The 72,089-nt window shown below is 34.3% G+C and overlaps 2 protein-coding genes across 24 annotated transcripts in view; both read left to right on the top strand.

The window, feature by feature from the left end:
- The window catches only part of LOC125679136 (high affinity copper uptake protein 1-like), a 34,166-nt gene extending 13,395 nt beyond the window's left edge, over positions 1-20,771 (top strand). For 6 of the 18 annotated variants that reach the window (XM_048918098.2, XM_048918096.2, XM_056155308.1 and 3 more), the window contains 6 exons: positions 8,249-8,431; positions 9,310-9,376; positions 11,050-11,221; positions 12,193-12,216; positions 12,582-12,620; positions 18,361-20,771. In XM_048918098.2, the coding sequence (XP_048774055.2) occupies positions 8,249-8,431; positions 9,310-9,376; positions 11,050-11,221; positions 12,193-12,216; positions 12,582-12,620; positions 18,361-18,562 (687 nt within the window). In that variant the 3' untranslated portion in view covers positions 18,563-20,771. Of the gene's footprint in view, positions 1-1,375; positions 1,495-8,248; positions 8,432-9,309; positions 9,377-11,049; positions 11,222-11,820; positions 11,872-12,192; positions 12,217-12,581; positions 12,621-18,360 lie in introns of those variants that run through there. The other 12 variants (XM_056155309.1, XM_048918101.2, XM_056155311.1 and 9 more) reach the window with 5 other exon arrangements.
- Positions 20,772-37,368: 16,597 nt separating this feature from the next.
- Positions 37,369-68,320, top strand: LOC125680335 (ral guanine nucleotide dissociation stimulator-like). 6 transcript variants are annotated; one of them, XM_056155294.1, is made up of 18 exons: positions 37,606-37,741; positions 46,811-46,824; positions 48,525-48,617; positions 56,865-57,058; positions 58,226-58,294; positions 58,436-58,620; positions 59,562-59,695; positions 60,177-60,398; positions 60,495-60,598; positions 60,973-61,057; positions 61,159-61,248; positions 61,643-61,884; positions 62,212-62,280; positions 62,377-62,415; positions 63,226-63,343; positions 63,703-63,852; positions 63,997-64,105; positions 64,409-68,320. In XM_056155294.1, the coding sequence occupies exons 4-18, from the start codon at positions 56,889-56,891 to the stop codon at positions 64,561-64,563; spliced, it is 1,941 nt and encodes a 646-aa protein (XP_056011269.1). In that variant the 5' UTR covers positions 37,606-37,741; positions 46,811-46,824; positions 48,525-48,617; positions 56,865-56,888; the 3' UTR covers positions 64,564-68,320. The 6 variants fall into 6 exon arrangements, with proteins under 6 accessions (XP_048775774.1, XP_048775777.1, XP_056011269.1 ...); XM_048919817.2 differs by lacking the exon at positions 46,811-46,824 and having other exon boundaries at positions 37,369-37,741; XM_048919818.2 differs by lacking the exons at positions 37,606-37,741; positions 46,811-46,824 and adding an exon at positions 46,963-47,870.
- The last annotated feature ends 3,769 nt before the right edge of the window (positions 68,321-72,089 follow it).

The following is a 72,089-nucleotide window of genomic DNA, read 5'->3' as shown; positions in this document are numbered from 1 at the left end:
TCCAGACACAACTACGCTGGACTGACCACTTGATCCACATGGATGGGTCCAGGATTCCTAGACAGCTGTTCTGTGATGAGCTGACGATGGGCAGCCCCAAACAGGGTCAACCAAAGAAATGATACAAGAACAATGTCAAAAGCTAAATGCAAGTTGGCCGACCTTCCACTCAGACAGCTTGAGGATGTTGCCTCAGACAGAACCGGCTGGCATACACTTAACCAAAGGAACACTTGCCAGTTTCAAAGAGGACTGCTACCAACGTCTCACTGCTGCCCGCAAGCGCCGCCACCAATTCTGCCCCAAGGACCGATGTTCCTTGCCCCTCCTGCAACCGCATCTGTGCTTCTGCCATCAGACTTCGACGCCACATGTGCTCCCACAAATAAAAACACAAGGAGTCGTCAGCCTCGGCTTTCAAGAGACTACCAAGAAGAACACATGCAAAAGAAATACAACTTCTGGGCCCTTAACAAATCAGAGAAAGGAATTTTATAAAGTTTAGAAATTTTTATTTTTATCAAAGATGTAGCTGCAGGGCATTTCTTTATGGAGGAAGTTTTATTTTTCAAAGTAGTGAAAGTTTTTTTTTTATTATTATTACTTTTTTGAGAAACAATTAATGTTCTAAAAACTGTCATGTTCAAAAATGTCTGCATATAAAATGAAGATCCTTAATCATTGATTGAATGAAGTTTTCATTGTTAATAAATATGAATCACCATTGGCTGGGTGGTGTTTGATCTAAAGTCCTGGGCTGCTTTAATTGCTGTTTGCTGTTTCATCTAAATGATTGTGACATAAACTTTGATGCAATTTGTGTAAAGTTTTATTTAAGCAGGAAATGTTTTCGTTGTTATTTCCCTTGTCTGAGACTAACCCCTTTAACTGCCGTGCCAAAGTAACATTGTTTTCATGCTTTGCTAACACCAGCGGACATTTCTCTGTTGTCTTAGTTGTTGGGCTGTTCAAGATAAAAAACCAGTGAAGTGTATGCATACTTATCTGATCCATCAATTCAGCGTTAATTAAACTTACCAAATAGTTTTAAATTTAGAGAAAGTTGACCCTTTTCCCTCCCGACTTTAAAAAAGCATTCAAAGCTGAATTTTTATCACCAGATTGAAGTGAATTTAGTTTATTTGTTCTGCATGATAGTTCACCTCTGACACATAACGTGCATAAAGTCCATAACTGTTATCCTTAATATTAACATGTTCATGATTTAATATACCTGCTGTTCAAGCACAAATACAAAGTTTATAAGTGTGCCAATAAAGTGAACATCTAGAGCAAGGAAGACATAATAACTGAATGATAATGATTTGCTTGTGTGTGAACTTTCAGGTCAAACTTATAGGGATATACACAATTAAACACTGGCATTGTTAAAAAGATGTTGCATGCACACATTGTGAATTAAGGAAGAGGAACCTGGGATTAGTGGGAGTCTTAAATGTTTAATTGCTTAGAAATTATTAATTGGCTGAATATGTAAGTACTAGTAGTATAGTTATATGAAAACTTCTAAATAAGTAGAATCCTAATGTTCATAGATACCGTACAAAGTACAGATTGGTAATATATTGAACATGTTGAATATTTATAACTTTTTTTTAATGATTGATTGATTTGTTCACCAGAAAGTAGGACTTTCTTTATTAATTGATCAGTCACGGATAAAAATTATGGTGCTTTATGTGAAATGAGAAGAGGATGTTCACAATTGCCAGTGGTCTAGACAAATAAGATAATAAATTATCATCAGGTGTGACTCTGCAGGTGTGTTAAAGAATGAATTAAGTGTTTTGTTTTCTGATGGGAATACCAATCTAAAATTGTGACTTTCTTGTGATCACAAATTCATTTTTAGTCAGAAGCCAGTTCCTTTATCGGTGTCATCTATTTGAGTAGAGGGTTTTCCCTTCATAAAATATACCTGTGGTGATTGTCTGATGACAGCTGTTATTGGGTAGGGTACTAAATTGGTGTAACCATACAGCCCAGTGAGTCCTCAAGGATATTTGGATACTGGGATTTTAATCTTCTTTCCTTGTAAGTCTGCTAAAACTTTTTGAAATTAAAGTATATGTTTCATATTTGCTGCATTCAATTACTTGAGGGTGAAAATTTTATTGGTGCAGTATGTGTCAATATACTAAATTTTTCAGTACAACTACAGCAGAAGGGCATGCTTGATATAAAATACATTTTCTTTTATCTATTGAATAATAGTGTTAATTAAATACATTTTCTTTTATCTATTGATGTTAGCTAAATATATTTTCTTTTATCTATTGATGTTAACAATATAAACCAAAAAAAAAACCCCAACTTTTTTTTTAAGATTATGTGCAGAGAATCTAAATGTTAATGAATTCAAGCAGTTTGGTTAACTGATCAGAATGAGGGCTATGTCAGGCTCAGTGTGTGGGTGATTGTGGGGGGGGGGGGGGGGGGGGGGGGGTGTCCTAGATATAAAATTGATAAGGTCACTTAATTGAGTCACTTAGGTGCCCTGACACTACTGATCTTCATGTGACATCCATAAATTAAAACATTATTTATTTTATAATTACCAATACAAATTGAGATGAAAAATCAACACCATACAAAAATAGTCATTTTTATTTTGATTCAGGTATTTTCATAATGCATATTAGGTCATCTCCGAGGATCCGTGACATTCACCCCTGACCCCTGATGCTGAGCGGTTGGCAATGGAACTGTTGCTACCTGTTTTAATGACTTAGGTCTGTTGCGGCTGGGATTCGAACCCTTGCCTTCTGCATGCGGGGTGAATGCTTTAACCTCTACACCATCGTGGTGGTTAGAAAAATATAGCTCATACGTACACTGCAATTCAAGTGTACAATCTACACCAAAACATCGTGGCTCATTAGATGAATTCGTAAAATCAGAGGCTAAAATGAGTTTATTAAAAGGTCATTTTGCAACATTTTGCTTCTAGATTTTGAAAATTTTCCTTGGTAAGCTTCCGGAACCCTACCACCATAAGGAGGAAAGCCCCCCCCCCCCCCCCATCCCACACTGCCCCACCCCCTCTTGTCGCTTTGTGACTCAGTTGATTGCCTCCAGCAGCCGGATTACCATGGAAGCAGGACTAGTAAATTACAGAATCTACTAGTCTGGCGGACTAACTATATTGAAAAAGTTGGTGTCGAACACTGCATGTAGTATTTATGTGCAATATCTCCTTTAATGCTACTTTTACCGCCGCTGTGACCGAGAGGTTAGAGCGTTCGCCCCGCTTGTGGACCGCCGGGGTTCAAATCCCGGCCGCGACAGACTTAAGTCGTTAAAATAGGTAGTGACAGTTCCATCGCCAAATGCTCGGCATCTGGTGTGAATGTCACGGGTCCTCGGAGATGACCTTAAAAACGGATGTCCCGTGTCACAGTAGGTGTGGCACGCTAAAGAACCCTCACTGCTCAATGGCCGTAAGGGCTGAGCATAGGCCTAAATTTGAAGCCCTTCACCGGTCTTGGTGGCGTATCCATATGAGTGAAAAATTCTCGAGCGAGACGTTAAGCAAGATACAATCAATCTAATGCTACTTTCTCTAAATTGAAAGTAAATGAATATTTAGCAGGAGCAGGTAGCCCTTTACTAAATACTAAAATTATACATTTCATGATCCCCAGGGGTAGGGATTTTGGTACTATATTGGTGAGGCCGAAATGGTCATAGTGATTATCATTTGAAAGATTTCTTTAATTTTATTGATACTACATGTATATAACAGCTAAATGCACTTTGTACACTGTAGAATTTAGCTTAGATATATGCAGAACAGGAAATTTATTATTTCTTTTCATGGCCCATGGGGCTAGTGATACTTTTACTGATACCCAGTTGACTGATAAGTCCTGAAGGTCTCTTGTTAGTTGTACATACTGCATACCCCGAAATCTCCAGAGGGTATAATGAAAAACAGCCAAAAATTCGGTGATCACAGATTTCGTAGAAAACCAAGTGTGACAGAGGGGAATTTTTATTCAAAACTTTCGATACATCGGACGTGACTGAACCCTTGCCCCTAATCTTTTGTAACATGTTTACAGTTTGTACCACATTTCTTTTCTGTACGTTAGTGCACCAGTGCATGTGGGACAGACACAAAGGTATATACAAACTGCACAGGAAAAAGACTACTTCACATACTAAGTCTCTCCTACTTACAGGGATGGCCAGGCTGATCTTGTTTAACCACAAATTTCATAATAATTATTTTTGGGAGCTGTTTTATAAACAGATGGCTATCTAAGTGTGTTTTGATATGTGTAGCTTATTAAGTTGTAAATCTTCATCTCATATTCTGACCATTTCAATTTCTATTCCATCACACTATTTTGAAAATGTTTGTAGTATAATGAAAAATGTGTCCGGGTGGTGCAGAGGTAGCGCTCTCGCTTCTCATTACTGCTACCTGAGTTTGATCCCCATGATCGGCAGTGGATGTATGTGAGAGGGTATTGCGGCCGCCCACTCGGACACATGGGTTTCCTCCGGATACTCCGGTTTCCTCCCACATAAATGACCCCCTAGCGTGAACATCCGTGCATCAAAAGGACCCCATTGAAAATATAAGATTTCGAGCTTTCATGGGTTATCCTTGGTGTTTATGTAATATTTGTATGTATTTTTATACCAAATAAATATTTATTTTTTTATCCGTAGAAATGTTTCACAGGTTGGTTGGGAATTTCCTGCAGATTGACAAAAGTTCTTCATATTCGATCCTCTTTTAAATGAAGGAGAAGAAAAATTTTGTGATACTGTGGAGTCATCATTGTTTTTGGGGGATTGATGTTCGTGGATTTCGTGTTACCAATGAATTTACGTGTCCTCGAACATTTTTGTAAACCAAATAATCTCTCCTAATGACATTATATCGATGCTTACCCACGAAATTACCTCCCGTCGAACCAGCAAAAATTCGCTTACCCACAAACATTGGCCCCCACAAATTAAAATGATTCTACAGTATCAAGACTTTGTTGTATGTTTGATAATTTAAAAGATATGTTAAATAGTCGTATATCCAGAAAACTATTCACATTGAAGTATCTATGATACATTTGATACGTAACTACAGTAAAGTCTTGGAGCTTCACATGTACTGGGTGTATAATGATCTTGCCCCCGCTTTCATATTGGGATGTCACACATCTCACGATATAAAAACGGGGTAAGAGTCGGAGGAATCTCGGATTAGAGATAATTATATGAATAACAGAAATGCTAACCTCTCCATTTCATGACATGCAACTCGCTCACTGCTGATTTTTTAAAATTCTAAGTATTTGCATTTGCTTATTCAATGAGATGCATTCGTGGATGCACATGATTATTAGTGATTCAGAACTTGAATGCTGAATCAGACATATATATTTTCTAGATGACAATCAAAATTATAATTTTTAATTGTGTTCAGGTTCAAATTTTTAAAATAGTCCATTTCATTGACTAGGACCGGTTATGGAAGCCTTGGATGCTTGTTTGACAACCGTATAAGGTCCCAGGTTTAATTATCAATCCTGCATGGTGGCTGTGTCAAACCTTAAGACAATTGATGTAGGTAGAGACTGTTCCTTTGCAGAGCACCCAATATTAGAAGTGAAAGTCGCAGGTCTGCTGGGTATGACCTTAAAAGCATAAAGGTGTTGTGTCATGGCAGGCATTGGCACAATATAGAACCATTTTTGCTTTGACCTTGAGCACTTTGCATAGGTCAAAATTTGTGGTGTATTTCACCTTCATCTAATGACATCTTTATGTCTGGAATATGACGTGTAAAACAAAACGTGAAGCAATTTCCAAAAAAATATCAATCCTACATGGTGTTTGATTGCATGGATGATGCATGTGTGACAATCTGATCAAATTAAATTTTAAATTTGCTCGCAAGTATACGATCGGATCTATCATCTAATGTATGTATCGATGCACACAACCATTCATGATTCGCATGCTGCATTTGACCTATATTTCTGGAATTTTTTTATTATAGTTATAAGTACAGTTTGACCTACTTTGAAGAAAACATAACCTATTAAGTATATCCATAATTGTTTTAGACAGGACTTTCATATTTTATGTATAATTTCTTTATGGCAAGACCTTGTGACACAGTGGTGTTTGATGTTTTGACCTTGGAGTTTGACTTACTTTTTAATAAAATCCCTGACCTATTCAAATTACCTCCGAAACTATTTAAGGTAGAGCTTTCAAATTTTGTAGGTAGATTATTTATAGCAAGACCTTGCTATGCTTTGGTGTTTGATCTTTACCTGGAAGTTCGACCTACTTTTGATAAAAATCTTACCTGTTCAATATACACTACCCACCATAAATAAATATACACATAAGCTTTTTACACATTTTGGCATGAAATATATTCAATATAATGAAAAAGAGCTGAATTCACTGTGTTAAACTTCCAATTTATCTCAGTAAAATAATCAGTTAAGGGGACAACTTCAATATATGTGAAACAATTAATGAACATTTAATATTTTTGGCAAAGTCTGTTAAATTGTGATACATATGTATTGATCTTTTTAAGGTGAAAAATCAAAGCAGTTTAGAATGCACTATTTAAGATATGTTTAAGCTTTCATGTTTTGTATATAGATTTCTTATGTCAAGTTCTTTCATATCATACCATGATCTATGACCTTGATTGGGCTTGTGACCTTGGTCTTATCCAGATCTGGATTTCTTGAAAAGAACTTAAGGTAGCTCACTACACCCAGAAATAGTTTCTCAAATCAGTACGAATTGATTTAATTATAAAAGATATGATGATATACAATAAGTATATATGCCAAAAAGGCAAAAAATATACAAATTTGGATAAAAACATGATTTTCAAAAAAATTATTTCAACATGTATGAAGAAAAGACTCTGGGCGATTTAAACTCGGGATCTACGGTTCACCAACCCAATGCTTTAACCACTGCGCTACGATGATAGACAAACAAAGCGATCGATACAAATAATTTCACAAAACATTTAAATCACCATCTTTTGACATGGTGTCATACAGAGTATAAGCGTAGTGAGCTACCCTAAGTCAAAGCATGGACTTATGTCTGAGATTTTGCCCAAATTTTGACTGCTCAAATAGGAGAAAACTCAAACTAAGTATGAGATTTTTTTCGAAAAATCCAAGCCAGAACATCGAGATTATGTTAGTCCTATTGGTGTCGAGGCATCTCTGTGTTATGTGAATCAAGATTATGTTAGTCCTATTGGTGTTGAGGCATCTCTGTGTTATGTGAATCCATTTTCTGTTATCTTGGGATCTATTGGGGCCACAATATGGGGTTAAATTTTTTTATGGGAATTAAGATTTATCAATCTAATTAAAATTAGAGGTTAGATCCGCTCACATACTCGCTACACAAACATCTAACAACATCCCATAGAGGGTCACGTCAGAGGTCAAATTTGCATGAAAAATTAACCAATCGCTACAAAGGTGGAATGTCATTGGCATCCAATGAAAATCCTCATTATATACTGTATTTGGTTACTTATCAAAGATGGCGACCGATGAAGAAATGGAAGCGATTAAAACCGCTTTGAATACATTTCATCTCGAGGCTTTGAAAATGAACAAGAACAGTTACTTAAATGTCATCTTTGCTGAAGTATACATGGAAAGGTCCCCCGATGTCCCATAGTTTAAAATTTAAACAAAACACGCGGTAAATAAGTCACGATCGTGGGTGCCGCCATTTTTTCTCTTCCTTGCGTAAACAATACATGGAATTGTGAAATAATACCCTATCAATATGAAGGGGGAAATTTGATTGGCTGTTGCAAATTTGACCTCTGACATGACCCTCTATGGGATGTTAGATGTTTGTGTAGTGAATATATGAGCGGATCTAACTTCTAATTTTAATTAGATTGAAGATTTATAAAAAATCTATTAAAAATCACAACATCTGAACAACAGTTTGGTCAAGGTGACTCAGAAGAGCAATGGGCCTCTTGTTTTTTTTTGTATTGGAGTTGAAATTGTGGGCAAGCCCGTACCTCAAAAACAAGGAAATAACCCCCACCCCTGAAAATAAATAACTTTACAGTACACTCCGTTTGATCTTGGAGACTGCCAGTTTTGAAACTGTTTTATTTAAAGACTGAATTTTCTAGCAAGTTGTGAATTAGAATTTGCTGACAGCGTAATGTAGTATTTTACTATTTCTTTTGTAGTCCTCAATAATGGACATGAATTCCACTGGAATGAACCACCACCACCATCACATGCACTCTACTACTGGAATGCCTATGGACCACCACAACCATGGTAACATGGATGGTAACATGGATGGGAGCATGCAAGACCACAGCATGCACATGGGGAATGATACCGATAGTTGTGGGAATGGAATGGCAGTAAGTGCATCAACCAAGATTATTGGCCCTGAAATATTCTATTTCTTCTATTTACATTTCTGCAGTTAATTATACCCCCTGCAACAAGTTGGGGGGGGGGGGGGGGGGGGGGGTATACTGGAATCGGGTTGTCTGTCTGTCCGTCCGTCCGTCTGTAGACGCAATGGTATCTGGGCTCTAAAGCATTACCCTTTCCACCTACCGTCACCATATCATATATATGGACTACCCATGGGATGAAGATGTTCTCTATCGATTTTGGGGTCAAAATGTCAAAGGTCAAGCGAACTGGACATCGAAGTAGCAATATGGTTTCTGGGCTCTAAAGCGTTATCCTTTCCACCCACAGTCACCTTATCATACGTATGGAGTACCCATGGGATGAAGATGTTCCCTATTGATTTTGGGGTCAAAAGGTCAAAGGTCAAGCACACTGGACATCGAAGTAGCAATATGGTTTCCGGGCTCTAAAGCGTTATCCTTTCCACCCACAGTCACCATATCATACATATGGAGTACCCATAGGATGAAGATGTTCCCAATTGATTTTGGGGTCAAAAGGTCAAAGGTCACGCACACTGGACATCGAAGTAGCAATATGGTTCGGTTTGTCATGCCATTTGTTTTTTACACTCAGAAAAGAGGTAGTTTATACCTATTACCAACACCCTTTGGGAGATTGGAGTAAGCGGGGGGTATTCTTAGTGAGTATTGCTCACAGTACCTCTTGTTGATTTTGAGGTCACATGGTCAAAGGTCAAGGGTCAAACTGGACATAGGAATATACTGACCACTCAATGTCTCCTTCTTTTTTTTACTTTGATAACTGAATACAAAACTGTGATGTGTTTATCAGTGAACAAGCATTATTATTTCAGATGTTCTTCCACACTGGGAAATGTGAATACTTACTGTTTGAAGGTGTTCAGACAAAGACTGTAGCAGGTGAGGAAGAGATGCAGTTAATTATCTAGTATACTAATCACACCTATTGTGAAAGAGACCCACTCAATTTTTTATTCATGCAAAGAAATCTCAGTTGAAAAGGATTGAACAGCAGGCACAGTGCCTATGATTGTTATCTCCTTAAAGGGGCATGGACACGATTTGAGCTGAACATTTTCAAATTATACTTTTCCATTCTTAATGTTTAAAATGCTTAACAAAGATATATCTAATGGTCAGCAAAAATTTGAATGCTATTTGTCGAGGTATATTGGAGATACAGAGCTCACAATTCTTTGTTATGTAAACAAGGCTTGTGCCTTGTTTTTGTTTACATAGGTTAAATATACTTGTAAAGGTTTCATTTAAAGTACATATCTTCAATTCACAAGTTAATTCTGAACACAATTAAATAGTTTCAAGGGTTTGGCACATCTCATTTTGTTTTAAACATGCTATTTTCTGTCAAGCAATCTATATATATAAACAAAAACATGGCATGAGCCTTGTTAATTGTGAGTACTATGTCTCAAATGTAACTCAACAACTGATATTCAAATTTTGGTTGACTATTAGAAAATACTTTAGTTAAGCAATGTAAACAATAAAAATGGAAAAATCAAAGTTGAAAATTTTCAGCTCAAATCTGTCCATGCCCTTTTTAGTCAAGGTATGAGTTTGAATTTACACATGAAGAAATATACATTTTATGGGTCATAGTGGTAAAGAAGTTAATAACATTACTCCAGCCTTGACCTTTTAAAAGTTAGTATTCGTACTATTCTCAGGTGACCTATTGTGAAAGAGAGTCACTCAATTTTGTAGGGAGGACCCAGGTTTTTTTTTTAATTTCTAGTTTACTACAGTAACAAGTGACGTATTGTAAACCATTTTCTGTCACGTGTTAACAATTAGACATTTTCAGCTTCTTCTCAAAAACTACATGGCATTTTACCAAATTCAACATATAGCGTACTGTAAATTCCTACTTATACGTGAGGAATTTATTATCGCATAATTTCGCGAGAGTTGACACTCGAAAAATATAATTATGTTCTAGCTTTTAATTTTCTGTTGATAAAATACATGTAAGAACTCTTGATTAACAGACGACACGCGAAGTTATGTTCACGCGATTTGACGTTTATGGGTCATTTCGCCATATTAAATACTCACGTAAAGTAAGGAATCTACAGTAATATTAGGGTAAGGGGAACAAAAAATGTGAATTTCAATCCACCCCATTCCCCTATGGGAGCTGAAGGGTCAGGCAAAAACCTTAAAAAAAAAAACCTACAGTATAAGTGGAATTTTTAGCAAGACACAAATTTAGCAATTTTTCCATAAAAAAAGGTATAAATATTTAGCGAGAGCTAATCTTAGTGGTTTTAAAATACCAGAAAAGATAACTATTACCTCCAACATGGAATAAATTGTTAGCAATGTTTAATTTTAGTGATCTCACCACTCTTGCTAATCGTGCTAAAATTGAATCTTCACTGAAAATTCTACTTACATGGTAATGCAAACTTTAAAAAAATCTAAGCAAATTATGATTTCAAATTTTCAACTGGTAACGTATGATATCGCATTGTGTTGTATATAAATTGTTTACATAGATGTTATGGTGTTAAGACTGAGCAGTAGAGCTAACAACTTGACTATTTTTCTAGGAATGGTAGGAGCTTGCATTATCATATTCCTCCTGGCTGTCCTGTACGAAGGCTTGAAGGTTTTCCGGGAGTACCTCCTGAAAAAAGCATTGGTGACTGGCTCCAAGTACCAAGAGGTCACTATCGGCGCTAATGGGAAATCTGTTGTACCAGACGCACAGGTCAAAAGCAGGTAAACAATAGCAGCAGACAGTATTCTAGTGGTTCTTGTTTTCTATCTTAAAACCTAAAAAATACACAAGTATTGCTACAGGATAAATGTTAATTTAAGTAGCAGTGTGGTGTGTAACTTAAATGTCTCCAAATTGAGAATTTTTATAAATGATTTTGATAAACAAAATAAATGCTTTTTAATGAGGTAGAAATAGCATTAAATGCATTGCACTTCAAAGCATAAAACTTGCTTGATGTCACAGACAATTATTGTAGATCCACAAGCAAAACACAAGAACAATGCTATTTCACATTAGGAATTATCTAACGTAAAGAAGAGTATCTCAAGAGGAATAAAGAGAAAGACGTCAGTATAAATATCCCATTAGACCTGAGTATTTGTGTAATATTGGAAGACTTTATTTAAGCCTGATTTAGTGTTCTACATAAGGGAGATAAATCTGATATGATTACCTAGCAAACATTCATCTCCAAACTGTAGCAGTCGACAGTCATGCACATTTACCGTTAGTTAAAATCAAAGTTAGGAATTAAACCGGAAGTTTGTTTTTTTTAATATAATTTTGGTTGTGTTGTTAAACTTTAAAACATTTTCAGCAACGGACTTTCCTCCATAGACTACAAACCGGAGAAGAAGCAATCAATTGGGTGAATTTTTCTCACCTTCATCAGATATATCAGCTTTCATATCATGCTAGATATGGTGTATTTATCCTGGCATATTGCAATACAGCCTCAGACTATGTGGGGATTTATAGATATTCAGTCCTACGCTGTATAGATTCCCGCAGTCCTACGATATAAGACGATCGTATGGACATTGTGGTCAAGCGTTACACTGTATGTTAATCATTAAGAGGTCCTTTTTTCATTAGAATGTTAAGTTATAGCCACATAGCAATTAGAAAAGCTTCAAGGATTTGCTTCCCTAGTTGCATGTTACTTGATTTGCATGTTGATTTACTTTAGGGTTATGATACCCGGACAACCCAGGTAAAACAAACGTAACCTATTCAGGTGAACTTACCTGAGCTAAACAAAGTCCTTACTAATATCCTAAATGTGGATATTTGTTTTCTTGTTGATAAAGTTTTAACAATTTTGTGGATCTATAAACTTTGCAAAAATATTTTTCCTAAAAATGAAATCTTTATGTTGGCCAACTAATTCGCAAATTGAAGTGTACAAAAATTAATCTATAGCAACTTGACCCAATTTAACAAAAATAAATGTTCACAAAAATATCCAGATTTATTGTAGTTAATCAATAGTCACTTACTTTGGATTGGATTGAATTATAATGAGGGCAGAAGGTGTGCATTTGATAGAAGTGGATGTGATTTGTTTTATTTTAACAGTAATGGGATGATCGTCAATAATCCCTTTATGAATAGAAGGTATGCTGTAATATTAATCAGTGTTTTCCATCCAACATAAAGCTGTCAGCTCTTTTCCAATCCACTTTTTTTTTTCAACCAGGTGGTCAGAAAATCTTCTGAAATCCTGATACAATTTCAGTGTTGTAAATTAATGTAACTGACATTAGGAGAATTGTCAAAGCACTTTCAATTGTGATAAATGGAAAACACTGTTGGTGTAGTTCTGATTTTTTATTTCAATAGCATTCAGTACTAATCGTTATGAAGTGTATCCTGGTGTTTAAGCCTCTCTTTGGAGTTTGTCTTAAAGTCTGTGTGTGTTTTATGTCATCTGTAAACTTCACATTTTCAACTTCTTCTTGGGAACCACAGCTCCAATCTCAACCAAAATAACCACAGAGCAGCCTTAAGTAAAAGGTGTTCAAGTTTGTTCAAGTAAAGGCTCATGCCATCTTCTAAGGGGAGGTAATTCAGAAAACGTGAAACTAGTGTGGTGTGCATAGAAAAAATTACTCTGCAGCCAAGGTGAGGATACATCATGACTCAGAGACTTAGAAAGTGGTACATTGGGGTTCCAAGTTTTACATAGGGAAATTCTTTTAATTCAGAATTCACTTGTACCATATATTTTTATGCAAGCAGCATAATGTGGTGTTAAGTTAAATCATGACTAGGGTAGGACATTAAGATGGGTTTCAATTTTTTCATAGAATGTAATAAATTATTTGAAAATTTTTTCCAAACCACAAGGGTACAATATGTCAAATTGATTTGTAAACCTCCCTATGTACCGTAAGGTAGATGTCAAACATTGACTCTCAGAAGAACAGGGGAATATTGATTGATTGATTTTATCTTGTTTAACGTTCCTCTTGAGAATTTTTCTCTCATATGGAGAAATCACCAATACCGGTGAAGGGCTTCAAATTTAAAATGAGGGTTCTTTATCGTGCCACACCTACTGTGACACAGGACATCCATTTTTAAGGTCATCTCCGAGGGCCCGTGATATTCACACCCGATGCTGTGTTTGGTAATGGAACTCTCACTACCTATTTTAATGCCTTAGGTTTGTCGCGGCCAGGATTCGAACCCCAACCTTCTGCATGCCAGGTAAATGCTCGCTCTACCTCTAGACCACCGCGGCAGTGAAAGGGGGAATAATGAAAGATTTAATAGAAAGTTTCTTCTTTATTGTCTGAAAGGATGAATTAAAAAAATTAATGAAACCTCCTTATGTAGGGTAGATGCATAATTACACCATAACTCCAGGGGTCCAAGGAGGCACACAAATAGGAGACCTGGCAGGGATACAAATAGGGAACCCGGCAGGGGTACACATGGGGGACCTGGCAGGGATACAAATAGGGGACCCGGCAGGGATACAAATAGGAGACCCGGCAAGGATACACATAGGGGATCTGGCAGGGATACACATAGGGGACCCGTCAGGGATACAGATTGGGGATCTGACAGGGATACAAATAGGGGAGCCAGCAGGGATACACATAGGGGATCTGGCAGGGATACAAATAGGGGACCTGGCAGGGGTACACATAGGGGACCCGGCAGGGATATATATAGTGGACCTGGCAGGGACACAAATAGGGGACCCAGCAGGGATATATATAGTGGACCTGGCAGGGATACAAATAGGGGACCCGGCAGGGATACAAATAGGGGTCCAGACAGGGACATAATAAGGGTTCAGGTAGGGACACAAACAGGGACATAAATTGAGATATATCTTGAGAGTTGAAGCTGGAATTTGAGAAGATGGATTGTAGAGTTTTAGAGGAAGTGGGTGTAGCCAATTTGATACCATTCAGTAAGTAACAGATGAATTTGTAGAAATTTTCTGGATCTGATAGTGAAGTAGTGGGGGGGGGGGGGGGGTTATTGAATTTCAACTGTTTAGTATTTATTGAGTAGCATGTCACACAGTATATGATGAGATGTTATCAATGCTAGGTGGGCTGGACACATCTGTCCATGGATGACTAGATATCGCAGATAACTGAGGGAAGTCTAGTCGATGGACTGGATCATGTTGTCATCGTTTCGTAGATCATACAATCAAATTTCCTTTGCATGTGCCATTCCCAAGTAATAGCCAGCATCATACACAGAAATTCAATGATTACCTCACTAACTTACTTATGATCAGTTGTTAGTGAAGATGAGCTGTTATAGTTATGATTGGTTGTTATTTATGGATTATCATTGGTTATTATTTATGCATTATGATTGGTTGCCTGAAGACTGTGCATGTGTTTAATGTGATCTCTGGTGCTGGGGTGTATTATATTGCCTGGCTTTGGTTTTCTTTCATTGTCATGCTTTAATGTATGTTATCTATTTATAGTACAGAATAATATTACTTGTAATCATGTTTGTTAACTATATATAGAACAAAATAACATAATAATTAGTAATTATGTTTATATTATCAACAGAACAAAATAACATTTTAATAACTTGTAATCATGTTTGTGTGTTTTATATTTCCAATGTTTTTGCCTCTGGTATCTTTATCCAATTGTAATTTCCTGATGAATGCGATGTAGATGTGAACAATGCACATAGGAATCTTGATAAATATAGAAGTTTACGCCTATAATACGTCAATATTAACAGCTGTGATAAATATAGAAGTTTACGCCTATACATCAATATTAACAGCTGTGATTCTGACAGAAATGAAAGTAGAATGTAAATGTAAAAAGTAAATTTCCTTTTTGAAAATATTTGATGTATCAACTGAGATGCTTCATTTCGATCGACATAGTTTTCATGAAGTGGTAACATAGATTTTGTAGGCTTTATGAAGTAATGCTAAATGTCAAGTTTCTCAGTTCATGTATTTTTAAAATGAAATTCCTTTCTTAAATATTTACATTTCCAATTTTTGCTTTTATTATCTTTACAAATTGTAATGATTGCCATTTCTTCATGAATGTGAAGTAGTTGTAAAAGAATGTGTGTATGAATTCCGAATTTCTTGATTAATATATGGTATGTCTATTTTAATGGCTAGGAATTCCTATAGATATGAAAATCAGATGTAAGAAATGAAGTTCATTTTTTAGAATAACGTGCTTCGTGATAAGTATGCTGACCTGAAGAATCACAGTTCATACCCTCATATGTTTTCAAAACTGAAACTTATTTCTTACTGATATAGAATATACCTGTAATAACATTATAAAACTAGTAAGCATGCATGCATGTTTATCATTCTACTAATATAAATCTGCCATTACAACTCTTGATTTTTTTAAACAAGTTTAAATCCAGATTTATATAAAATCCTGCATAGATTCTTGTATTTCAGTGTATACTTCATAGTAGATCTAAACGAGTCACCCAATGATATGTATTAACTATAGGGAATAATTAACGAGTCACCCAATGATATGTATTAACTAGGGAATATTTAACGAGTCACTCAATGATATGTATTAACTAGGGAATATTTAACGAGTCACTCAATGATATGGATTAACTAGGGAATAATTAACGAGTCACTCAATGATATGTATTAACTATAGGGAATAATTAACGAGTCACCCAATGATATGGATTAACGAGGGAATAATTAACGAGTCATCCAATGATATGGATTAACTATAGGGAATAATTAACGAGTCATCCGATGATATGGATTATCCAGGGAATAATTAACGAGTCATCCAATGATATAGATTAACCAGGGAATAATTAACGAGTCACCCAATGATATGGATTAACCAGAGAATAATTAGCGAGTTGCCCAATGATATGGATTAACTAGATTATAATTAATGAGTCACCCAATGATGTGGAATTAACTAAGGAATAATTAACAAGTCACCCAATGATATGGATTAACTAATGAATAATTTAAAACAAGTCACCCAATGATATGGATTAACTAGGGAATCATTTAAAACAAGTCACCCAATGATATGGATTAACTATAGGGAATAATTAACGAGTCATGGATTAACTAGGGAATAATTAACGAGTCACCCAATGATATGGATTAACCAGGGAATAATTAACGAGTTACCCAATGATATGGATTAACCAGGTAATAATTAATGAGTCACCCAATGATATGGATTAACCACGGAATAATTAACGAGTCACTCAATGATATGGATTAACTATGGAATAATTAGATTCTATGAACACGGACAAGAGGTCATTAAGTTATATATATTTTTTGAAACAGAGACTGGGGAATGTTAAGATTGTATGCACATTAATCAGTCATTTGGACAAGCTTGGATTTTTTCTCTTCAAGATTCGCAACAATGATGATAATTTACTGTAATCACAAACTCTCAAGAGTTGTTAATCTCGGTTAAAATCAGGGCTGGGTATTCCTACTAATTTCCATTGCACAATATATTGTGAGACTGTCAAATATATTAAAATATTTTCTATATGACAGATATGCTTAAGAATAAGAAAATCTATTCATTTTTTGACATATGAATTTAAATTTTCAGTAAACAGAACAAACATTGTAGAAGACAAAGATAAAATTGATTATAAATGGTAAAATTTTATATGAAAACTTGTTTGACTGGGAGAAGAACACTAAGTTTTTATACTAGCTATCTTATACTTTTATTGTCTGAAAATGCAGAAAAGTTTTGAAAGGCAGTATACCAATATTGAAAAAAATGTATTGAATAAAGTATTATAAGACATCTTTTGCAATACACTAGAATGAAAGGCGAAGACAACAAACAGTGATCAATATCATAACTCCTATAAGCAATACAAAATAGATATTTGGGCAAACACTGACCCCTGGACACACCAGAGGTGGGATCAGGTACCTAGGAGGGGTAAACATCCCCTGTCGACCGATCACACCCGCCATGAGCCCTATATCTTGATCAGGTTAACGGAATTATCCGTAGTTAAAATCAGTGTGCCAAGAATGGCCTAATAATCGGTATGAAACACGTCAGACAGCATTTGACCCAATGATAGGTTGTATTGGCAAACTAAATCATTATAACGACCATAGAATTTGCGAAATGTTGACTTTAAACGAGACTGTTGAAACCCCTGTACCTTGTGTATCAAATCAGTTGAGAGATATAAACTCCATATGCAGGTAATAATGGAATATTGCTACATAAATGTGGGAAGTTGACAAGGGAGAAGCTGAAATCATCCTGTTTATCGTAAAGTTGAGTTCTTAGTTTGCCGTTAATATCTACTTTCAATAAAATATCTAAGTATGAAGCAGAGGTGGACGACTCTGTGATGTCTTTTATTTCGAACTCGCATTTAATTTCCCATCCCTATTACTCTCATAGGTATATCACCAGCATCGATAAAATATACCCGTAATGGTGAGGGGATTACATCGTGCTAAATGATTTATGAAAAGACGTTAACATGTACATAAAAGAAAAGTCTTTAGATTGTTATTATTCTTAAAACACTATCTGCAACCCAAATTTTAAACTGACTCAGTTCTTAGAACACAAGGAGATTTAGGATATAATTTTTATTAAAATGATTTTCTGTAGGTGTCGGGTGATAATATAGTGTCTGATGTTTTGTTCAGATGTCTGAAAATTGGTCACATTTCTTAAAAAATTTAAGACCACCGGTAAACAGTACGAAGGTTTATTGTGAGTTTGTGCAAAGTTAAATTCCAAGTGGAAATACATGTACGTAGTGTGATATGATTGAAAAATTCAATGAGATGATATATTTTGTTAATTTTTGATTTTCTTGGAATTTTCAGGATATCGATGATCAGCAGTTCTCACTTGTTACAGACCCTGCTTCATGTCTTACAAGTATTCATCAGTTATTGCCTCATGCTCGTCTTCATGACGTACAATGTCTGGTTATGCATCGCAGTCATTCTAGGAGCAGGAACGGGCTATTTCTTCTTCGGATGGAAACGAGCGGTCGTGGTGGACGTTAATGAACACTGTCATTGAGGAGAAAACGACACTGAATACTGTATTCATCCAAATCACCATCCCTGTTCAAACAGATATTTGCTGTTCAATAATAAAGGTGCTACATGTATCAATATCTATAGGTGCTACATGTATCGATATCTTATTTGTAAATTCTCAAGTAAAGGGAAATCTCACCATCTCTGCCTGCTCCCTTGTGTGCTGTAAAACATCAGATCTTTGTTTATACTTCTGTCTCCTTTCAACAAATTTATTTTAGGCATCTGGGATGCTTATTTGGAGAATACAGTGTGTCAAGATTGTTTTCATTTCATCTGAATGTTGATTGAAATATTCCAGGGACAGAATATTCCATATATTTTAGATATCTGTATATTTTTATAGGCTACTAATGCACAGCATTTTACTGTGATGTGATTTTACTCCAGACGATCACATTGATTAGCTAGGAGTTAAGGAGCCTGTGATCTCCCATGCAGGAAATAATTGTGTCCAACACATGACCAGAAAGGTGTGAAGGTCTCCCTAATGATCTAAGCAGGCTTTCATGTGATTGGGGTGTAGTTTGTTCAGAACTTTTGAAACAGAAAGCAAATGTGTAGATAATGTCTTTAATTTCACTTTGGTTTTTAAGGAAGTATGGTACCCAAGACTTTATGCAGAACTAGGATGTTGTCAAAATTGTAATGCATAGAAATTTTGTAATCATAACTCTCAATACCAAACTTTAAAAGGTATAAAATTAATGCATTTCATGACATGAATTGTTTTACTGCATCTGACAAGGTTCTTTATCAGGCAGGCTCTCATTCCAGTCAGTGCACTTTTAGATTTGAACTTTCTTTACATGCATATATTTATATTTTTGATTTTAGGATATGACAATGTAAGTAACATCAATTTAAAAAAATTCTGAATTAAAATACTCTGTTCTGCACAACACATAAACAAGTTGCAGTAACTCAATCACAGTTGAAGTAAACTACAGCCAAGGTCAAATACAAATACCAGTGAACCAATTCTATTAATCATTGATTGCATGGTTGTACATCTAATGATGGATTATGAAAGTTTTCTGATTGTTAATTACCAGGAAAAAGTTGGTATCATACCTTCTTAATTTAGATTGTCCCCATTAATAAAACTTATGGCATTAGTATATGTAAACATTATATGCACATTGATTTTTTTCACTTTACAGGTTGTCAGGTTGAAATCAAATTAATAAGTAAAGATTTATTGTCAGAGTGTAGCAGTAGTACAAAAATAAATATTTGTAAACAGAGTTAGATTTGTATTATGACGGTTTATGTTTTAGATTTTTTATGTACATTGTATATGAATAGTGAGAAGCAATACCAGTATTGTGGAGATTTTTGTGGGTTTTTTTAAATGTGTGTATTTTGTTTGCGTATTTCATTGTAAATGAATTTTCCAAAAGTATATGTTTAATTTGTCTAATATCCAGTAAACGTTGTTCACCGCTGATCTTCCTTGTTACCATGGTGACGGTTATCTGTAACTAAGACAGCATTACTTACATTACATTCATCAGCTGTTTTATATATCCTCATTTTTCATCAATTTTACAATGGAGCCAACTAGTACTTAACATTGCCAATGTTAAACTTGCCGATGTATGTTGTACAAGTGTTTAGGCATTATGTGTACTTATAAATACTTATAAAATTATGTATTGTCTACTGGGAAATTTTTAGCAGTTTTGTTTTTATTCACCCTATGCCATGTTGTCTCTATAGATTGACACACCCATGTGATGTATGCACAAAAATGGCAATGAGAAGGCAGAAAATGATTGAGAGCAAAAGTAGCTGATGTTTCAGCATTAGGACAATTGTAGGCATATTCTAGAGCTCAAGAACTTCGACTGTGGCTCAAGATTTGAAAAAGAGAGGGTCATTTATGTCATTGAATGCTTAGTGTAATCTCATGAGTTGATCATTAATAATATTTGATGCATACAAACAAAAACATTACAATATCAGTTTCTTTATAGTGTCAGAGACGGATCAGTGACCAAAACAAAGTCATTTCATATTATGCAGTAAGAACAAAATTTCATATCTGTCACCCATGATTATCAAATAATAGTGTTCACTTCATCTTGTGTACGGTTTTTATTAATCATTGTTGCTTACATCATAAATTCTATGAAATCCAAGCTTGGAATTGTTACGGTTATATAATAAACTATATTTATCTCCTATTGTATAGTTGTTTCAATGGCTTTCATGGTTTGACCTCCGTTTCCTCAATATCTTGGGGAGGCAAAAACAAAACTGCTTTTATTCCAGCCATTCATGAGATACCTGAAATCGGATGACCAGACAAAAAACAGTAGGCTGGTGTACTTTTAGAATTTAGTCATGGCAAATATGCCTATGGAAATATAGCCATTGAGGCAAGCATTGTTTGAAATATGAAACAATTTAGAGTTATCTCTCCTGATTACAGAAAACTTCTTTAAAGCTGACATGAATTAATAAATATAATATAATTCTATATGTCCGCCATATTTCTTTGCCAATCCGCCATATTAGGTGGATATTCTATTGTTATATGTATCAGGATTCGCATGGTATATAAGGGGATGAGTTTTGCTACGCTTCACTTCACATCAGTGTCTTCGATTTACCTGTGCGGGTAGCTTCGACAGGTAACGCGTTCATCTCCGATACTAATTTATAGGACATCAAGAAATGAAATCACGTTTTGAAACACCACGCAGTGCTCAAAATTACAATAAACATATCGTACAGTAGTAAATCATTCTAAAAGCTTTGGATAAATAAATATAGAATGCCTTTTCTTTACGTGAATGTGCGTACATTTGCAATAAATATGTCAAAACTATACAAAAACGCGGAGAAATATTTCATCTATTATCTAGATCTTTTGATGAAATAGGAATAAGCAAAGGGTATAAAATCTATACCATTCACACTTACTTCAAGCAAAATGCAAATACATAAATGCTACTGTACGTATAAAGAAGACATGGCCATGTATGCTCGTCATGAAAAAGCATCGAATGCGGATGACTATTTACCTGGGTCTACTCGTAATATCTGTAAAGGACCGAAGCTGTACGTGTACACTTGTCGAAAATACTCATAGTACTAGTAAAACTCCCTTTATTAGCATAATCCATGAAACAAAACGATACACTCCATTTGTATTCCAACAGTAAACAACATTGTCCATTGTACAGACTGCGACACACTTAGCCCGTGCCGATCAGCTATCTTCAATCAGGGGAAGTATCAGAGTAGAATATTTACCCTGTATTGTGCATGATTCCTTATACCGTATGATTTACTTGTCAGAGTATTGCAGATTTATAAATCAGGAAATCATTTAGGTATATAAATTGTTTGTGCATAGATAATTTGCATATACAACACTGCACGAGTGTATGTGAGAGAGAGAGGGGGGGGGGATTCAAACGATGATCTTGTAATAATCGCGCTCTTATTAAGACAAATGATATCGTTAATTCAATATAAGAGAACAGTAACTCAATATTGCTCTCATTAATTGATAATACAGATTTATTTGATTCATTTAAAGCACGCAATAATTAAAAATTAAACATATATTTAAATCATGTTATTATACCCGCACTTTCTAAAGAAAGTTCGGGTATATTGTTTTTATCCCGGTCCGTCCGTCTGTCCCGGTTGTTGTCACTAAAACTGTGCCCACATTTACAGCGCAATCCAAATGATATTCTAGGAGCTGAATAGCAAAGTCCTGTAGATGTGCAATAAGGTTTCAGAATGTTCATATTGGCCCTAGGGGGCAAATAGGGCCTGAAAAATGACATTTTCTAACATAAAGCTTGTCACTTAAACTCCATCTACATCTGTAGGAGCAGTCACATGATATTCTAGGAGCTGAAAAGTAATGTCCTTTAGATGTGCAATAAGGTTTCGGAATTTTCATATTGGCCCCAGGGGGCAAATAAGGGCCGAAAAATGACGTTTTCTATCACAAAGCTTGTCACTTAAACTCCATCTACATCTTTAGGAATAGTCACATGATATTTAGGGAGCTGAATAGTAATGTCCTGTAGATGTGCAATAGGGTTTTGGAATTTTCATATTGTCCCTAGGGGGCAAATAGGGGCTGAAAAATGACGTTTTCTTTCACAAAGCTTGTCACTTTAACTCCATCTACATCTTTAGGAATAGTCACATGATATTCAAGGAGCTGAATAGTAATGTCCTGTAGATGTGCAATAAGGTTTCGGAATTTTCATATTGGCCCCAGGGGGCAAATAGGGGCCGAAAAATGACGTTTTCTATCATAAAGCTCCATCTACATCTTTAGGAGTAGTCACATGATATTCTAGGATTGTTGACCTTGAAAGTGGGTCAAGGTCAAAGGTCAAGATCACTTTCTCCTCCACAAAGTCTTAAGTGGTTGACCTTTAAAAATGGGGGTCAAGGTCAAAAGTCAAGGTCACTCTTCAAGATGTGGGTCTCCACAAGCGACGCAACATTGAGTATGTACGTCATTCCAAAGGAAGTCTATTTCCCCTTCCTTCACGGGATTCAGCATGATAGCTGTCTGCACCAAGTACTTACGAGACACAGATAGATGACTGACACTCTACGCATAACTTGGAAAACAGTCTCCATGGGAAAGCCCTGTCAATGTCAGGGAGGACTGCATAAACCAACCAAGTGCCAATTTACATATCTGCCCAATATTCAACAGTAGGACACTGGTACTGATCTTTAAGTAATACACAAAACTGACACTCTACACAAACTGATAACAGCCCCCCCCCCCCCCCCCCCCTGGACCCCCCCCTCTGGATCCGCCCATGTCTTATGTGTTGTTTCTGCTAGGAACTTTCATTTGCGATTACAGTCACTTGCCCTTTAAAACCATCCCAATGCGAAGTAATATGAGCCCCGTCGGTTTTATTGACAACGCAATTTCTTTCTTTTGAAATGGGAAAGAAGTTCAAGTTATTGACCCCCCCCCTCTCTCTCTCTCTCTCTCTCTCTCTCTCTCTCTGGTTGGCAGTCGAAACGGTATGTAGTGAAAATGTAAGTTTAAACGATGAATTCAGTCATGTTTTGAAGATTTGGTATATCGAGGTTCGTACTTTGTTTTAATAGCGTTAGGCCTAGTTGTCAAATTACTGAGTCAACTTCTTCATCCCCTTTTGGAACTGAGAATGCAATGACGTAGCCAAATCACACTGTGGCTTCTTTACTAGTTAAACATTATACGATTCAGCGATATAAAAAAAAGGGGGGGGGGGTCCAGGAATCCAAAAAAGAAGGAAAAAAATTAATCGATAAAAATAAATATACGTGTATCACCCAGTGCTAGTTAATATTTTATTCAACTTGTACATTAAAAATAATTGCCTACAAATATTAGCAGTATCATATTTATAAAAAAACAAAAAAAAAAACAAAAAAAGAACACTACAAAAATGTCCCACAGAAAGGGGGGGGGGGGTGCCAATCCCCGGATTCCCCTCTGGATCCTCCATTTGGACAGAGAGTACATCTAAAGGCAAACACTTACGTGCGGGTATTACTGTCTCATGACAGCATCTAGTTGTCAATTACTTCATTTTATGCTAATTCGGAGCTCAATAGATCTTATATACCTATGCCATTTTGCTTTATTACATTCTGCGTTGAACTCGACGCAAATTGTGGTAGTGCAAAATGTAATAATTTAGTTTATCATATGCGAAGTTATCAAGCATATAGATTTTTTTTTATTTAAACATATATTATTGAGAAACTCAACAGGATTGGGCAACAGGCATGGCCTATGTAGGCCCTCTCCCAAATACAAAGGTCAAGTACAAAGGTACATAGAATAAAGGGGAGGGGACAAGAGTGTCTGTCCCCTACCTTTGATAACAATATCCATTTTTTTTTAATGTTTTCCGCCACACTCAACAATTTTTATACGCCCGTCGAAGACGGGACGTATTATGGTATGGCGTCGTCCGTCTGTCCGGACCTTGTGGGCAGCATACAGACTGAACCATAAGCCCTAGGACTTTACAACTTGGTACATTTGATCACCACGATGAGAGGAAGACGCCTATTGTTTTTCAAGGTCAAAGGTCAAGGTCGTAGTATCACTTATTAAGAAAACCTTGTGGGCAGGATACAAACCGAACCGTAAGCTCCAGGATATTATAACTTGGTATATTTAATCACCATGGTGAGAGGAAGATGCCTATTGTTTTTCAAGGTCAGAGGTCAAAGGTCAAGGTCGTAGTATAACTTTTTAGGAAAACCTTGTGGGCAGGATACAAACCGAACCGTAAACTCCAGGTTATTATAACTTGGTATATTTGTTCATCATGATGAGAGGAAGGTGCCTATTGTGTTTCAAGGTCAGAGGTCAAAGGTCAATGTCGTAGTATCACTTATTAGGAAAACCTTGTGGGCAGGATACAAACCGAACCGTAAGCTCCAGGATATTATAACTTGGTATATTTGATCATCATGATGAGAGGAAGACGCCTATTGTTTTTCAAGGTCAAAGGTCAAGGTCGTAGTATCACTTATTAGGAAAACCTTGTGGGCAGGATACAAACCGAACCGTAAGCTCCAGGATATTATAACTTGGTATATTTGATCATCATGATGAGAGGAAGATGCCTATTGTTTTTCAAGGTCAGAGGTCAAAGGTCAAGGTCGCAATATCACTTATTAGGAAAACCTTGTGGGCAGGATACAAACCGAACCGTTAGCATATTTATGAAGTAGCGCATTCTAAGGCTATCCCTCTTTATATCTTGATATCCATTTCTGCAAGCATAATAATGAATTAGCTCACAGAGGACAGTGCTAACTTCACTAAAATATGAATCCCACTGAAATATGTTTTCCTTGAGCAAAATCTACGGGCGTATTATGCCACGTTGGCGTTGCTCTTGTTCAGTTATCTGGTGGCGCCCAGTTTTTGTTGGTGGAAGAGAGAAACCAGATACAATGTACCTGGGAAGAGACCACCGACCTTCCGAAAGTAAACTAGGAAACTTTCTCACTTACCGGCGCGAGTGGGTTTCGAACCCGCGCCGACAGAAGTGAGAGGCCGTTATTTTGTAATGCAAGTAAAAAATATATCGGGTGACAACCCCCCCCCCCCTCCCACAAACTTGACCCCAGCTTGAAAGTTCTGATATAATAGTAGAAGACACACCACCACCAATTAAGAAAATGAAGATATGAGGCACTCATAGTAGAGGACTCTAACCACCCCGACAATGGAAGAAGATGAAGTGTAGGGGGAAATTATTGAGGCAGTCAAAGTAAAAGACTCTTTTAACCCTTCACCCCCACATTAGGACTTTGAACATCGGATAAAACATCTTGGTTTGTTTGGGTTTTTTGTTTTATTTTATTGCTGTTTTCGTTCATCTTTTTAAATTATTATTTTGAATGGCAAGAAATTTTGAAGAATCCAATTTTCCATTTTTTTTCTTCCTGTTGTAACCCCCCCCTCCCCCCCCCCCCCCCCCCCCCCCCCCAATGACAAATGACGATACATGTCTGGTTATTACATGTACCTTTTTACTTTTCAACACATGCATGCATACTAATTGTATGGTGTAGAATTGCACCCTTTACCAAGTTTTCCTTCATTTACACAGTGTAAGGAATGGAAAACCAAAATCACAAAACAAAATGCATAAAGGCCAAGATAGTTTTAAGCGTAGGAACTTCATTCACAAATACATAAATACATGTATTAAGAAAAATCGCATGAATGCATTGCAGGACTATAGCATATGTGTGTTTTAATGTATTTCTGTAACATGCCATAATGATTATTTTCATTTCGTAGATCTGGCGCAATGGATATATTCTGAAAATAGACATACCGCTGTACGTCGAAATTTCATATCCAAATGTATTCGATAAGATGTTAGTATTCATAAATCAGTAAAATTCGTGTTGAGGTTTTATTTGATATGATACAGTGTCAATCTACTGTAATGTATGGCGTGTAAAACGTTGCACTATTATATTAATCTTGTTATTCATATTCGAAAACTTGTAATTTATATTCTAAAGCATATCATTCATATTCGAAAAGTTGTTATTCATATTCGATAATTTTATCATTCATATTCAAAAACATGTTATTCTTAATCTAAAACGTGTTATTCATATTCAAAAACATGTCATTCTTATTCAATAAATTGTTATTCATATTCTAAACTTTTCATTCATATTCAAAAACATGTGATTCATATTCGATAATCTTATCATTCATATTCAAAAACATGTGATTTATATTCGATAAGCTTATCATTCATATTCGATAATCATATCATTCATATTCGATAATTATGTTGTTTATATTCGACAATCACGTCATTCATATTTGATAATCTTGCTATCCATATTCAAAAGCATGTAATTCATATTCGATAATTATGTATATGTCATTCTTATTCGATAATCTTTTTATTCTTATTCAATATTATTTCCCTTCTGGGTAATATGACGCAATTTGAGACGGTTGTAAACTGAATTTTCATTGGTTTGAAAAGTGAAAGTAAGTAATGGCGGGAGTTGCTGCATATCAGGCATCATTACATGCACTGATGTAGTTTATCTTGTAAGCATTGTTAGAAGTTTGCAGTTCTGTAATCAATCAATAGACATTCATTACCTATGAGTGTGTTGGTCCAGATATGGTAAAACCATAATCTACTTTCGTTTTCACATACATGTACCCAATGAGCAGAGACTTTACAAACAGATAATATTACCCACAATGCAAATTATATTGAATAAGAATTAATAAATTATCGAATAAGAATGACATGATTATCGAATATGAATTACATGCTTTTTTATATGAATAGCAAAATTATCGAATATGAATGACATGATTGTCGAATATAAATAACATAATTATCGAATATAAATGACATGATTATCGAATAGGAATGATAAGATTATCGAATATGAATCACATGTTTTTGAATATGAATGATAAGATTATCGAATATGAATCACATGTCTTTGAATATGAATGATTAGATTATCGAATACGAATCACATGTTTTTGAATACGAATGAAAAGTTTAGAATATGAATTACAACTTCTTGAATAAGAATGACATGTTTTTGAATATGAATAACACATTTTAGAATAAGAATAACGCGTAATTGAATATGAATGATAAAATTATTGAATATGAATAACAACTTTTCGAATATGAATGATATGTTTTAGAATATAAATTACAAATTTTCGAATATGAATAACAAGATTAGTATAATAGTGCAACGTTTTACACGCCATAGTAATGCATTAGTAGGATATGCAAAAGGCAAGAGTATAAACATTTTCTAGTAACGGTATCTATATGATCACGAAAAAACACTATATAATTTGTATCCGGATTCATATGCCGATTTAGATATCAATAAAAACAAAGCTGCATAGTTTGGGGGAGGGGGTTCTAATGAGTCTGATGAAATTAAAAGAAGGAACCCCACATTTGCATTCAAACTAGATGTACTTCAAAATGAATTCATTTCTGCTCTGACTGAAAATATGATTCTATATTCGGGAACGAATCTTGCATACCAAATAATTAATTGGGGAACACATAAATTCGAGCTCCTTTGGAATTGAATGAAATGCAGATATGCACCTTTCTTTCAACACGAATTGATATGTTGTTTCAGACACGTATACAGGGGGTTGGGGTGGGCAGGGAGGCTGGGCTGGTCTGCTCTCCCCACTTTTTTGACAATTTACTCTTTTCCGTTATTCTAACATACAAAGTCAGTATTTTCTACATGCACAGTTTAAACTGATCATTTTTTTTTTTTAAATTTGTAATGAATTCAATTATAAGCATCAACTCCTGTAAGTTTTTAATATATTGTCAATAACAAATTTTTAGATAGCTGGAATTTTTTAATGCTTGTAAGCTTACCATTATATCAGTGATCAATTTTCTTTCCTTCTGTGAAATGATATATTGTACATTGAAGTAGGACAGTCTCTCTCTCTCTCTCTCTCTCTCTCTCTCTCTCTCTCTCTCTCTCCTGTTCAATCAATGAATATGGATATACAGAGACCGTAAATAATTATGTGGTTCCTAAAGAAACAATAAAACTATATTTTCGTTTATACATTTCCTTTTATATGTGTCTTTGTGTAATCAACTGTTTATTATGGATTGCAAATGTAATACCCGCATTTTTAAACAGATGTATATTTTCGATCATTATTCCCTTAGTTGTATATCCAAGTTTATATATGATCATCGATAAATTTTGAATTGAGCACTCAATATATCCAAGCAGATGCTCAGTGTATATGATTAGATTTCCGATTTCTATAAACTGCAAAACATCGGCCAGACAAGCATTCAATACAGGAAAAATTTTCGACTCTGACATCTCCCCTGATTGAAGACACCCTATTTGGCACGGGTGAAGTGTGTCGCAGTCTGTATAATGGAATGACAACGTGTTGTAAAGTTCTAACGAGATACAAATGGAGTTTATCATTTTATTTCGTGGATTTATCAGAATAAAGAGAATCTAATATTTTCGGTAAATGCACATCTCCGATACCTGTTGAATAGACGTCCGTATTCGATACCGGTTTTGTGTGTGTGTGTGTGTGTGTGTGGCGAATATGCCATGTGCATTACATATTATGCATATGGCATGGACCTGTATTTTGTAAGAATTGATATAAATAATATATTTTGTGCTCTTTGCTTATTCCATTCTATCAGTATGTAATTGGCAAATGATTTATTTCATAAGAAACTGCAAATACTTGCAAGTAAGCAAGAAAAGCTTCTTTTTTTTTTTTTTTTTTTTTTTTTTTTTTTTTTTACATTTTCCCCCCTAAATTATCTAAACTTTCGGAATGTTGCATTGGTATACAATAAATATTTTGTAATTTTGAGCAAAGCATAATGTTTTAAAATGTGATTTTATTTGTTTCGCATTTCCTATATACTAGCATTACTATCGGAGATGTGCACTGGTCGAGTCCACCTAGAAAAATCACTCAGGTGTGACAATCACATTTGGGGTATATACGGGTAGAGTAAACAGTCATCTCGTACATGCCCAAAATCTCGATCCAACGCGGTAGAGTGGTGTAACTTGTTTTACAGTCTGATTACCCCCCCCCCCCCCCCTCCTCCTACACTCGTCAATGTAAGGAGGAGAGGGGTGGTTTTAATCAGACTGCTTGTTTTATACAACATCACAAAACGGTAGAGTGATGTAGCTTGTTTTATACAACAGTACAAAACGATAGAGTGATGTAGCTTGTTTTATACAACATCTCAAAACGATAGAGTGATGTAGCTTGTTTTATACAACAATATCACAAAACGATAGAGTGATGTAGCTTGTGTTATACAACAAAACGATAGAGTGATGTAGCTTGTTTTATACAACAAAACGATAGAGTGATGTAGCTTGTGTTATACAACAATACAAAACGATAGAGTGATGTAGCTTGTTTTATACAACAATACAAAACGGTAGAGTGATGTAGCTTGTTTTATACAACAATACAAAATGATAGAGTGATGTAGCTTGTTTTATACAACAGTACAAAACGATAGATTGTTATACAACAAAACGATAGAGTGATGTAGCTTGTTTTATACAACAAAACGATAGAGCGATGTAGCTTGTGTTATACAACAAAACGATAGAGTGATGTAGCTTGTTTTATACAATATCACAAAACGATAGAGTGATGTAGCTTGTTTTATACAACAATACAAAATGATAGAGTGATGTAGCTTGTTTTATACAACATCACAAAACGATAGAGTGATGTAGCTTGTTTTATACAACAATAGAAAACGATAGTGATATAGCTTGTTTTATACAACTGTAAATCCCTTGGGATCCGGATTAGAATAGATCCTCAGTACTCTTTTATTTGTCGTAAAATGCGACTAAATGGGGCAGTCCTTCGGATGAAACCGCAAAAACCGAGGCCCCGTGTCACAACAGGTGTGGCACGATAAAGACCCCTCCCTTTTCAATGGCTGTTTGCGCCGAGTATAGGCCTAAATTTTGTAGCCCTTCACCGACAATATTGACGTCTCCATATGAGTGAAGAATTCTCAAACAATATTCAATTAATTTTTCTTGTTTTTCAATATTAAATCAATCAATCACAACGTATGGAAATGTCACATTTTATATACATACAGATAAGAACACGGGGGTATTAATATAATTGAGGATCAAAATAATGTTTAAGATATTCTGATTTTCTTATAAAATTCAGTAATGAGTTTCATAAAATTGCTGCTGAAGTAAGATCTTCCAAAACATCCTGTTAGAGCTATGGAGGTCAAATTAACATAAACTCAAATAATTGAAGATATCATCAATTCAATTATTGTTCTATTTAATTGAATTAATGCGCGCATTAAATCATTATTGCTTTCATCAAATGAATTAATGCGCACTTCAATTCAAATATTTCTCTCATCAATTGAATTAATGCGCGCAACAGTTTTTTGGGTTTTTTTTCCACATATATCAGTCTTTAATTCCAAAATACATTACTATTTCGGGGTAAAGTCTCCGCAGAGACCCCCTTATAATCTTTACCTAGGGTGCCAGGGGCCCCTTGGATTAGATGTATATAGGCATACATATACATATATATAAATTTCTACATATAAATTTCTACATATAGAAAACACAAACATATATGCATACATGCAAACACACACACATATAATATACTGTTATATAACCAAATTTATTAACATGTTATGGCAAAAAAGGTTCTTATTTTTACGGAAAAACCAACAACACAACAATATAATTATGTACATAAAGAACCTGAAACTGCCATATGCGGGGTTAACAATTCAAAAGTTCATATCACAACCCCCATGGCAGCACTATAGGAGGACAGGACCCCTCCTCATAGTGGGAACTTTTTGCAAAATACCAATATATAAAAGGTTTATTACAAAATTTTATTTGATATAGAAATATAGTTGTTTGTAATCAATTCAAATTGTTCAAAATAAACTCACATTGAAGCATAGTTAAAAATGTGCATAGACAGATATTTGTCAGAGGTTTCATATTATAAAAAGGCATACCTGCAAAGGTGTATAAATTACAATTTGTCTTTAATTGCTTTCATAACTTTAGCATATTTTTTATCCTGAATTTTTGTGTACACTTCTGTATAAAAATTCAATTTACTTTTTATGTGATTACATATTTCGTGAGGTTTTTCGTCTTTGTTATCTAATCTACAGTACATTTTATACTTGTATATTTTACAGGCAATAAGAGATATTATGCTATTCAAAAAGAGTGTCTTTTCATTGTTTTCATAGTAAAATCCTATCACAATTGTTTTCCACGATATATCAAATTTTAAAATTTGTTTAACAATGTCCCATATATGAGAAACATTTTTACATTTTAAGATAAGATGTTCATTGTTTTCTTTAGCATCTCTGCAAAAGACACAAAAATCATTTTCTACTATCTTCCATTTCTTCAGCAATTCTCTGTTACACAATAGATTATTTAACAATTTATAATTAAATTCTGATATACTTCTGTCTCTTATGGATAAGATTTTTTGTTCATAAATAGATTTCCAAGCCGTTTTTGTTATTTCAAAAACCTTTCCGTAATATGCTTGGTGTAGTGGAGGTATAAATTTTTCATGGCAAAGAATTTCGTAAATCAACTTTGAATTGATATCACACACTTTAACATGTCCTTTACATAATAAATCGTATGATGTATTCCCATGAAAAATGTTTTCGTATCGTATATTTGAAAATTCATAACTTTTGAAGGTTTTTGTTATAACTGTTTTTATAATCATATATTCACACATCCAGTTTTTTTTTTTTTTTACATATAAGTTTGTCATCAAACCATTCCAAAGGTTTTATGCCATTTTCATTTACAATATCATTCAAATATTTAAAACCGCTCCTCAGCCAATTATGAAAAAATATTGGCTTGTTTTTGTACATAAAATTTTTATTACACCACAACGGTTCTTTCAATAATGCATTCAGATAAAAAAAAAAAATTTTTTTTTTTTTTTACATTCGTTGAAAAATACAAGCATTTCCTTGTAGAATAGAGGAAAATGTTCCATTATTTGATAATCATTTGATTTCGTAATATTTGTTTTACATAGATATTCAAAATCAAAGTCTCTTTCTTTGCACAAACTATCTACAAAAAAGAATAGAGAGTTTCTTTCGCTTGAAATCCTGTTTATCCAAGATACTTTTATGGATTTTAATTTCAAAGATACATCGACAATTCCAATGCCTCCCTTTAGGACATTTCCAATCTGTGTATTTCTTTTAATTCTATCTCTTTTGTTCCATATATAGTTATATAACAGACTTTGAAATTTCTTAATTACTTCTTCATTTGGAAAGCTCAGAACTGATCCAACATATATAATCTTTGATATTGCTAGGCTATTGATGACACAAACTTTACCCAAAATGGTTAGTTTTCTTTTTTTCCATGATTCAAACAGTTTTTCTAAGTCATCTACAATTTTTGTCCAATTGTTTTTATAACGTATTTCTTTGTTGTGTCCTATATAAATTCCAAGAGTTTTTATGCTATCATTGTTTACGTTAACATTTCTAATTTGTTTATAATGATATTTGTGAGGACCCGTTAATATACATTCTGTTTTTGACATATTTAAATACATACCCGAAACATTGCTGAATTTTGCTATGACTTTTAAAGAATGTTCTAGAGAGGTTTCATCTTTAAGAGGAAGAGTACAATCATCTGCATGTTGTATAATCTTAATACTGTTAGTCATTCCTGGTTTTTGAAATCCATTAATATTTGAATTCGATCTAATATTTACCGCTAATATTTCTATAACAAAAAGAAATAATATTGCAGAGATGGGACATCCTTGTCTTATACCTCTCTGCATATTGCATGTTTTGGACATCCATCCATTATTTTTTATTTTAAATATAGGTTTATTGTATAGTATGTTGACCCATTTGAGAAAGTTTTCGCCAAAGTTAAATTTTTTAAGAACTTTCGTCATAAAGTTCCATTCCACAGAGTCGACAGTTGAATTAATGAGAGCAATAATAAATTTGTTTTGAAATCAACTATCCGGGATGGAGAACGAACATGAGAAGCTGAGTCGTTCACACTTACTGTAAATTCACAGTAATGCTCGCATTAATTCAATTATTGCTCTCTTCAAATCAATTGATGCGGTATAAATAATTTGATGATTTGATGATCTCTTTAATTCAATTGAAGATATCTTTAATTATTTACAATGCTTTTGTATGAGGAATTAATGCATGTATCAATTCTTTTAAAGAGAGCAATAATTCAATTAAAAGAGATCATTAATTCAATTGCGGATATGTTGAATCGAAGATATCTTTAAATCATTAAATCAATTATTGCTCTCATCAAATGAATTAATGCGCGCATCAATTCAATTATTGCTCTCATCGTTGATTTAAAGCGCGCATTATATCAATTATTGCTCTCTTCAATTGAATTGTAGAACGCATCAATTCAATTGTTGATATCATTAATTCATTTGAAGAGATCATTAATTTAATTAAAGCTTGCATCAATTCAGCTGAAGAATTAATTATATCATCAATTAATGGGCGCAATAATTCAGAACTGAAGATATAATTAATTATTTGAAAAGATCTTTAATTGAATTGTTGCGCGTATCAAATGAATTAATGATATCTTCAAATAATTGTATGACGAATCCACTACAAACAATTTTAGACCTTTGACGAGACAAAACAACCTCGAATATCCGGTTTAAAACAGTCAGATAGAGTGGTTAACTGGTTTAGACAGACTAAGTAATTTTACTGATAGTCAAGCTTATGGACTGTGTTCAAGAAATTTTAAACATGTGTGGACTTTCAAATATTTGGAATGAGCAAGGTTATTGCGTAAATGTTAAATGGTTATCTACAACAGTTAACCTGATTTTGAAAGATCAATTTATTCAGAAGTGGTCTTCTGATATTGACGACTCTTCTAAGGGCCAGGTTTATAAACTTTTCAAACATTGTTTTGGTTTAGAGAAATATGTACTTACTCTGCCTGTAAAATTAAGAAAACTATTTATGAAATTTCGCACTTCAAATCACCGATTACCCATAGAGACAGGAAGATGGCATGGTATTCCCCTGAATGAAAGACTATGTACATTTTGTAATAAAGGAGAAATAGGAGATGAATTCCATTTCATTTTACAGTGTCCAACTTTTTCACAATAAAGGAAAAAATACATAGACAATTTTTTTTATGAAAGACCAAATGTTCTCAAGTTTTCTAATCTATTGTCAACTCAAGGTATGAAAATATTAAGAAATCTCTGTGTTTTTATTTCTCATATTTTTTAGATTGTTTGCTGTTCTTCGTAATTGTTCTTCTGCTACTCCTTAAACGCATTGCTATTATGTTTATTTATACATACATTGTATTTCACGTTTCCCGCTGGTAACTAAGAAAGCTGTATTATTCCATATATGAACCTCTGACGATTTTTCTTGCATGTACATTGCATTATATTTACTGTACCTCTGACATGTACCGTTTAACATGGTTTGAGCGAAATAAATTGAATTGAAATTGATATTCAAAATACACCTGTAAAGATTAAAAATAACAAAGACTAGAGAATTCTTTTCAACTCATTTTCTTGTACATTACCTACAGGGACGGATCCAGGAATTGAGGTTACGGGGGGCGCCACTTTATGAGGCAGTGGGTCCAGGGCGAAGCCCCCGGAAGCTCCTGGATTTTACAAATTTTATGGGGCTTGAAATATGTCTCCTATTTAGTCATTTGTACTATTTTCTATCATATTTTTAAGGTGAAATTAATAAAATGACCCAAATTTTAAGGATTTTTTGGAAAAAATTAAGTCCTCCCAATAAAGTAATTCAAGAAATCAAAATATTTTGTAATTTATTTCTCCGGGAGTGGAAGAAATTATTGCGTCTTTTATCGTTTAGTACATTTTCCAAAACAAGATACCGCAATTTACCTTAAATTTGAAAATTAATTATTGTAGTTGAGATGCCTTACCAAAGAGACACCATCTGCTTGGCCAATTCCGGATCAGTCGTGTCAACTACTGCCATGCTCGACTTCTTGAACTTAGTGTTATAAACTTTGAGCAATATCTCAGTTCACATTAAATGCATTGTTGGATTTATAGAAGTAGTGTAAGATATAATACGCACACATTTTTTGTTTATAAACACAATAAAATTTTTTTTTTTTTACCCTGATTACTAAAATGGATACTCCCCCCCCCCCCCCCCGTAAATACATTTTAAAATGAGAAAATCGGGACAGTAAATATACTATGTATTGCATCTAGATTTACATTTTGAAATTGATATTTAAAAGTATATACCGTAGCGAATTCAATTTTAAGCATATTAACATAATGATATGACTATTATTTTTTCTTCCCACCCTCGCCAACTCCACAAGAAAATGCCGAAGGATTGTTATCCCGGGTAGATATAACGTTAGATCATAAACAGACCCAGCGAAAGGTAATTATTAATGTTGATTAGGAGAATTTTAAATGCCGCAATTTTGGCTATATGCCAATGCCTAAATGTGAAGCTTTGAATATTGTTCAATATACATGTATATAACGTCAATAATGTAAAGATTAATTTAAAGTAGTGTTTGATTTGATTTCTACAAAAACTAGGTATATATTAAGCGAAATAAAGATTTAAAGTTTTGGACCGATTGAAAGTCGGATCGGGTCAGTGAAAGTTCGAATCGGCCTGCAGTAGTTTCAAACATCTCCGTGATTCGGAACTGGCAGTGTGATTCGGAACTGACCTATGAACACGGTTATGGAAAATGCAAAGACCGGTGGTATTTACCACGATTTTCAAATAATTTTAGTTATTTTTCATTTGAATAACTTCTGATCTTCTCAAAAGACGATTGAAAAGTACATTATCTTAGTGGATTATACCGCAAGCAATCGTTAATGAAAATGTGATCCGGAACTAGGCAAACGACTGTACTTTGATGTGTAAAATGAATACAAACACCCATGCGGTGAAGAGAGAGAGAGAGAGAGAGAGAGAGAGAGAGAGAGAGAGAGTTTGAGAGAGAGTTTTTAAAAAAGTACCCGGGTGAGTGCCATATAAAGTAACGGAGGCGGCAAATGTTGCCTCTGCAAAGGCTCTACTCTGACATGACAGTCTAGTGCCAGGGGCGAAATCCAAGAATTGCGGTTATGGGGGGGGGGGGGGGGGCAACTTTATGAGACAGGAGGTCTGAGGGCCGCCTTGAAGCCCCTGGAAGCTCCTGGGTTTTACAGATTTTATAGGGCTTGAAATATGTCTCCTATGTAGTCATTTAAACTATTTCCTATAATTTTAAATGAAGGTGAAATTAATAAAATGATGCAAATTTTCAGGGGCTTTGGAACAAAATTAATTCAATAAGTCAAAAGATTTTGTCATTTATTTCTCCGAGAGTGGAAACAATTATTGCTTCTTTTATCGGTTACATTTTTCTAAACAAGAGACCATGATTTAGCTTAAATTTGGGAATTTCACTTACTCCGCCACTGAGTGCTCTATTGATCGAACCTAAACCTCCTGATAGAGTTAACAGGACGACCATATATATCTAACACTACTACAGTTAAGCCTATGGCATGGGCTAACAGAGTTCCAATTTCTGGCCATAACTAAATTGGTGATTTGGCCTAACGACACTTTCTGTGCTCCATACAAAATGCTGAACTCTGAGAGGCCTTCGAAAGGTTACTAAATTAGATATAATAAAATTATGTATTTTGTGAGTCCTTCAAAGTCGCGGATTGCATTGTTTAAGTTTCCTGAATTTCACGGAGCCATTTATTGAAGTTTTTATGTTTAGCTGTAAAACATGAGATCCACTGACAACTTCCGGATGTTATTAATCTAAACATGTCTGACCGGAAGTATGATAAGATGAAGCTAGAGAAATAATGAGATGGAGGAGAAAATGATCGTAGTGCAGAAGTTCCCAGATATTCAGGACCGGGGAATCATTTAAAAAATGAAGTTCAGGATCTGATATGGCCTTTTCAAGTTCCGAAGGCCAGGTGAGTGTGAGGAATATTGCATATAATGATGTGTATATGATTGATTTCGGCATGTTGTACTGAGCGTTATTGTACACAGAGAAGTACTGCTGTCAGATTTATTAAGCCACTCTGACATTGACGATGTGTGTCAAAAGCGATTATACACTCATTACTATTGCAACTACAATTAACCAGACGTGTTAAGACATTTTGTACGGCATTATCCAACGGCCAGGCCAGCAGCATCCCACATAAATTATTACAAAAATATTCAGTATCTTTTTTCCACCTGCTTTTAATAGATCAATAATTCGTATAAAATTGTATGTTTTCAATGAAATATTGCAATTTTATTTCTTGAATGAAATAGGCATTGGGAAAGTAAAATTCAAAATATAATTTTTTTTCAAAGAATGTAATTTTAAAATTCAAAGTCATGTAATGGTCAGCCGGGTTCGATCACTGGTGGCAAGTTAGCTCATTTGGTAGAACACTTGACTAGAGATTCAGGGGACTCAGGTTCGAATCCTGGTCTGGTCCATTGCCATTTTCACCCTTCTGGTTACAATCATAAGTAAATTAAACATCATTATAATACATGTCTATTTGATTTGCTTAGTAATTAAGTATGCCAGGCAAGTGACCAAATACTTTTTGTGTGTCTGTATGTCTATCGGACCAAACTGGTTTAAGTCTAACTTGCCTATACGAGGGCTGTTCGATATGTAGTGTGTATTGTACAATATCAAAAAAGCATTCGACTCAAATAGTGAAATGAACATTTAATTACATCCCTTCAAAGTATTCTCCACGGTTTGAAATACATAATTGTAATCTTTAAATCCATTTCTGAAATGCGTCACGGTACGCTGATTTAGGTAGACCTCTGAGGCACTGACTAATGGCTGAGCCAAGGGCTTGTCGGGACTATTAACGACAACAAGATAAGAACTTTTTAAGTATTGGAAAAAGGAAAAAGTCGCATTGGGCTAGATCTGGAGAGTATGGTGGGTGTGGCAAGACGGTAACCTTCTCCAACTTCAAAAATTGCTTCACAAGCTCAGATGTATCTGATGCAACATTATCACAAAGTAGACGAACATGCCTAAATTCTGACACAGGGCGTCGTTTATGATAATATTTCTTGAGCTTTTTAGCTCACCTGAGCTGAAAGCTCAAGATCAGCTTTTCTGATCGCCTGTTGAACGTCGTCTGTCTGTCCATCTGTCTGTAAACTTTTTACATTTCCGACTTCTTCTCCAGGGGCGCGTTTTACAAAAGAACTTACAACCAACTTTACATACTGGAATTTTCCAGTTTATTGTAAGATCATTCACTCCAAATGCAAAATATTTTTTCGAAAATTGTTGAAAATTAAGCCTCAGAAAAGTTTTACTTCATTCATTTAAAGTAATAACTGTGTAATAGAATTTAAGACTTGCGACTTTGTCGTAAGTTGTTTTGTAAAACGGGCCCCAGAACTACTGGGCCAATTTCAACCAAACTTGGCCAAAAGCATTCTTGGGTGAAGGGCTTTCAAGTTTGTTCAAATGAAGGGCCATGTCCCTTTCAAAGGGGAGATAATCACAAAAATGCAAAAATAGTGTGGGGTCACTTAAAAATCTTCTTCTCAAGAACCACTGGGCCAGAATAGCTGAAATTTATAGGTAAGCTTCCTGACATAGTGCAGATTCAAGTTTGTTCAAATCATGGCCCCTTGGGGTTGGATGGGGCCACAATAGGGGATCAAAGTTTTACATACAAATATAAAGAGAAAATCTTTAAAAATCTTCTTCTCAAAAACTACTGGGCCAGGAAAGTGGAAATTTAAATGAAAGCTTCCTGACATAGTGCAGATTCAAGTTTGTTCAAATCATGCCCCCGGGGCAGGATGGGGTCACAATAGGGTATCAAAGTTTTACATACAAATATATAGGAAAGATCTTTTTAAATCTTCTTCTCAAGAACCACTGAGCCAGAAAAGCTGAAATTTACATGAAAGCTTCCTGACATAGTGCAGATTCAAGTTTGTTCAAATCATGGCCCCCGGGGGTTGGATGGGGCCACAATAGGGATCAAAGTTTTGTATTCGAATATATAAGAATTTTTTTAAATATGAGCCAAGGTGACTCAGGTGAGTGATGTGGCCCATGGGCCTCTTGTTTAGTATAACATCTCGGTAATACTGACCTGTAACACTCTTGCCCTTTTACCTTCGGCACTGGAATTTGTATGGCTATACCATCACATGAGAAGAATATGCAATAAAGAACCTTCTTTGTGCTTATGGTTCTTTTGGCAACTACAGGCCTTCTACCATGTTTATAGTTTTCCATATTTTGTTCCAATTTTTCTTACTGGTTTGAAATAGTGAACCTATGTTTTGTCACCAGTAACAATGTTTGCAAATTGTCTTTTATTGAATTTGGGAAACATTTTGAGCAACTGCTTAGCGATTTGTACTCGTACCCCTTTTTGGTCATCTGTCAATATGTGCGGTATCCATCTGGCAGAAATCTTTCGTACTTTCAAAATACGCTTCAAAATGAAATGCACCCATGATGGCAATATGCCAACAGCTTTGGCAATATCATGAATCGTGTATCATCAAACATAATACATGTATAATCGAACAGCCCTCGTATTAAAAATGTGGATATGTTTTTCTCTCTGTCATTTTTCTGTAATAATCATTATAAATAGGGGTGCATGCAGTTAAACACAGAAGTCTACTGCAGTTTGGTACATCTTTGTCAACCAATTAAAGGGGTGCGTGACAGTGTGATTGATACCTGTTATAGATTATAATTACTGTAATGACATGTAATTGATTATCAAATTACATGTATTTGCTTTGCTGGAAGGGGGTAGGGAATGATGTGGACGGTGAATACCCCTAATATTTGAATAGCTTGGGCAGTGAGAATCGTGGATATCCAATTTTTATATGTGGTAACATTATAGGTCCAATCACCATGCCAAAGAGACAAAATGAAAAAAAATGTTTGTAAGATTATTTTATTGCTCATACAGAGTATTTAATGTAGAGTCATTGGTAATAAAGATTGAGGTTGACGTTCATCTAAAATATACATGTCAAAGGGAAACAACTCTTTCTAGGAAATGGGTGTTGAGAATAAGTTGATTGGCAATCTAATCCAAAATTAAAAAAGACTTATAAGAGGGTAAATGTCAAAATCCTTAAAATAATTCATGAATTAAGGTTAAAGAATTACATGCAGAACGACTTATATGCTATACAGTAACTGTATAGATTGTGAGTATAATTAAATAAACTGTACAGATTTTGTGTATTATGTAAATTAACTGTACAGATTGTGAGTATAAGTAAATTAACTGTACAGATTGTGAGTATAAGTAAATTAACTGTACAGATTGTGAGTATAAGTAAATTAACTGTACAGATTGTGTGTACAGTGGAGCCTCGTTAATCCGGACACTTTGGTTCCCAGCAAAATCGTCCGGATAATTGAATCGCATATTTTCTAGCTTTGAATAAGTAGCCAATATGTGCCTACTTTATTGATGCATAGTGAATTAAACACATTCTATCATTGGATTTAACCATTTGCATTAGTAAAAATAAATTATGATAATGTTAACATTTACATGTATTTCAAAGCACTAAAATTTAATGTACGTGTTCAGTGTATTTGCCTATGCTTACATTATACATGTATATTAGCACTACAAAAAAAATATACAAAACTGTGTAATGTATGCACTAAAACAAATAATGAAGCTCTTTATGTAACTATAAGTAATTAAATCATTAGTAACTAACATAATCATTTACATTTCAAACATTTCATCACACTTTTACTTCTTAAAGAGGCCGGTAATTTCCATCTGTCACGGTTCACGGGTTCGGCGGTCTGTTAAAACAATCTTCATCGTCCAAAGTTGATATAAGAATTTCGTGATTATCATGTCAGTTGACAACATTCTTTAACCAAAATTCAATCTGCCAGACTTTATATTTCTTATTCTATAGTTATCCAAGACAATATCAGGAGAACAAAATAATTTAAGCTCGTAATATCAAGACCTACTACTGCTTTGATCTAGTCACGCGCACCTATTATTTTCATGATGCGATAATAACGGAACAAAACTCGGGTGAAATTAACATTACAGGTACATACAGAATTTAATTGTCATTTTTCTTAAAATGGTAATTTTCTCACTTCTACGCAGAGTTTAAAATTTCGAAAGCAATAAAACTCTACAACATCGTAACAAGAATCAATCGTACACAGGTACATTCTACATGCGCGACATTCTAAACGTTAAAAAATTATACTATATATACATGTGCATGAACATACATGTATATATCACGCCAATCAACAGAATAAAATCCAGAATCTAGAAGTATAATCTACACCCTTTAGATTTGAATAAGCCGATATCAATTTACGAATCAGTACAACTGATACGTGTAGCAGTTTAAAAAAATTATCATTACGGCATGATGTTTAATTTATTAATACTATTAGGGTATTGATCAAGACTATAAAATAATATGCTACAGATTTATTTACAAAATTCAACACTACACGCAATAAAGATCTTATGTGTGAAAATTGGCAATACAATGTCTCGATCGGTACGTGCTATCTAACGGACTTATCATCACACACCACCTAATTGGAGGGAGGTGTTGACAGGGTACAGGTAATCGCTTCAATTAGACAGTTCGGCTTGTTTTCTTTATAATTTACACCTTGCTAAAATTGTCCGACACAGACCTTCCCTAAACAAAATTACCGTCCGGATTAACGGTACAATTTTCAATGCATTATAACGTTTTGTAGTAAAAAGTGACCGTCCGGATCCGGAACGCGAATTTCCGGATTAATGATGCAAAATAATGTATAAAAATTCCATTCCCTAGAAAAATCGTCCGGAAGGTGAAGCGTCCGGATTAATGGCGTCCGGATTACCGAGGCTCCACTGTAGTAGTAAATTAACTGTACAGATTGTGTGTAGTAGTAAATTAACTGTACAGATTGTGAGTATAAGTAAATTAGCTGTACAGATTGTGTGTATAAGTAAATTAACTGTACAGATTGTGAGTAGTAAATTAACTGTACAGATTGTGAGTATAAGTAAATTAACTGTACAGATTGTGTGTATTTATAAGTAAATTAACTGTACAGATTGTGAGTAGTAAATTAGCTGTACAGATTGTGTGTATAAGTAAATTAACTGTACAGATTGTGAGTATAAGTAAATTAACTGTACAGATTGTGAGTAGTAAATTAGCTGTACAGATTGTGAGTATAAGTAAATTAGCTGTACAGATTGTGAGTATAAGTAAATTAACTGTACAGATTGTGAGTAGTAAATTAACTGTACAGATTGTGAGTATAAGTAAATTAACTGTACAGATTGTGTGTATTTATAAGTAAATTAACTGTACAGATTGTGAGTAGTAAATTAGCTGTACAGATTGTGTGTATAAGTAAATTAACTGTACAGATTGTGAGTATAAGTAAATTAACTGTACAGATTGTGTGTATTTATAAGTAAATTAACTGTACAGATTGTGAATAGTAAATTAACTGTACAGATTGTGAGTATAAGTAAATTAACTGTACAGATTGTGTGTATTTATAAGTAAATTAACTGTACAGATTGTGAGTAGTAAATTAGCTGTACAGATTGTGTGTATAAGTAAATTAACTGTACAGATTGTGAGTAGTAAATTAACTGTACAGATTGTGAGTATAAGTAAATTAACTGTACAGATTGTGTGTATAAGTAAATTAACTGTACAGATTGTGAGTAGTAAATTAACTGTACAGATTGTGAGTAGTAAATTAGCTGTACAGATTGTGAGTATAAGTAAATTAACTGTACAGATTGTGAGTAGTAAATTAACTGTACAGATTGTGAGTATAAGTAAATTAACTGTACAGATTGTGTGTATTTATAAGTAAGTTAACTGTACAGATTGTGAGTAGTAAATTAGCTGTACAGATTGTGTGTATAAGTAAATTAACTGTACAGATTGTGAGTAGTAAATTAACTGTACAGATTGTGAGTATAAGTAAATTAACTGTACAGATTGTGTGTATAAGTAAATTAACTGTACAGATTGTGAGTAGTAAATTAACTGTACAGATTGTGAGTAGTAAATTAGCTGTACAGATTGTGTGTATTTATAAGTAAATTAACTGTACAGATTGTGAGTAGTAAATTAGCTGTACAGATTGTGTGTATAAGTAAATTAACTGTACAGATTGTGAGTAGTAAATTAGCTGTACAGATTGTGAGTAGTAAATTAGCTGTACAGATTGTGAGTATAAGTAAATTAACTGTATAGATTGTGAGTATAAGTAAATTAACTGTACAGATTGTGAGTATAAGTAAATTAACTGTACAGATTGTGTGTATAAGTAAATTAACTGTACAGATTGTGAGTATAAGTAAATTAGCTGTACAGATTGTGTGTATAAGTAAATTAACTGTACAGATTGTGAGTAGTAAATTAACTGTACAGATTGTGAGTATAAGTAAATTAACTGTACAGATTGTGTGTATTTATAAGTAAATTAACTGTACAGATTGTGAGTAGTAAATTAGCTGTACAGATTGTGTGTATAAGTAAATTAACTGTACAGATTGTGAGTATAAGTAAATTAACTGTACAGATTGTGAGTAGTAAATTAGCTGTACAGATTGTGAGTATAAGTAAATTAGCTGTACAGATTGTGAGTATAAGTAAATTAACTGTACAGATTGTGAGTAGTAAATTAACTGTACAGATTGTGAGTATAAGTAAATTAACTGTACAGATTGTGTGTATTTATAAGTAAATTAACTGTACAGATTGTGAGTAGTAAATTAGCTGTACAGATTGTGTGTATAAGTAAATTAACTGTACAGATTGTGAGTATAAGTAAATTAACTGTACAGATTGTGTGTATTTATAAGTAAATTAACTGTACAGATTGTGAATAGTAAATTAACTGTACAGATTGTGAGTATAAGTAAATTAACTGTACAGATTGTGTGTATTTATAAGTAAATTAACTGTACAGATTGTGAGTAGTAAATTAGCTGTACAGATTGTGTGTATAAGTAAATTAACTGTACAGATTGTGAGTAGTAAATTAACTGTACAGATTGTGAGTATAAGTAAATTAACTGTACAGATTGTGTGTATAAGTAAATTAACTGTACAGATTGTGAGTAGTAAATTAACTGTACAGATTGTGAGTAGTAAATTAGCTGTACAGATTGTGAGTATAAGTAAATTAACTGTACAGATTGTGAGTAGTAAATTAACTGTACAGATTGTGAGTATAAGTAAATTAACTGTACAGATTGTGTGTATTTATAAGTAAATTAACTGTACAGATTGTGAGTAGTAAATTAGCTGTACAGATTGTGTGTATAAGTAAATTAACTGTACAGATTGTGAGTAGTAAATTAGCTGTACAGATTGTGAGTAGTAAATTAGCTGTACAGATTGTGAGTATAAGTAAATTAACTGTATAGATTGTGAGTATAAGTAAATTAACTGTACAGATTGTGAGTATAAGTAAATTAACTGTACAGATTGTGTGTATAAGTAAATTAACTGTACAGATTGTGAGTAGTAAATTAGCTGTACAGATTGTGTGTATAAGTAAATTAACTGTACAGATTGTGAGTAGTAAATTAACTGTACAGATTGTGAGTATAAGTAAATTAACTGTACAGATTGTGTGTATTTATAAGTAAATTAACTGTACAGATTGTGAGTAGTAAATTAGCTGTACAGATTGTGTGTATAAGTAAATTAACTGTACAGATTGTGAGTAGTAAATTAACTGTACAGATTGTGTATTTATAAGTAAATTAGCTGTACAGATTGTGAGTAGTAAATTAGCTGTACAGATTGTGAGTATAAGTAAATTAACTGTACAGATTGTGAGTATAAGAAAATTAACTGTACAGATTGTGTGTATAAGTAAATTAACTGTACAGATTGTGAGTAGTAAATTAGCTGTACAGATTGTGAGTATAAGTAAATTAACTGTACAGATTGTGAGTATAAGTAAATTAACTGTACAGATTGTGAGTAGTAAATTAGCTGTACAGATTGTGAGTATAAGTAAATTAGCTGTACAGATTGTGAGTATAAGTAAATTAACTGTACAGATTGTGAGTATAAGTAAATTAACTGTACAGATTGTGAGTAGTAAATTAGCTGTACAGATTGTGAGTATAAGTAAATTAACTGTACAGATTGTGAGTATAAGTAAATTAACTGTACAGATTGTGAGTAGTAAATTAGCTGTACAGATTGTGAGTATAAGTAAATTAACTGTACAGATTGTGAGTAGTAAATTAACTGTACAGATTGTGAGTATAAGTAAATTAACTGTATAGATTGTGTGTATAAGTAAATTAACTAAATTAACTGTACAGATTGTGAGTAGTAAATTAACTGTACAGATTGTGAGTATAAGTAAATTAACCGTACAGATTGTGTGTATAAGTAAATTAACTAAATTAACTGTACAGATTGTAAGTATGAGAAAGTTTCCAATAATTTTCTAATTTCTTTGATATAAAGAGGTCTTGTGTGATTTCTGAAATATTTTTTTCATATTGTAGCAATATTACTATAGTTCTTTTATTGGCCTGGTTAATTAATTAGCTCAGTGGTTAAATCACCTAACTAGTAATGCAAGGTTCCTAGGTTTGATCTAAAATTGACCCAAAGATCTCCCCTATTTACAACTTAGAAATGTCCATATATTAATACATATGAACCAACTTTACATTTTTATTTACCACAACCAGGAACTATCAAAATATACTGAATGTAAAACAGACTTGGTTCTTTGTAGAAAAAGTAAGAGTAGAAGATAAAGTGAATTGTACCCAAAGTGTCACCAAAAAATATGTTACTGAGAAATGTCATGTATGATCTTAAATTTATGTAACTAGTCTTGTTATATGTATCCATAGAAACAATTAGACAGATATTGTAATACCTCATTGAACAATTCTAGGGAAATATATATAATGCTATGTCAACATGCGGGGTTGTTTGTCTTCATTCAGGAGTGGGAGAGACGGTCTGTATCAAACAAACAAACGCCTGTGTTTTTTTTAATAGTAAAATTATGTCTTGAACTTTTTAAACCTGTTTTTGAGGTTGATTTTGCATTTTCTTGCGTCATAATTAGAACCAGTAAGCGTGAGATCATTAACCTGAAAGCATGCTGGTTTATGTTTTGGCATGAAATTCATTTCATTAGAGAATGCCTATAAAAACAAGATTTTACCTATTGTTCAAAGCATGTGATAGCAGCACACGTGAGTGATACGATATAGGTGGGATTAACACAGTTTTAAATAATCTCTTGCTCTGTGGGAGACAGATAGGATATATATGCATGTTTTATCAGACTTTGTTATCAGACTTTGAACTGATAACTACTGGTGTTCCCACCCCGACCCTTCCTCCATTGTTCGTTCCACTCGGTGCCGCTGGACGACCTGCTCTTTGGACGATGGTTCCTGTTGTTGCATAAAACTTTGGATCGTTATTTTTAGACTTTCAGGACCCACTTTTTTTGGCTTCATTATGAGAGTTTGTTGGCATTAGTTACAAATTTATTTAGGAGGAAATGTGTACAGGTGTGCTGAAGCATTTTAATGATAATAAAACTTAGTGCATAGGAATTCAGGAAAATCGGAAGAATTTTGATGTTGTGAATTCATTTAATATGATTATTCATGTGAAAATTGGATATCCAGTGAATTTTACTTAGATTTTAATTGGAGTGTGAGTGGGTTTTATTTTTAAATTTATGATCAAAGTTTTGTTTACACTCAAATTTTTTAGAAAATAAACAGTGTAAATTTCCCATTGAAGTGACAGCTGAAGTATATGTGTGTGTAGATTAAGTGGCTGTCTCAGCTGAAAGTTAATTGAAGCACCTTCCTAAGCATTGGATAGATTTCAAGCCCTGGAGTTTCTAAATGACAGCTTCTAAGGGTTTCCTTTTAAGTGGTTGAAATCCCCTAAAGATAAATTATGAGACAAACTGCAAAGGAAGGGAAGTTTTCATCAGGGATGTTTGTTTTGGATAATAAGATGTGATCAGAAATGACTTTGGTAAGTATTTCAATCCGAATATGTATGGTGTGTATTTATATATGTGTGAAAGTGTATGTTGCTAAATGTTTTTTAAAAAGTGAATCTGTAATGGAACACAATTTTGCTGCTGACATGGAAATTTTTGTATACACAGAAATACTGAATCAAATCCTGACTGTCACAATTCAAGTGTCGTGAAGTGAAACTATTGAAGCTGTAAAAAATTAAGTGATGTAAGAAAGAGAGGGGGAGGGGGGAGTCTCAAACTACATTATTTGATCAACAGGTATATGCAGTGAATATTTTAATTAATACTAGTCCACAGACTCGTTAGTCTGTTAGTCAGTGTGTAATTTTTGTAATCCATGTATATGATTGTTGCCTTTAGAGTTATTCATGGTATGTTTATGGCCTGTGTATGGGGAGTGTTGAAGTTTCAGTTTTTTAAGTCGATTGGACACATTTCTTTTAAACGTTTTGTATAAACGATTATAAGTGTTTCAGAAATTTTCATTACGGTCATATTTAGAAACCATGCATGTTTGACTATGATATGATTTTTTAATTTTCAAATTAGGGATCTCTCAGGCATTATAAATAACAGATATGATTAGCGTATGTACACATATATACATGTATAGAAATTGCATTTAAATGTATGTGTATTTTCAGGATGATGTAACACGATTTTGGAGAGAGGAGAAAGAAGATGGGGCCATTTACAATGTATACCTGAAGAAAGTTACCTACCACACAATCTCCGACGTGAGTACCGGGGTTAAAATAAGGGGTTGTCATGTCCTGCTCCTTGTCATTATCACATTTCCCGACAGGTCTATAGTTCGTAGTGTTGAATTGTACGTAATTATTCAAGCAGCTGGGTGGGGACATAAACCTTAGATACTTCAGCTGAGTGGGGGACACTAAATGTAGCCACTTTGAGGCAAATGAAAGTGAATAACTTTGACTCATTCTTGAGAAAAATTAGTTTGCTTGTGAAGAGAAAAAGGAAAATGCTATAAAAAAAACAAAATACTTTGCACGTTCCAACACACCTGTTCGTTGGTTTGAGAATAGGAAGGATTGAAGAATTCTAATGACAGTAGATGTCAAATTTACGCTGTTTTGGGGGGATTTTTTGGAGACTGTGGCTTGAGGATGTTGTTGTGTGATTTATTTATTTTGTCATTTAACATCGACATTTTAACATCTGCTAAATAGTTGTGGAGAAGATACGCTGTATTTTTGGATTTTTTAAAAAAATGTTGTTTATGAGAATGGGAAAAAGTGCAGCAGAAATTTTTCTTTCTCCTTGCACTTTAACTAGTAATTAGTTCCTTACCAAGGATAGTTTTTTGTAGCAATTACTCTCAAAACAAAGGTTCGTCTTACAGCAGGTATTCTGTTGTTGTGAAACAGTTGCTCCTTGGAAAATCTAGCTCTCCTCTCACACATGATAACTTGTTAATTGTTTGGGTAAGAGCAGCTATCCTCCTGTAGATTTATGCTGAACAGCATGTCTTTAGTTCCGTGTGTATGGAACAGGGGTTTAGAAGTGTGTTGGGATTTTAAGGGGAGACTACTTTAGGTGTTTTTTGACCTCTGAAATGGCCCCGCTTTAAACAGCAATGAAATAAAGAGTGTTATGCAACAGAACAGAAAAAGAACTCGCCGACATCACTTAAAGAAAATTGATGGAAATTTTGGCAGAAGTTGCCCAGGAGTAGAGGAAAGAATCGGCAGGTTTTGTGTGGCTGCTGATGGATACATTTGTGTTTATGAGATACAGACTCGCTTTTGGTTCAGATAACAAGTCGTGTCTTTAGCGGATGTTAATAGTTTCCAAGAAGGAAAAAGGTTTTGGATATCATTTATACATATTGAATGATTTTCACGTAAATACAGTGGATTATTGCAAACTAAATGATCACATTCTTTGAATCAGTCATGTTCAAAACAAGTTCATAATTGTCAGAAATTAAAATTAGACTATTGTTGAAAAGCATTTAAAGACAAAGATTCATCTAGTATTATATGAAAAGGAAATACATATTCCATTATCATGATCAAGTACAACTAATAGGTGGATCCCGCTGGAGTGGTCCAGTCTTTACTTCTGAGACTGCCCGTATACATGTACATTAATTTCTGCTTTATCCCACAAGCAATCATAAATTGTTAAATGGTTGATCTTCCTCTTTCAAACAAATTTGAATAAATCAGGTTTTTTATATTATATAAGTACTCTAACTAAAATTAAACATACTTTGATTTAGTACATGTTACATGTACTTAGTATGTAAAAAAAAAAATGATTAATTAATAAAACTTGACTTTGGAATAATAACTACCTTAATATTCAAGTTTAAAATGAAAGAAAATGTAGAGTAAAATCAGGACATTCAACTGGAGGTGAATGATTTGTAAACTTGTTGTGAAATATTTGTTTTCTTGCTTTCCTCCTGCTGCTTTGACACTGGGTTTGGCATCTAAGTTCAGTGTGATCTAGCACCAGTATCTTCTACAAGGGGATAAACTTACTGATGGAGAGATCCAAATATTAGATCACCGCCACTCCTAAATCATTCTTATCAATGAGCAAAATGATCTATGAAACTTATCAATATTGAATGATATTTTAATTTTATTTGATTAAGAGGCCTAATTGTGATCTATACCTTTTAGACTTAAATTTGATGGGTTTGAAATTTTTGAAAATCAGAAGAGCTTTGGTGTCCTGCTGTTAACTAATAACTGTGGATGAATATCAAGTAGAAGATGCTGACAGGTTTAAATCTTTGCCTATTGATATAGGTTGTTATGAATGTAAGACATTTCCCATTGTCAGAATTCAATCATTCTTTCTCCACTAATTGGCATGTTGATTAATTGAATCTGTGTGAGATTTGTGCATGTAAAATGCTCCTGAATTTAGCTGACTGGTTCAGCATGGGAAATACTGCCCTGGGTAAATATATTGTTATCAGGTCTGATTAAGGATGAATCATATGGGTCATGTAATATAGGTACATGTATAAACAATCTGATCTGTGTCATAGCAGTGTTAAATCCTGATAATGTGACTGACACCTCTGGGTTGTTTTTTTTTATTGTCTGGTGAAAGCAATATTAGCTGTCATTTTGGTGATGGAAATATTTTGTTGTAAAATTTTGATTTACTATTTCAATGAGAGAAAAAAAAAACCCAGGTTCCTAAACTTTTGTTACCAATATTTGTGTTAGAAAACCTATCCAGATCCGAGACATCGAATGAAGCTAAAATACATTACTGTCTTCCCGTACAAAAATTGATTGATTTCTATATTATGCTATATATTCAATAGAACCAAAATATGTATTTTGATAAAATCTTAAACTTGATTTTATCAATGATAATTATGGTTAAAGTTACCTACAAAACTATCATTAAAACACATTTTTACAATAAAATGTTCAGATTTAGAGTTGAATATTGTTTTAAATATCAGTCATTAATAGCTGTGATTACTTTCAAGATTTCCCAATAACCCTTACTTACGAGGTTCCTTTTTCAAATTAAATAAAGAATATGCCAAGCTGCGGAAACGTAAAAAGCGAGAATTCAGGCAGGGTATTCTAGATAAACTAGATCAAATGAATGAAACTAATCCTAAAGAATATTGGAAATTAGTCAAATCGCTTCGCGAAAATGAAGGGAAAAAAGACAATTTAGAGAAGTGTATTGATGGGGATACATGGTTTGACTATTTTACTTCTCTATCTAAATTACCAGCTCATTACAAGGACAGAGTTAAGACTATAGGAGCCGGAATTAATAAACTAAAAAACAGCCAGACCTGCAAGTCGTTTAGCAAATTGGATTTCAAGATATCTTTGTCTGAAATTCAAAAGGCCATATCTACTTTAAAGTCGGGTAAAAGTCCTGGTTTAGACAATATCTCAAATGAAATGATAAAAGCAGCTCAAATATATATAAATCCTTGTATCTCAAAACTATTCAATATGGTCTTAACATCAGGAATCTATCCAGAAAAATGGCTAGAAGGTTATACAACACCCATCTTTAAATCGGATAATCCAAAGCTCCCCCAAAACTATAGAGGAATAACTATAACTAACAGCATAGCAAAACTTTTTAATATCATTTTAAACGGCAGGCTTGATACATTCTTAACTGAAAACAAAATAATACACGAGAGTCAAATAGGATTTTCAAAAAAATCCAGGACATCAGACCATTTATTTGTAATTAAATGTTTAATTGACAAATACATTAACACTGGCAATAAACGACTCTATGCATGTTTTGTAGACTTTCACAAGGCATTTGATACCGTCATTCACGAAGGCATTAAACTAAAACTCCTACAATTAAATATCAATGGTTTATTCTACAACATATTATGTAGTATGTATAGGCACAATAATATTTTCATAAAAGTAGGGAACAAGTTAACACTGCCATATACACCAGAGATAGGAGTTCGACAAGGTGATGTCTTAAGCCCAAATATTTTTAAAATATTTTTGAACGATTTTTCTAAATTACTGGATGAAGAAACCATTGGCTCTGTCAATCTTTCTGGAAAGAAAATCACCTCTCTTTTATATGCGGACGATCTTGTACTGCTTTCAGAAAACCAAAATGGACTACAAAACAAATTAAATTTACTTGAAAAATATTGCAATGATTGGTGCTTAGAAATTAATACCAATAAGACAAAAGTAGTCATTTTTAATAAAAGCGGACACCTAATTAAAGAAAATTTTGTGTTCGGTAACATATGTATTGAATGTACTAACAAATATAAATATCTAGGAGTAATATTATCCTCCTGTGGTTCATTCAAGGAAGCAAAATCTGATCTATACAATAAAGCTCTTAAGGCCTCATTCAAACTTTATAAAGACATCAAATCTATCGATCCACCAATTAAAACATTTTTGCATCTTTTTGACCATATGGTAAAACCCATCGCCTTGTATGGCTGCGAGATATGGGGAACACTTTCAGCACGCATGCTGGAAAAAGACAGAGATTTATATGATATCTTTAAAAATTGGGAGGTAGAAAACCTGAATATTAAGTTTTGTAAACATCTACTGGGTGCCGGTAAAAGAAGTACTAATATTGCAATAATCTCTGAATTGGGTAGATATCCTATGTTCTGCTCTATAATCCAAAGTATTTTACTATATTGGCATAGACTTGAGAATCGCCCAGAATCATCCCTGTTATACAATGCTTATACAGAGAATATCAATCTGAATTCATATAATATAAATTGTTGGTACAAAAACATTAGTTATTTTAAGGAAAAAATGGGCATTTTGGTACCCAATTGTAAAAATCTCAAATTCTCATTTTTAAAAAACAAATGAAGAATCAGGTACGGAAACAATTTTTACTTTACTGGTCAAAACAACGTGAAGAGGGTCAGAAATCAGGAAAACTCACTACATATTTTTCGTATAAAGAAAACTTTACTATGGAAAGTTATATATTTTTAGAATCCCTAGAATTAAGAAAAACTCTATGTAGATTTCGAATTAGTGCACATGACCTTCGAATTGAAAGAGGAAGATATGAATTTACAAAAACCAATTCTGGCCAGAAGATTTCTTTAGAAAAAAACAAAAGAATATGTGAATTATGTAACCTTAATTGTGTTGAAGATGAATTTCATTTCCTTACTGATTGCCCATTCTATGTTGAAGAGAGAAATATATTTTTTAATGGTATATACAAGCTCAACAAAAATTTTATCTATCTAACAAATAAGGACAAATTTACTTGGTTGATGATTAATGAAGACAAACCAGTAATTGTCAAATTGAGTGAATATTTAGTGCAAACTTTCAGAAAAAGAAGTAATGCTTTAAAACTGCAAAAATCATTATAGTTTATTATTCATATATTGGTATAATACTGATACTGTCCATCTACTTGTATATATACATGATTAGCAATCCATATATGTATGTACTTGTTTCCCCAACATGCTGCATCCACACGCAGTTTGCAGTCTCTGTAACCTGTAGTTATAATGTTGTAAACTTTCTTTCTTTTTTGAATTTCCTTCTTTATAAAATGTCTTACTGTTATGCCCTCTGGGCCCAAAATTGGAATAAACTTATCTTATCTTATCTTATCTTATACAGTAGTATGCAAACTTATTATTTTTTGTAACATGTAGACATTTTTATCAATAAAACTTGATAATGAAACGAAAGGAAACTGATTTTCGCTGCAAGTGAGAAGCTTTTGGCAGACATCTTTTTGAAAACCTTGCTTTTCCATCACTTGTATAATGTAACTGACCTGTTGAGTGTTAGTATCCATGGAAACTGATCACAAACTTTGCCTCATTATGCTGGTGGACCCTTGTCTGTTTGTTTACCAACATTTTTAAACAAATCAACAATTTTTTGGATTTTAAATGTCTGCAATTTAAGGTAGTACTCTACATCGTCATAATGGCTGACTTCCTTTAAAAACATGGATGAAAAAATCTATATCAGCAATATTTGACTTTTCCTTTTCCATTTAAATACCTAGCCGAGTAGCTCAGTTGGTTAGAATACCGACTGATGAACTGTAGGTCGCATGTTGGAGTCCAGCAGGGGTTTTAAATTTTTTTCAGATTACCTTCTACTAAAACTGTAATTTTTGACAAAATAAAATAAATTTGAAAATTTTCAACTTCAAAATATTGTTGTACATATCCTCCACTTTTCATCTACATCAAATTTCTCAGGTGTAGCATACATCTTTAAGACAGTTTTTAGCAGAAGTCAGATAAGTTTGATTATCTTATAGTTGGAACACTGAACCAACTGAAGTGCAGCAACTAATCATAATACCATAAACAAATAGATTTACATGTATTTCATATTAAATCCCATTTTCTCTAGTTTCTACATTTTATTGTCCAATTCACATAGAATTTGGCAAGCTTAGGAAATTTTATCGATTCACTACTACAGCATATTTGTTTAGCATGAAAGTAGTTTGAATCTATTCATGATTTAAAATGTGAGCTAAAATTTTGATGCCATAATTTTCTATAATCATATGATTGCAAATTGGTGATATGAAATAACACTAACTTGATTCTGTACTAATTCTTCTGACAATTGTGCGTAGGATTTGAATGGTACAAGTTTCATGAGATTTGAACCCAAAATAAATGTAGGATTTGATTTTATAATTAAGAAGTTTTATGAATTACATTTGTTGATAGTTATATAATCCACAGCTGTGTATGATTTACAGAATTAAGAACCCTCGGCCCTGATCTGTGTTCTAAGACAGCTGTATTACATGTATAGTTTTACTCTGTTCCTCTCTAGTGATTGAGGGTCATTATCTCTGATTTTCTAGATGTTTTTGATAAAACTTTAATTTCTATCAAAAGTTTGGTATCATCATCTGATGTAAACACAACACTTGTGAGGTTGATGCTCTGTGTATTTGGTGCAGGCATTTAGTTCAGTGATTCCTGGTACATCATTGTATGGGGGATTAAAACGAGTCACTTTTATATTTGTTACAACAGAATGTGTAAATTTGAACACTCTGATTATATGCACTTCCCTCTGTGTCCATTATGGTTCTGAATTTTGATGTAATACACAGGATACAATGTTCATCCTGTATAACGCCAATCCATGTGAGCTCATTGTTTCCTTGTGCCTTTTTCTTGGTTTGGTATTACCTGGTGCAGTCACCTAAATTCTGAAAATTAAAATAGTCTAAATTTGATGTAAAAAAAAATTTGGTATATCAAATGAATAAAGGTATTATTTCCATTTCTAGAAATGATGAGGTTATAGATTAGAAAAAGAAAAAAAATTTTGATTGAAATAACAGATTTTACCCAAAAGTGAGAAAGTGGTTGTTTAATTGTTTTATTTGTTAATTTTTTGTGGTTGTATGAGAAAGAACACAGATCTGTAGTAATTGACAAAGTATAAGAAAGAACCAAAAGAGTACTTAAAGTACATATACATGTATGTACCAACATTAGTTCTTAGAAAATATACCAACTAATTGACATAGTACCTAATACATGTAGTAGCAAATTGACATAGTACTTAAGACATACCAACAAATCGACATAGTACATGTACTAACTTCGACATACAGTACTATTAAATACATGTACCAATAAATCAACATAGCACTTAATACATGTACCAAAAAATTGCAGTGTGCGAAATTAATGGTAGATGTTCAGATCCGCAAAATCTGTAGCAAATGTGTCTGGTCTATAAAAAGATGAATATATAAGATTGATTTATCCATAAAGTGAATTAAGTTTTGACATTTTGTAGTTCAATTATTATTTGCCTCTACTAGTTTATATACGAATTAGGCTTTAGAAAATACCACTAATGAATAAACAGTGTTTTAAATAATCTATGCATATATTCAAAATTAAAGTGATAAATCTGTCTCAAGTTATGAAAGAAATGAAATACAAATACTAAGTACATGCAATAGAAATTAATTTGTTTCAGGAATTTGAAATTGTGATGGACCAACAGAAAAGTAAATTTCACACGCTGAAATTGAATGAGAAAACTAGGTATAAAAATGTCTTAAAGGCTAATGTTCAAACAGAAGTTTTTTATGTGGGTGATTAATCTGCCTCTACACAACAGCTACTTGGGAACCGGTTAATGGTGAAGCACCAGATTAACTTGGAATTGATAGGTTCTTTGTTTATCCGATCCTCTGCTCTACAGAGTGGGTGGGTGATTGTGTTTAACACAGACACACTTCCAGTAATCTGTTTCACGGATATAATGAAATTAGTAGAGCAAATGTCAAACAAGCTCTGTTGAAATGAATATAGGAAACATCTAACTTTTTTTTCTTCTGTTAATGCATGATGAAGTTTATCTTTTGTTGCTTTAAGCACACAGCCCATAGGTAGGTAAAAAATTTGCGATGTAATTAAGTTCACAAAGGAGATATATATTCGTTATTTATTTCTATTTGCTTAGTTGGACCAATGCAAGGGCCATTTGATGTGGGAGACCCAGAAGATTCGAGTAATCAAAGCTGGTACCCTGGAAAAACTGGTGGAAAGTTTGGTCACTTTTAAGGGGGAGCTTGACTCAACATATGTTAACGTATTCCTGGCCACATACAGGACATTTGCAACCCCGAAGCAGGTTCTGGAACTTCTCGTAAAAAGGTGCAGTTCTACAAGGTGCAGATTTTGTCCGATTGTTGTTCAACACTTGGTCTTATGTCAACTGCAGAGTCATTATTTATACATGAGTACCTTTTTCCATTTTCGCAATAATTTGCAAGAAGTCTCTTGCAAAAGCAAAAGTGTAGTTTTTATCTATTTATCATGCACCCATGTAATATATAGAATTAAGTCCTTTGGACTAATCTTGTGAGTTGGTATTGAATGGTGATTTGTGCTAAATTTAGTATTTGCTTAACATGTGAAACCTATTTTACCATAATTCATCATCAGCTAATTTAGAATCAATCATTAAACAGTCAGCATGTTCACTGTGACAATCAATCATTAAACAGTCAGCATGTTCACTGTGACAATCAATCATTAAACAGTCAGCATGTTCACTGTGACAATCAATCATTAAACAGTCAGCATGTTCACTGTGACAATCAGTCATTAAACAGTCAGCATGTTCACCGTGACAATCAATCATTAAACAGTCAGCATATTCACTGTGACAATCAATCATTAAACAATCAGCATGTTCACTGTGACAATCAATCATTAAACAGTCAGCATGTTCACTGTGACAATCAATCATTAAACAGTCAGCATGTTCACTGTGACAATCAATCATTAAACAGTCAGCATGTTCACTGTGACAATCAATCATTAAACAGTCAGCATATTCACTGTGACAATCAATCATTAAACAGTCAGCATGTTCACTGTGACAATCAGTCATTAAACAGTCAGCATGTTCACTGTGACAATCAATCATTAAACAGTCAGCATGTTCACTGTGACAATCAATCATTAAACAGTCAGCATGTTCACTGTGACAATCAATCATTAAACAGTCAGCATGTTCACTGTGAATGCGTTTTATTGCACAGGGATATTTTAGAAGCTGATTTAGTTTTGCCCTCTTTATCTTTATCCGAATTGGGGAAAGTGGGGCCATATCAGTGATATAAATGTATAATGCAAAATAGAATATGATAACTTTAAATAGGTGAAATCGATGCATCAGGGCAAAAATAGTTGAAATTTAGTAAAGTATGCTTATTGACTATGTATAATTGTATTCATACCACAGAACTGTTAAAGGTTGCTATCATGTTTTTCACTAGGTTTAAAATAAAGCATTATACTTGATTTTATTTTTAGATATAAATGGCTTCAGAAGGACAGCCGAGAGAACAAAGACAGAAAAGAAAACAACGAGAATCAGCAAAAGTGAGTTACATTATTTACTTGCTCTTCTGGAAATTGTTTCGTCCATTTTTTAGGTGGTTTAGATATTGTTAATTTCAATATTCGTGTAACCATTTAGTTGCCTGACCTGGCCCTGACCTGTACACATCTGACCTTTTGTAGAACGTTTAAGTCTGTAATATCAGTATGGATGGACACCTACCCTGATGATTTTCGAGACCACCCCGACTACACATGCCTGACCACCTTAGAGTCGTTCTCACGCCAGTTTATTCCAGAGAGTGATCTAGAACTGAGGGCTCGACACAAAATAGAAAAGTTTCAATCAGAGGCTGTCTCTAAATCAGGTAATATTATCGTAGATCATAAATAGTGTATTTTTGTTGTAGGTCGTAAATTGTGTATTATTGTTGTTGGATGTAAATATGTATTGTTGTAACTTGTAAATTGTATATTGTTGTAGGTTTTAAATATAACTATAATGTTGTTGGTTGTAAATTGTGTATTATTGTTGTTGGATGTAAATATGTATTGTTGCAACTTGTAAATTGTATATTGTTGTAGGTTTTAAATATAACTATAATGTTGTTGGTTGTAAATTGTGTATTATTGTGGCTGGTCATAAATCGAGTAATGTCAGGAGTTTTAAATTGGGTTATATAATTGTCATCAGTCAAAATTCCGGTAATACTGTCGCCGTTCATAATTCAAGTATTAGTGTAATCAACCTTAAATCGGGAAATACTGTTACTTAATATTTCTTACTTTTTTGTATCTGCTCTCTTTCATCCCACTTTATAATATCAGAACGTAGAGTCTCTATGATTTAGAATAATTAAACTATCACAGAGAGCAGTTAGCAGAGACTTAACAGAGACGTGCATAAGTCTATGGTCAGTGATATATTGGGTACGATTGCCAATCATAGATTGTTTGAAATTGTCGTCAGTCCTGAATCGGGTGGTATCGTCAATTGGGTAATATTGTGATCTGTTTGCAAAAGTATTGCCGTTTGTCATAAATTTGTGATTGATTGTAAATCAGGTGATATTGTCGTCGATCACAGTTGTCTGGGAAGGATCAGAGAATTTGTCGTCGATCACAGTTGTCTGGGAAGGATCAGAGAATGGAAGTTTTTTAGAAGAGACAGTGTTATCACCATCATGATGTTTACAGATTTAATGCCAGCTTCATGTAGATGAAATTTACATGTACTAATATTGTTTCTTGTCTCGCAGACGGAGGGATTAAGTGTGTACATGTACTAATGTTGTCTCTTGTCTTGCAGACGGAGGGATTAAGTTCCAGTTTTCTATTGTGGAGGAGGTGGATCACATGATTGATGCTGAATACCAGAAACCGCTAGAATTTTTGGACATACCCAATCAACGACTAGCGGAGCAGCTCACCTATAAAGATGCGGTAAGTGAACGACTAGCGGAGCAGCTCACCTATAAAGGTGCAGTGAGTGAACGACTAGCAGAGCAGCTCACCTATAAAGGTGCGGTGACGCAGAAGACAGAGAGATAGGACTCCCAGATTATACTACTGATTGTGATACATTAATACCCCCCCTCCTAAAATGACTTTCAATATTTCAAAGCTAAAAGTTTATATTTTGATGGAAGGATTTTGTACAACTTTCTTGTTTGAGTTTATAGAAGAAAAATTGTTGGTATTAGATGTCATAATTTGATGACTTTCACATGTTTGTGAAATTTTGATGAAAATGTGCAATTTTCACTACAGTTTTCCTTTCCACTTTGATAGGATGACTTCATTAATGAGATTGATAATATCTGTCAAAGAATACCTTTGTCATTGTTTAGTTAATTTGCAAGGTGAGAATGACCATGGTTGTAAGGCCAGTTCATTTACTATGTGTTGTGACTGTGTTTTATAGGAATTATTTAAACGGGTGATTCCCCATCATTGTTTGGGAGCTGTGTGGGCGAGGAGAGACCGGAAACTGGGCAAGGGGGGTACTATAGCCCCTAGCGTGCTGGCCACAATTGACCAGTTTAACAGAGTGTCATTACGGGTAATAGCCACTATACTGAGGACCAGAGACATCAAATCCTCACAGAGGGCGAAAATCCTCCAGAAATGGATAGAGATAGCCCAGGTAGGCTGCATATAGTTACTCATTTAGGACCGATCCTAATTATTTCATTATTGATTTGCATATTTATTGGTGTGTATATTGGTTTGTATTTAATAGGACCTGCGACAACAAAAGAATTTTTCCTCTTTGAAAGCCATTATATCGGGACTTCAATCCCATTCTGTATATCGATTGAGGAGAACTTGGTCTTCCCTTACAAAGTAGGAAGTTTTTCTTTTTATATCATTAAAAATATCTCTTAACAGTTTATTATAGTCTTCAGTGTAATAAGACTTACAATTTGTCATTTGAAAATCAAAGATCACTTCTTGTTATGAGAATAAGATAGATGCAGCAAAAATGTACTTAAGAACTTCTGACATCAAAGATTTTGTTTGCCAGTGTGTGTTTATTGCCTTCATAGAGGGTTCCTTTGTGTGGTGATCCCTGCCTTTTTGAATTTCAAACGGCATCCAAGATTGGCATTTATGATTGTTTTGAGAAGTAAACAAATATAATCTGAAAATATTTTTGAAATGCAGCCTATGCAGATGAACAGTTCAACTTTGAAATATCTTGCTTGTCTATTTTGCAGAGAAAGCATTGATACATTTCAAGAGTTGGCAGACATTTTTTCCAACGACAATAACCAGATATTATCTCGAGAATTACTCATGAAAGTAAGACATGTTTGTTGTGCCAAGGTCATTGCACCTATCTGATTAGAGTTAAAATTCCTTTTATCATTTTTTGAGCTGTACCTGCATTTTGTCTTGTACAGGAGGCCACAGCCAAGTTTGCTGATCTTGATTCCAACAATAAGATGCTAAGGAGACGAAATCTACAAAAGCGCCGGTCTTGGATAGAAAATGTAAGTCTGACCTGAGAGTAGATTGATAGATAGACTGAGATAAAGGTTTCAGAGTGCGATTACATAATGGGAATTTAATCAGTCTAAATGTCTTTCTTTCACAAACATTATTAATTGTGGGGTTTTTTTTTGGTAATGTCGTTGATTCTGATCAGTTATTGAGTACAATAGCAGTCGCCAGATTGCTGTCTGATACATGAAACATGTAAGTGATACTGATGGTAATAGTTTTGCGGTTTTGTGAACATGAATAATGCTGATAATGGATTGATTGATTCTCAAACTTCAAAGCATATCCAAGATTATGCTATAAAAACTTGTGTTTAAAATGGTTCTTAAAAGAGGATGTTGTGTACTTTAGTTCAGGACTCATTCCGATCGTTGTGTTTTCCAGGGCATTGTTCAGGGTACAGTGCCATATTTGGGGACCTTCCTGACTGACCTTACTATGATAGACACAGCTGTTCCCGACCGCACCGAATGCGGCCTCATTAACTTTGAGAAACGCAGAAAAGAATTCGAGGTCCTGGCTCAAATCAAACTTCTCCAATCAGCTGCGCAGATTTACCACTTCCAGGAAAATAAACGGATTTGGTCCTGGTTCGATTCCGTCAGAGTTTATGATGAAAATGAATGGTAATTGTTTCCTGAAATTGTGAATCAACTCATAACAAACATTGCGAAAGGGTTTAGTAAGCTGAGCTAATTCATAGCTTCAGAGTGACCTTTACTACATATTATGTAAATGAAATGTGATCTTTATGAATGTCTTTATGTCATGAACTCCTTGTCAATTGTAAGATTCCCTGAAAAAAGTACTGTTTTAACTAAAAAAAAAATTGAACCACAGTTTGTTGGGCCTCTGCAATGATAATCTTCACTACAAATGTCATATTTCATTATGATAAACAAAAATAATGATTTGCTTCAGTTTCGTACAGTTGATTCCATTTTTTTTTCCAGCCATGACATGTCTTGTATAATTGAACCCATCAAGGAAGGTCCCAGTCGATTGAAGAAGAAATCTGCAAGGTTGGTGTCCTCTCAATGCCGTGCAAGATGCGGATGTTGTTTTCAATTTTATTTCAGGAGCAATGTATTGATTATCAAATGTTCAATGTCTTCCAGTTTATCAAGTTTGCTCAAAGTTGTCAGATATGGTGATAAGTAAGTAGACCGACTCTGTACTCACTATTTTCTCGGCTTCATGAGAGAATTTCAACATCTGATTCAAAGGAACATCAAAATTTTGAAAGTCATCTTTTTCTCACGTTCAATTGCTGACACTGCATTGACTTTCATGTTATGGTTAAGGGCATTCAACAAGTGACTTTGTAATAACTGCATGCTGAAATAAACACGGACATTTCTGGAAGATTTCATTTTTTGTAGAGATTTTATGGCCTGTATGTTTACCAGGAGTTCAGTAATACCAATGTATAATTATTTGAAAATATTTTGTTTTTAGACTAATTTTTCGTTCAACAACAAAGCAAGTTTTGACATTTAATAAATTAATATTAACACCACAGCTCAATATTTTCTGAACTATTTATCATACAAATGTAATTTATCATAAGATGTTCTAAATGACAGCTCCTCATTTTGATGTGTATGATACGAGGCTGTCCTGTATTATACCTCTAGCTCCAGTTTGAAGTTATGCATGAATGATTAAACTACATTATAAAACTCTCTTTCTATACAGTGTTTACTGCAATATCTGTGTTATTTATTTTACAGCAATGATATTTATTGGGAATTATGATATAACATGATTGTTGAGATTAAATACGATAGACAGAAATGAATTAATTAGTATCAGTATGAATCTTTTTGTAAATGCATACAGTAGAAATTAACAGAGGGACAATGAAGAGTTGTAACTACTGATTTTTAATATTTGTGTTATGTTAACATATACACCAATGATGAATCACAGAATGCGATATTTACCTGGCCTTTTCCCCCCCACAGTTTGGGTACACGGCCACCGCGGTACGAGGGCAGTAAGCTGTCTCTGTTGAGCTGTGGACTGGACAGTTCCAGCATCTGTAGTTCTAATCTGGACTCTCCCGCTTCTCCCTCACAAGGAGTAAGTAAGACAAACCTCTGTATGATATTTGTTAGGTCGATACAACATTGTGTCACAGTAACCTCTTTGTGATATTTGTTTGGTTGATACAACACTATGTCACACTAACCTCTTTGTGATATTTATTAGGTCGATACAACACTGTGTCAGACAGACATCTGTATGATATTTGTTAGGTCGATACAACATTGTGTCAGACTGACCTCTGTATATTTGTTAGGTTGATACAACATTGTGTCAGCCCAAACTTGTGATATTTTAGATGTCTCCCTACGATTGTTTCTATATTTACATCTCCCACTATGGCTGTTTCTATATTTAGATATCTTGCTCACTCTGATTATTGTTTCTATAATTAGATGTCCCACTCTTCCTCCACGTCCTCGCTCCTGTCATGTGACAGTGACACCACCGTGTCGTCACCATTCCGATCTTCCGATACTTGTGTCATCAGAGTCCGCTTTGAGTCCAGCCCTGAATCAGATACTCATGTGTACAAAAGTATCATGGTAAGGAAACACTGTTAGGAAATTAGAAGATAGGGCTGTGTTATTGGATAGTTAAGAGAGTGAATATTTTCATTTGTGAATACATATGTCTGTTAAGAAAGGGAACTATGGAAAGTGAAACTAACAGGTGTCTATGGATTTCAGTTGAAGAATGCAGATCACACCCACACTGTGATAGATAAAGTATTGGACAAATACTCTAAAAAAGGTCCCACCAGTAATTTCTGTCTCTTACAAGTCCTATCTGACGGAGGTAAGTAAGGGGAGTAACTCGGGTTCTTAGGGCATGTTTTCCAAGTTTCGTCTGCTCAGAAAGGAAAGCTTGGATTATGTCATGTAATTTGATAGATTTGAGAAGGAGAAATGTATAATTAACATGTTTCAATGGCTTTAATAGCAGTGAATATTACATGTATATTAGTTTATCTTGAGGAAACCATAACTCAATGTCTGTCATTGTTTTTACATCCATTTGACGAAATACTATGGATTTGTTGGTAGACTTCTTATTTTCAGTTATTAGGACCAGGCTAATTCAATTTTATTGTTTTTGCAGAATTATTGATTCCAGAAAAAGTGAACGTGTTTTATGCCATGAACAATAGCGATGGTTCTGAACCGGTGTTTGTGGTGCGAACCAAACAGGACCAAGAAGCTCGTATTCAACACAGAAAGCGGGGTCGACGGAAACTAAAAAACTGGAGTCTATAAATTCTACATCCAATACCAGACAAGGAAATGTGTATATTGGTGCAATCATACTCACTCTCGGTGAGTCGTAGTTCATTATCCGCAATCGTACTCAGTCTCGCAGTTCATTATTTGCAGCTGTTCGTTTATGTGCAATATAGCTCTTAGCTGAGTGGTACATGTGTTGTATATACCGTGCAATAGAATGTGACAAGACACAGCCTGGCTACGATGGAGTGGATTCTACAAGGAAGGTCAGGAAAGAGATGGCAAGCTGTTCTAGCATTCTGCTTGACGTCACTAGCTACTGGGGAGGGCTGGGTAATTCAGGAACGCTTTAGGTGTCTCACTGTGAAATCGTTTCAAAGTAGATTCATAACGGAATTACAGTGTATAAACATTTCATTTGCAAGCAATATGATACTCATATGTCAGAGCAGAGTCTAAATAAGTTCCTAATTGGACTTCATGGTTTTCTCTATAGTTGCTACTTCTAGTATTAAAGATCCGGCTGGGGGGAGGGAGAGAGGGAGGGGAGGGGGTTAATTTTCAACTCCCAGTTTTTTCGTTGTGAAATTTAAACATTTGTGTGTCATGTATGTACTCTGTGTTTTAGGTTAACTAAATAATTGTGGTTATCTGTGTGTTGGAAAATATTCATTGGGTATGATTTTCACTTTTGCAGCAAGTTAAATAATGTAAACATGGAAATACGTGATTGTAGATTGTGCAGATTCATATGACAAGTCTTCTAATATTTTCTTCCTTGTACGACAGGGTGATTTGTGTGTGTATATATATTATAAAGATATCACAAAGCCAATTGAATATACTCTACTACTTTCATTCTTCATCAGTAGTAGCATCTGCACAATCATCAGTATATGCAGTCGGCTTTGTGATATTTTCATTTTACTACCACAAGTGTAGATTTTTCTATATTTATATCTAAGATATATATATATATACACACATATCTGTCTCTATGAAAGTATTATACTATTTAAGAAATATTTTATTCTTTGTTAATGATCACTGATGGTTTTGAATGAAGTAAGAAAAGTACCTATATGATATTGTATGAGTAGATTTTACCTGTATCTACGTTTACCTGTTTTGTATGGTTGTGATTATACCGACATCTCTGTGCTCTGTAGTATAAAACTAGTACTTATCAGTGTCAATCTAGTCATTACAAAGAGACTGAAATTAGCAATGTGTTTTTTTTTTCCCACCGACACTTTTATACATGTATTGCTGTTAACAGTTCAAACCAACACCGATATGTTTCAGCTCAACAAAAGGTTTTGTATTGATATCGTTCTACTTTGTATTCATTTCTGGTTTTTAAATTTTGATGATTTTTAAATATATACTCTTTGGTACATTGTAAGTTTAATCAGTTTTTGAACATGTTAAAGAGAGAGGTGCTTAATTATTTTATGTTTTTGTAAGATTTGCAGCTTTATGAAACTTTTAAGTTTCAGATGGAAAAGTGAGAGAGATGGGCAATTTTTATTATAGAAGTGGAGATGTTCCTCTCAACGACCAGCATTGTATTTTTATTGAACTTTCGGAGTTTACTAAACTCCCAGAGTTAACTCAAGTTAACATAAGTTACTTGTCAGAATAAGAATTGAATATGCTGTTTTTTAAAAGTTGACCTTGAACTTTATTCGATTTCTGCAAGTTCGCAGTATTTAGTGGGTGTGGTTTTGTGAACTGGAACAGAAAGTGTGTGCTAGAATACTCCAATTAAAACCGAGACACGTATGCATGGAAACAAAATTCTTTGAGTAAGCATTCACAGTTTTTGATTGGTTTTGTTGATCATGTTTTAGTACATATAAAACTCTCGGCCATATCATTGTAATGCAGAGGTTATTGAAGCTTCATAACCAGAGGGGGTTTCTTGATCATTTACCAAGGTCATTTGAGGTCAAGGTCACCAGGATTTGCAAGGTCAACAAAGACTTTAATTACTAAAGGGTGATATATGATATTTAGCAAAGATTATCTGGGCATTAGATTGAAGTCTGACTGTAAATCTATAGGTATTATTAAGTTTTGATGAACAGAAATTTATTTTGCAAACCTAGATGAAAGGCCATCAATAAAAGTCAAGGTGAATTATACAGAACTTCAAAATGCCCCATTTTGGCAGCACTTTCCATCAATTTTGCAATACTGGTATTGCCTTCATTGTCGTTGATAAACATGCATTGCACCCCAAATATTCAATGAAAAACACCCGGAATGCTCCCATGAAGAAAATGAAATACACACCGAGTGTTTCCATGGAGACAATGAAAAGCACCCTAAGTGTTCCCATGGAGACGGATGAAATGCACACTGAGTGTTCCCATGGAGACAATGAAAAACACCTCAAGTGTTCCCATGGAGACGATGAAATGCCCCCTAAGTGTTCCCTTGGAGACAATGAAATGCACACCGAGTGTTCCCATGGAGACAATGAAAAGCACCTTAAGTGTTCCCATGGAGACGATGAAATGCACACTGAGTATTTCCATGGAGACAATGAAAAGCACCCTAATGATTCCCATGAACACAGGTTAACCTTGTTGGGGCAGCTTCAGTCATTAATAATCAAGATCATGGAAGATTTGTATTGCAATAAAATCCAAACTGCAAGTCCCCTCCCCAAACATAAAACAGTGAAGAAAGTTGAGCAGTCTAAGAGTTTCTTAAGGTGATATCTGAAGTACAAATTGAGCATCATTATAAAGTGAACAAGTCTGTGCTACAGAGGATAGAAATTTTAACTTGATTCTGGTTCTTTATCCAGAGATGTGTTCATTTGAACTTTTTTCACAATTTGAATTGAAACATGGTCAAGAGAGAGAGAGAGAGAGACTGAACTCATTGTATATGAGTGAATATTTGAAGGGTTTTTCCCCCATAAATGTGAGTGAATTATGATTTTTAACCAAGTAGATCATAATGAAGTTAGAAAACTGATTTTCCTACAGTGTATTGGTAGAACTGTCTCAAATGATCTCTGTAATGTTAAAAGTGATGGCATCATTCACCTGTATTAAATAATCAGGAATTTCTGGTGTCCTCCGACGGGTCAAGACGGTCAGAGATGTACCCGAGAGAATTTCTGGTGCCCTCCGACAGTTGAGAGTCTGAAGTGTACCTGGCCGATAACTAGAAAGAATCATTTAATGTTACTATGTAAACCCTGAAAAATTTGCTAATATCACAAGAGAATAAATTGTCAGAACAGATACAGGAGGCTATACGGTGACAATTACCAAATTAATAAATTTCAATTTATTCATCGAGATGAATTGGATTGGTTAACAGGCTGTGCCTCTTGACACCCTCTTCTCATTTTAATTTTGATTTAATGGCTTAATTTAAAAAAAAAATTATGATTGTTCCAAAATTTTATTGATGACATTGTAATCTGTAGAGTTAATCAGATGCAGTGTGGAAAAAATTCTTGATTATTTAATATAGCAATTATTGACTTTAATTTTGGTGTACTGTAACTGGATGAACCTGGTCAGGGGTGGTGAGTCAATCTATACCTGACCAGGTGTACAGTCACTAGTAGACTGAAATCAGAAGTCCAGAAAATATGTACCTGTTTACCTCATTAAGTGTGCCAGACTTAATTACCACACCCACCGTGGGATGAACTCCAAGCAAAGTTCATTTTCAATTGGACCTTCATGGGAATTTCCCATGATTAGGAATGCAATATTATTTGTATTGTTATACATGTATAAATAAATATTTGTATGAATAACTCTTGGTGGTTTTATTTGGCAATTAAGAAATAAAGCCTTAGTACTGTTGACTTGCAAGCTGTATTTTCAACACTTAATCACTGCGTAATAAATTGGAAACGCAGTAATCTGCTGACATTTGGGAATCGCTGATCAGGTGCATGTCCCTGTTAAATTAAGTACCACACAATCATTACAATAATTTTTAGCTCACCTGATCTGAAAGATCAAGTGAGCTTTTTTGATAACTTGTTGTCCGTCTGTAAACGTTCACATTTTCGACTTCTCCAGAACCACTGGACCAAACTTAACAAAAGGCATCCTTAGGTGAAGGGCTTTCAAGTTTGTTCAAATGAAGGGCCACGCCCCTTCAAAGGGGAGATAATTGCAAAAATCGGGAGGGTCACTTAACAAGAGGCCCACAGGCCTTATCGGTCACTTTAATACTAGTGAAAAAGTATCACTACTTCCATGGGCTATGAAATCTAGAAAAAAAATTCCTGTTCTGAATAAGCTAAATTCTAATGTTCAGCAACAGTATAAAACAAGATGTGTTCTTAAAACTTCACTGCCCTCAAAAGTGCATTCACTGATGAAAGGCTTTAAATAATAGGTGTATTAACATTAAAACATCAAAAGATATGACTAATTTGGACTCATCATAAAGTCATAACCCTGGGTTGTGAAATTCACCATTTTTTGTACATCCTTTTCTGCTATTCCTAAGTATGCATTTAGATTTTATACAGTATCAGCAAACTTGCACATAAATTCTATATACTTAGTTTGGCCCCATCCTGGGGTCAAAACCCTTACTCTGGGGGGAAATCAAATTTACAATTTTGGTAAAAGACTACCTGCTCTATCCATTTAGTTTCAATTTAGTATCAAAAGCACTAAAGAAAATGTTATTCAAGTGTTTTACACATAAACACTATATAACAAGTTTGGCCCCGCCCTGGGGTCAGATCACCTACCCCGGGGATCATGAAATTTACAATTTTCGTAGAGGTTTTCCTGCTCTACATCACTATACATTTAGTTTTTCTTAGATGTGTGTGGTTCTTGAGAAGAAGATTTTTGAAAATTTGTCATTTTTGGGCAGTTTTTGCCCTGCCCCTAAGGCCCCAGGAATCCTGAAATTTACAATCTATGTTCCCTTTGTTCCAAATATGTTTCATACCAAATTTGAAAAGAATTGGAATGATAGTTATCAAAAAGAAGTTAAAAATGTCTATTGTTCACACATTTAATAACTGACCATTTTGGCCCCACCCTGATACCAAAACCCCTACCCTTGAGATCATCAAATTTACAATTTTGGTAAAAGACTACCTGTTCTTTCTAAATATCTATTTACTTTTTAAGTGTTTTACACAAACACTATATAACAAATTTGGCCCTGCCCCGGGGATCATGAAATTTACAATTTTGGTAGAGGCCTTCCTGCTCTACATCACTATGCATTTAGTTTTTCTTACATATGTGTGGTTCTTGAGAAGAAGATTTTTGAAAATTGGGCAGTTTTTGCCCCACCCCTAGGGCCCCAGGGGTGCTGGAGTCCTGAAATTTACAATTTATGTTCCCCTTGTTCCAAATATGTTTCATACCAAATTTGAAAAGAATTGGAATTATAGTTAACAAGAAGAAGTTAAAAATATCTATTGTTCACACATTTAATAACTGACCATTTTGGCCCCACCCCGATACCAAAACCCCTACCCTTGGAATAATCAAATTTACAATTTTGGTAAAGGACTACATGTTCTTTCTAAATATCTATTTACTTTCAATTTAGTATCAACGGCATTAAAGATGTAATTTAAGTGTTTTACACATAAACACTATATAACAAGTTTGGCCCCGCCCTGGGGTCAGAACCCCTACCCCGGGGATCATGAAATTTACAATTTTGGTAGAGGCCTTCCTGCTCTACATCACTATGCATTTAGTTTTTCTTACATGTGTGTGGTTTTTGAGAGGAAGATTTTTGAAAATTGGTCAATTTTGGGCACTTTTTGCCCCACCTCTAGGGCCCCAGGAGTCCTTGAAATTTACAATTTATGTCCCCCTTGTCCCAATGATGTTTTATACCGAATTTGAAAAGAATTGGAATTATAGTTAACAAGAAGAAGTTAAAAATGTCTATTGTTCACACATTTAATAACTGACCATTTTGGCCCCACCCCGATACCAAAACCCCTACCCTTGGAATAATCAAATTTACAATTTTGGTAAAGGACTACATGTTCTTTCTAAATATCTACATGTATTTACTTTCAATTTAGTATCAACGGCATTATCGATAAAGATGTAATTTAAGTGTTTTACACATAAACACTATATAACAAGTTTGGCCCCGCCCTGGGGTCAGAACCCCTACCCCGGGGATCATGAAATTTACAATTTTGGTAGAGGCCTTCCTGCTCTACATCACTATGCATTTAGTTTTTCTTACATGTGTGTGGTTTTTGAGAGGAAGATTTTTGAAAATTGGTCAATTTTGGGCAGTTTTTGCCCCACCCCTAGGGCCCCAGGAGTCCTTGAAATTTACAATTTATGTCCCCCTTGTCCCAATGATGCTTCACACCAAATTTGAAAAGAATTGGACTGGTAGTTATTAAGTTAAAAATGTTCAACTGTTAACGCACGACGACGGACGAAAACCAATTGCAATAGGTCACCTGAGTTTACTCAGGTGACCTAAAAATCTCAAGACCCACTGGGCCAGAAGAGCTGAAATTTACATAAAACCTTCCTGACAAAGTGCAGATTCAAATTCGTTAAAATCATGACCCCTGAGCGGTATAAAAGTGGATCAAATACTCAGCTAGTATTTTGCATACAAATATAAAGCGGAAAATCTTTAAAAATCATCTTCTCAAGAACCACTGGGCTAGGAAAGTACAAATTTACATGAAAACTTCCTGACATAGTGCAGATTCAAGTTCGTTCAAATTATGATCTCCAGGGGTAGGATAGGACATATTTTACATACAAATATATAGGAAAAATCTTCTCAAGAACCACTGGGCTAGGAAAGTACAAAATTACATGAAAGCTTCCTGACATAGTGCAGATTCAAGTTTGTTAATATCATGACCCCAAGGGGTAGGATGGGGCCACAATTGGGGATCAAATTTTTACATACAAATATATAGAGAAAATCTTTAAAGATCTTCTTCTCTCAAGAACCACTGGGCCAGGAAAGTAGAATTTATATGAAAGCTTCCCAACATAGTGCAGATTCAAGTTTATTCAAATCATGACTCCTGGGGGTAGGATGGGCCACAATAGGGGATCAAAGTTTTACATACAGATTTATAGGAAAAATCTTATCAAGAACCACTAGGCTAGGAAAGTACAAATTTACATGAAAGCTTCCTAACGTAGTGCAGATTCAAGTTTGTTCAAATCATGCCCCCTCCCCCCTGGAATGGGGCCACAATGGGGGATAAAAGTTTTCATACAAATATATAGAGAAAATCTTCTTCAGAACCATTGGGCCAAAGTTTACATTTACACGAAAGCTTCCTGACATAGTACAGATTCAAGTTTGTAAAAATCATGACCCCTGGGGGTAGGTTGGGGCCACAATAGGGATCAGTTATACATGCGTATAGGGAAAAGTTTTTTAAATATGGGACAATGTGACTCAGGTGAGCAATGTTGCCCATGGGCCTCTTGTTAATTATTAATTTACTTTTAACTATTTAGAATTGTTAGAATATTAAAAAGTCTCTATGATTTTGTCATGCATATCGGTGTAATGCAGTACTCAAAAACAGA

This window comes from Ostrea edulis, chromosome 2 (genome assembly GCF_947568905.1).
Source record: "Ostrea edulis chromosome 2, xbOstEdul1.1, whole genome shotgun sequence".
NCBI lineage: Eukaryota > Metazoa > Mollusca > Bivalvia > Ostreida > Ostreidae > Ostrea > Ostrea edulis.
Note: the sequence above shows the minus strand (reverse complement) of the source record. Positions and strands in the feature narration are given on the sequence as shown.

What these genes read in the sequence shown, in the direction of transcription:
- LOC125680335 (XM_048919817.2), top strand. Translation starts at nt 37,715, where the DNA reads ATGGCCTTTTCAAGTTCCGAAGGCCAG. An exon ending in AATGGATAGAGATAGCCCAG is followed by an intron (nt 60,399 to 60,494) that starts GTAGGCTGCATA and finishes TGTATTTAATAG; the next exon opens with GACCTGCGACAACAAAAGAA. An exon ending in TTGAAGAAGAAATCTGCAAG is followed by an intron (nt 62,281 to 62,376) that starts GTTGGTGTCCTC and finishes AATGTCTTCCAG; the next exon opens with TTTATCAAGTTTGCTCAAAG.